Raw genomic sequence first — 72089 nt, forward strand, 5'->3', positions numbered from 1 at the left:
ATAAAAATACAATTAAATTTATACCATGATAAATTGTTGGAAATAAGTGCACTATTTCACTCATTCACTAAATAATACTACAAGTTTTGGTATGAAGCAAGAAAGGTATGCCAAACGAAATCCATTTGGAATCTATCCAAATTGTGATGGGTTATTGTAGAGTTTAGCATCATGGTCCTATAACATCTTATAGTTGTTTGATACCACTCATAAGATCTTAGTTATGAACCTTAGAATATTGAAACTCAATATTATTTAGGACACATTGGGGGCACTTTTGTGCACAATGGTCATGAGCTTTCTAGGTTCTATATGACCAAAACATGGTTGTAACTAGGGTTCACTCACTAACCTACATCTAAATTCACTAATGAAACAATGTCACAATGTATGATTTAGTGTCAATTGAAAAGTTTTTACAATAATTAAATTGTCTAGATGTATAATATGTTCAAAATTAGAATATTTCATTGTTAGTTATGGTTCATTCAATATTTCTCATGTTTGAAGTTTTCCTTTTTTATAAATATGCATCTAAACATTTATTATATGCTAAAGTTTTCCTTTTCAATTTAGAGGTTAAACATTTGCAATATACCACTGTTATATGACTTATGATCTTGTTTATTTTTTATGTTTTCCTTCTTTATTATGCATCTAAACATTTAGTACATATTATTATTATAGACATATTGCAAATCTAAAAGTAAAAAATTATACATGGTATTTGCAAACTTGACCACTATTATTTTTGTTAAAACTTGTTGTCAAAACACATATTTTTAGAATGAACAAATAGATCAAATAATAGTTTTCACTTCCAATGAAATATGATCAAATATTGAGAGTACATATCAAAATAGATTATATATAACAAATTAAAAGTAGATTTTAAAATGTTGCATTGCCTATATGAAGATTGATATGCGCATTGTACATGTTAAATATGTATGAAAATATTGGTCATTCAATGACCAAAGCTATGTTTCTATATAATATATATTAATTAAAATCTATGATGGAGCAATATCATCAAAATAAATTTTCTTCAAAGCACTATGTGGCTCTTTCTATGTCTACACAAGAACAGTTTAAATGCTAAGTAATATATCTTATCCAAATGAGTTAATTAAAAAGAGGATTATAATTTATATTGATTATTAAATTATTTAACACCTCATATTTCTTTTCTATACTATGGATAAATGATAAGGGTAATGGGATCCAAACTAAGTAAGTGGGGCTCCTAGAATAGTCATTAGGCATAGAATCCACTAATAGTTGTAATGGGTTCTATCATGGGGGAGAAGAAATCATAGTTGGATGAACCTATCTAATAGATTAATAAAATTAATGCATAATCAATTGTATGAAACCCATTTATCTCTACATGAATTTTCAATAAATAAGTTAATTTCATTCACCAATATAAACAAAAAATGGTAAATAAGCTCAATTATACTCTTATATTGATAATTTGGGATACCTAAGTCACAAATGAGCCCTATAAAACATTGACTAAATATACATATTCATTAAGAATTATTATTTTCCAACCAAAAATTTTCATTCTATTTTAATGAATATTGTTCATTTCAAATCATGTGCTCAAGTTACCCTTGCAAGTGTACTCAAAAAAACATTGTGGGTTATCCTCCTACCACTCAATAAACCTTGAAGTATTCATATATATAAAAACATGTTAAATATATCTTAATATCATCTATAAATATATATTCTTCTTTAAATAAAAATGTATCTCATTTTATCAATCTTAGGTGAAATTAATTAATTACATGTCAAAACACAAATAAACAAGCCTTTGTCACCAATCTAGATAATACCACCATCATCAGATCATTAGTAAGGGCCACATCCTTAGAATTATATGCATGAATATTCTCCCATAATGTATAAATAAATGGGATGTCAATATGTCTTCATTCACGTTATTATCTAGCCCATCATATAAACTATGCAAACTAACAAACACATGTTGAATGTATTGGGGGTCTGAGCCAAATGGAATATTTGATGATGAAGGATGGAGCATGGGTAAGGGTGACTTTGGTGGACTATTTGATGATTATTGAGCTGATTTACCCCCTCCTAAGGCTAGTTGTGTTTTAATCTCAATGATGATATCAGACAAGGATGTAGCTAGATGATGATGTTGCGTATTCATATGCTCCTTCACAACTGCATGACCTAAAACATAAATCATACATTTTTTTCTATACACTTCCTTTCCTATGGCTAGGTGATTCTATAGTCCTTAGGTCTATCCTATGTAGACCCGCTCCCTCTTTCTTGGATTTGGAAGAAGTAAAAGTAATTTGGCTTCACACCAAGGATAAAATCACAATATAATTTTCTCAGAAAAATAAGGATGCCTCATTATTATTACAAGTTGATTAGTCTAATACCATATACAACCCATCCTAGAAAGGTACTTTGATCCTACTATGAGCACACTAATGAATAGGAAAGTAAGAGGTGGCTTCCTTTAGGCTCTTTCTAGTATCAAGATTGATGAAAAGAGCACATATGTCACATTTTTAAAAGTTTTTATCTTTCACTTGATCATCGGGTAACCCATCCATATAATATACATGAAATATATCCCTCCATGAACACAACTTTGTCACTTCCTTAGTAACCTCACTTTCACTAGTGGTCATTTTCTCTAATGTGTCAACTAGGGTCGAGTGGTGGCCAAGATTAGAAGATCTCAACCTACCAACCAAATTAGTTATTTTGGAACTATTTAATATAATACATTTTACAAGGTCTTCTTAAATATATTTTACATGATCTAATAGAATTATTGGAGGTCTTGCATGTGGTGGTGGTTGTTGAGGGGAAACTAGTTGAGGGTTTTGTGTGTTTAGGGATGTCACTTGAGGGTTTTGTGGCTCATTTTAAGGTGTGTTTTTGAAGTTAGTTTTTGTTTCTTTAATAGGAGGAAACATTTGGTTCTTTTTGCATTTACTAGCTCTATATTTATCTAAATATCAAATAATTTTTAAAAATTAAAATTAATACAAAAACCTTAATATAATAGAACATACAACAATAAACAACAAAAATGAAATATATCTAACCTTTTTATGGAGTTGTCAACAAAGATTATTGAAAAACTAGGTGAGTTGGAAGTTGAGAGAGACAAAAATGATCACATTAGCATGAGAATTTGGTATTTTTCCTCTATTGTTCATAATTTTAGTTGTGAAAAATAGCCTAGACCCCTGGGCCAACAAAATTTATTTTTAGTAGTAAAAATATGATTTTGTTATTAGTAAGAAAAACCGTTATCATGTTATGGTTGAGTTGATATTTTTTACTATTATTTTCTTGGCTCATTACTAAGCCAAGCCCCACTTTGAATGATTATGAAAAGTGCACATAATAAAATCACATTATGCATACTTTTGACTTTTTCTACATTGTGGCCTATTTTTTGTACACCATCTTGGGGTAATTACATTAAATATATAAGAGGAGATGTAGATGGTGAGATAAAAGTGTATTTTTGAGAAATTTTGAAGTTTAATTTCTCCAATCATTTTACTTGGTTAATCCTAATAAGTCATCATGTTAAAATCCTCTAGAAAGATCAATTGTAAAAGGGTGAGCATGATCTTTAGTAGAATCTAAAATTAATTCCTTTAACTAGGTGGCTTATTAATTTGAGTAACTAATGTTGGAGCATCCTTGGGTCATTGGAAATCTTGTATCATCAAAAACTAGTTTTCTTTATTTTGATTTTCTAGTTCTAGTCTGAGTGTTTGTGGATGTAATCATTAGACCATATGTTCTAGTTTATGAAAAATTTGTTTCTTATTGAGGACCTAGCATGGATCATCATCCTAAAGTTTCATGCCTATATGTTCTATGTGCATAAAGATCTAATTCATGTTTTAGGTGACATGTTCTTTGTTAGCTTATCTGGTGATCTGTGGTAATTTCCATATGAAAAGATTGTCCTCAAATGTAAGGTTTCATGTATTTTTATGTGGGTTCTTGGATCACATGTGGAATTATATCTAAGGTTTCTATCTCTCTTGTACTTAATTCATTTCTCTCACATTTACCATAAACAGGTGAGTCCTATATTGTGTAATACATTTCTTAACTTGCAAAATTATGATCCTTAATCCAACCTACATGTCTTCATGGATATATTATACTATAAGATGTATCTTTTGGGGTAGAAGGGGTTAGCAAGATGAAGAAGATTGAGATGATCAGGAAGAGACATGTTGATAGATTTTATCAATAATTTTAATTTTTTATATTAGTCATAATCAAGAAGGCTTGATAACCTAACATGTTTGATATTCATTTGATGTAATTTGATATTATATTAATAAATATGATTTTTTTTTACTTGTATCTCTAGTTATTTTTTTACTATGTGACTCTTAGGTGGGCATTCAACAATATCTATTGGTTATTTACCAACCTTATAACATCACATGGTATCATATCAAGGAGTAAGGTTTGAAGTTAGATCTTGTATTAGAAACTCACCAAACTTTAAATTTCTTGTTTGTGAGGTGGTAGATCATGATTTTAGCTCACAATTACAAAGGACTTGTAGTAGTTTGGATTGTTGGATGAGTTATAGACCTAGTCAATTTATTTTTCTTGTTGGTGAATAGATTACAAAAGTTGAGGTATTTATACTAGGGATTGATTAAATATATCACCTACAAGGATGAACCTAGGAGGTTAGAGAACATGTTAAGAGAATTTAAATTAGAAATGAGAATTAAGATTTCTAATATCTTGAATGGGTTGAAAAAGATTCCAAGCATAAAGAATGAGTATGAATAAGTTTTTGAAGATCTTGACGTACATGAAATAGACATCCATGTAGATGATGAAATAGATTTTTCAATCATGGAGAAAGTTGGAAAGAGTCATAGAATAGATGTTTCAAATTCTTCTAGTTCACTACATCCTAAGGACTTTAATAAATGGATTACTAAAATTGAAGATTATTTTGAGATAAAAGATATTTGAGATCTACAGAGGGTTAGGTTATCAAAGAATAAGTCAAAATGTCATGTTTCCCTATAGTGGAAATAAGTAGAGAAGGATAGAGAGGACAATGGTGAACTTAAAATCAATAGATGGAAAGTTATGCTCTCTATACTTTAGCCTGAGTTCATACCTAAGTATTGTGATCTTGAATCATTTAATAAGTTACTTAATTTAAGGTAAAGGTACTTATCTTTTTAAGAGTATATTATGGATTTTTACAAGATACAAATCAGATCAGGCATCATGAGTTTTATAAGGAAAAGGTTTCAAGGTATGTACATGGTATGTGACTAAATATTCAAGATGAGTTATGTATGATGAGGATTGGTTCAGTCAAATATTTTTATTATTATTACCTAAAGATGGAAGATAAGTTAAATAGAAAACAAAGAAATTTTAAGGGTAGAGACAAATAATTGGTTAATTTAGATAAATAAAAACAAATGGTAGTTGAACCTAATCAGAGAATCCCAAGAAAAAGGTTTGATAGTAAGGAATTCAAGGGTACTTATTTCAAGTGTGATAATTTTTGTGGCTTTAGAGAACATGCCCTATTTTTCAAATGGGGTTCTCTTTTTTCTTTTAGGGAAAGGGAACACACTTCCTAAAATAGAGCAACTCCCAATGTACCTCAAACAGAAAGATTCATATGGATTAGAGTATGTCTCATCATCATCATTCAAAATTAGTCTATATAGGAGTTAATTATTTCACCTAAGCTTTAAACTGTGCACCTATGCACTAGGTGCACATGTGCACCTCTTTAAGGTACATAGGGTGCATCCTTTCCCAATTGGCTAAGGGGAACACCTTGCACAACCTTAATTGTAAGCTAGGTGCACACCTCAACCCATCTAGTGCCTACATACTTCCCTATTCATATGATCATTTAGCATTTGAGAGGCCATTAATGACCACACCTTTACACCTACCAATATGTGAATTATTTTGAGATCCCAAAGTAAACTTGGACATGCACATATAAACCTCTACAAGGTGCACATGGTGTGGTATGTGAACATCATGTACTTAATTTACTATAATTTTTTCATCACCTAAAAAAATAGGTGCACCTTCACACATGTCTATTATGCATGTCTGCATATCAAAACTATAAGGTCATAGTGCACACCATGAGTACCTTGTGCATGTGTTCCTAGTGCAAAAGGTGCACATATATGATTTTATGGATTTTTGATAGTCTTGTCATTCTTTTTTCAGTGTCCATAATTTTTTTCCCAATTTGGCTATTTTAATTAGTGTATTTTCATTCTTTGGATATTGATCTACTTTATCTCCTGTGTAGGTCAAAATGGTATCCTTGTCATCCTCTATGATAGAAAAGATTAAACCAAAACTAGTCACCTTCAACTTTGAATATGCCTTGAAGAATTATTGATTTGTAGAAAAGAATTCAAAGGTATGGGACATAGAGATGTGACATATTTATTGGAACACATTCCTAATTTTGTGCAAACAATCAATGGAGATATCATAAACAATCTCATGATTGATCCTAAGTGGGTTAGTGAACATAGCTTCCCATTACATGTCTATTAAATCTTAAAATTTGATCATGGAATTGGCCCAACATTATGTTCTAAAAGAGAAGGTCATGAGAAGCATCAGTGGGGAGATGGTCCACAACATACACTCCAACCATATATAAAAGGCTTTCCACCTATGATTCACAAAAAATTTCTAGAAGATAACTTATGACATAGAATATATGTGGTATAGTGAGCACAAATAGGAGGCAAGAATCATATTATAAGAGAGGTACCTTCTTACTTGACCCCTTTCCAATAGGAGAGTTAGAAATGTCAATATGAACTAGGGATATCTAATAGATGATATTGGCTATAACATAGTGCTTCTAAGTAGAGTCATGGAATTCCCTAGAGCTATCCATCTTGAAACATGGATGATTCATTTCATAGAAACCATCAAGAGAAGAGGACCACCAATTAACTATAACATCATCATGAACAATAACCTAGATACACAATTCATTTCAATGAAATTTGGCCCTCATTTCTACATGACTTCCTATGTAATGTACCTTTTTCTAGCTAGATTTATTAATTATCTAGGAGTGGTAAAGAGAGGAAGAATGTATGCTAATTCCTGACAATATATATGTTGACCTTATGGCAAGGCATATTGTCAATCAGTGACAAAACACTTAGTCATCATGAGAAGTCGATTATTACTATAACCTAACTTTCCCTTAGGAAGCAAGCATCATTATAGCATGAGCTACCAAGAAGAAGAGTGTTAACTGAGCTCCAATATGAAGCGAGTTTCACAATGAGAATTGAGTAGGAAAAAGTAGTTTGAACTGAGCATCCAATGTCAACCAATAAGATAGAGTTTCTCAAGTATTAGCATATCACTTAAGTAAGTTATTGGACCTAAGTATCATCATTTATCTGACTTGGTAATTTTGTGTAAGACTATAGTAGTTGAACTAATTTAAGTTACTATTTGGATTGGTATATATGGAAGAAATCTTGTTTCATCCAAATCATCACACAATATATTATTCATTATCATAATGGAATATGAATAATGAAAGATAAAATTGATTAGGAGGCTACCAAGTAATAGAAATGAAAAGTAGAGACTCATCTAGTACAATCAGGTGATCATTATATTATTCAAGGGATCCTTATCAACAAGAAAATTTGCAAAGCATAGATCAACTTTTTGATTTATCCTAATAGATGTTTCAGTCTCAAGTCCTCTAACCAGGTGTACCTAACAGTCCTTGGAGAATCTCTTAGTCAAGTGCATATTTCATTGTATTGTAAAAAACCTTCCACAAGGTGGACCTAGAAGTCCTAATTATTCTCAATCTCATAGATCACTAGAAGTGATCAATTATAAGCCCTCATAGGTGAACTTCATTCCTATAGTAGTGAAGCATTATGGGTGGCATTCCCAACCTATTTTTATCTTCTCCTTGGAGGGTTTATGAGTTATCAAATATTATTTCAAAGTGCTATGGTAAAGTTTTTATTTATTTATTTATGTTCCATCCATGTAAGTAGATTAGATAATCTAATAAAGTGGATTAAGAGGGAGAAGTTTTATGTGGTTCCTGATTTCCCCCCTGACCCTCTTAGTCACTTGATCATCATTACATTTCGAACAATTGGTATTAGAAAAAGGTTCTCTTTTTAGAAATTTAGCATCTTAAGCGCAAAGGTCAAAGGAAATAGAAGTGTACAAACTGGAGAAAGCCATTGAGAATTAAATTTTGGATCTAGATATGGTCATGAAACAAATCAAGAAACTAAAAGATCTATTCCAAATACAATAAAAAAAAAAACTATGAGAGGGGGATGGGGTGAATTAGAACTTAAAAACTTTCCACCTCAAAAACATTCACTACACATCCATATCACAATCTATGTATATAAACTGAAATACCAAATTAAACACATACATCCATAGCATGAAAGTAAAATATTCAACACATGCATAACACAAGATATTTGGTTACCCAAAAACCTTCCAAGGAGATGGTAAAACTAGGGTGGGGATGACACCCACAATTCTTCACTACTACAATAATAAATTTTATCCAATGAAGGTTACAATGTTTTGATCATGAAATATGATCTACCCTATGAAAGCTCTTCATTGTTAAAAGGCTTACAAGATTGTTAGATCTTACCTTGTTAAAGGATTTCAACACCTTGTTAAAAGTGTGCCTAGTGGGAGGACTTTAACTTACAATGAAGTAAGAACCCTATTAAAGGATTTACAATAGCCTATTAAGACTACTCTATTAAGTGATTTGAATGGTTCACTTGTTAAAATTTCTTGGCAATGATCCTTTGGTTAGTACTCTATTTCTTGATGTTAGATCAGCTCTTTTTTGATGTGTACTTGATCCCTCTTGATCAGATGTATCTCTATTGTGTTCTAATTCCTTTTTTCTATTCTCCTTTGACTAATTCTGTAATGTATCTCAAATCATAACTCCTTAGTCACTGTGAATTCTCTATTTGTTCATGCAAACTCTCTTTAATTCTCCTTAAGAATTCACAAAAATCTTAGGGGTTTTCCTCCTTAAGAAGACCTAGTTGACTTAGGGTTACGTATGAATCAACAATTGTGATTCACCCATATTGGTACTTAATCCTTCCCTTTTTATGATTGGATGCATGTAATGCATAGGGATTCATAATTAAGATTCATCCTTATCATCTTAGATTGCAAAAAAATCCTTAATTCAGCCCCAAAATTGTTTACATAGTTACAAACAACTATGTCAAAACTACATAACTTAGCACTTGAAGTCCTTGATGCTTGACATCAATTGTAACCTCAATGCTATAACTTGGCCTCTGAATGACTTGGAATCCATTGATCACTTGTTATCTAAATAGCTCAACACATACTATTTTCTCATCACTTGAGTGACTCAGTACTTACTAGTTACTCAGCTCATACTAAATATTTGTCACTCAACATATACTATTTGACATCTTATGCTCGACAAGTATTACTTGGTCAACATGAGCTAAGTAAATGAAAGTGAATTGTCACTCATATGTCAAAACCAATATGAGATTAACAATCTCCCCCTTTGACATGAGTGGTAAAATACTTGATCATGTATGAATAACCTTAAACATTTCAAGCATAACCTAGATAATATTCATTTGCATATAAAATTTCAAAAACTTCAAAATTTTGTAAAAACTTATGAATTGTTAGTCATACCTCAAAATTCAATAAATCTCCCCCTAAGTTGATTGTGTTTCTCTATATCTGAACCAAAATCATTCCTCCTATTGAGTAGATTTTCATAAGATAATCTGTGTACTCTATTTCTATCATTGAATTCTCTTTTCTCAAAAATAATAGCTCCCTCAAAAATATTATCTCCCCCATAGTTCTTATTTCTCCCCTATTTTGACACTTATGTCAAAGGGTTATACACTTAGATTTTATTTGTCAAACAATGTTTTATGAACCTCAAGAATAGTTTTCAAAGAAGCATCCCAATTGTCACAAGCTACTTCCAATTATTTGATTTGGATGGCCAGCTTAATAACAAGCTATACTAAGCCTTCATGAGTAGGAAGATGTGGATCTTTCTTCATGAGTGTTTCAAAAAAGGTTAGTTCCTTGTGCAACATTTCCATATGTGGAGTCAGGATTAACTAGATGTTGATCAGTTTAGGCCTAATATTTGCTTCATCGGTATGTAGCACTGCTAACTAACTTTGGGAGTTTAGGATATTCCTAAAATGTTTCTCACTCTCAATTGGTGACCTTGGCAAAATTATACTAGATGATTGAATATGACTCTCCAAACTTAGTGTGACTCCTAATTTTCTACGTGAAGAGTGTTGTATTGCACAATTTGGTGTATAAAGAGGAAATTTTCTCTCATACATTCCTTACACTATCAATTTTGGTTGCTAATCCATCCTATGATAATGCAATAGCATTTGATATCTTTTCATCAACCTTATTTTGAAACTTTCTTTCAGACCAATCAAGTAATTTTACATTTGAATCTAAGTCTGTGTCATTCACTTTCTCCACGAAAATGGTTAGTCGCTCTATGATAGGATTTGTTTCTTCTAGTGCTGGTAGGCTAAATCCATCAAGAAAAATGTCCTTGATATCTAGAAAGACTTGGTTCTACCTATGCTCCTATCTAGGCGGTTCTTGATTTTTCTTCTTTGTAAGATCATCCTAGAGTATCCTCATCTATTTAATAGTGATGGTTGCAAAATCAAACTTGGGTAACTCACTCATTTCATCCAAGTTCACATCAAAAAATAATGTAACTTCATCTACCTTGGATGTGCTGGGATTTGGCCTTGATAATTTTTAGGGGTATAGCTTCTATACTCAACCTATGAAGAGCTTGACTTGGAGGAATAGAAGATTTTGGAAAAGTCACCAATGTCTATATTGCAAGTTGCTCCTCAAGTTTTGTAGTCAAAACTATCTCTTTAGTCTTATCCCTTTCTTTCTCTACATTCTCAGGCACAACTTGATCTTGTTTTTTAGGTGCAAGAGTATCTACCTAACCTATTGGAACTTGTGTTCCTTCATTCTCTTCGATTTCATCTTTATGTTCTCTAGCTATCTCATCATTGTCATTTTCTTTTTCCTTTACATCGACTAAAACTAGAGTACTTTGTACCAATGCACTGACAATAGAAGTTGATGTCTCCTTCCTTTGATATAACACAATAGGTAATGGAGTTTGTGATATGGTGAATTAAGGAGGGGCTATAGATGTCCCTTGTGTCTATACTTACTCTCCTATAGATACCTTGTTTTCTTTCTTAATCTCATCAATACTCACTAGTAAAAGATTTTCAAAAATTTTGGCCTAGGTAGTGGATTCTACCAGTATCTTCTTCAAGTCTTCCTCTATAAGGGGATTGATGTTCTGAGTGATAGTAGTAGAAACATCCTTAATATTTATAATATCACTATTTGTATTCAAATCATGTTGAGGACTAGCACTCGGCACTAGTATATCTTGTGCACTTTGTTCTATCTACTACTCATCCTCCTCTAGTGCCTACGTATCTTTACGTGTCTTAGTACCTTCCTCATGTACAACTGTCTCAGTTTCAATTATGGTAACCTCTATTAATTTTTGTTCATATTTTTCCACACCTACTTCAATAGGTGTCTACATTATTGCCTTTGGTGTTGTCAAACCATATAATGATTTCCAAATTAGAATGGTCTTTTGTACAACATCCTCAGCATTATTTTGTGATATGCTAAATGCCCTATATTTTGATGCAAATTTCCTAGTGTACTTCTTTATTTTCTTGGCCATTATTTCCCTATCCAATTTTGGCATCATTTGTGCAAGTTTAGTCTCTCTAATTTTTCTATCTATATTGAGACTATATCACCACTTTTGCTCAACTCTATCAAATAATTCCTTTGGTAGAGAGTTGGCAATATCAATTGGTGTTTGTTTGAATGTTTCCATCATGCAATATATTGACTCCTCTACTTGGTTCATCTCAACTTTTAAAAGTTTATCAAACTCAATATGTGTGAGACCTAAAAAAGTAGTATTATTCTATATGCTCTCACATATATTGTCTTTACCTAACTAAGGATAGTAACTTATGATTTTGAATTGGTTGTTGTCATCAAATTATGTTCTCTCTTCATCAAATTCAATTTGAGCTATATACTTTCTCTGTGGTCTCTTAGGCTCCTCTTTTTTACTAGATGATCTAATCCTCTTCTCTTTTGGCTTATCTACCTCTTGACCCTTTTTGGTAGTAGCTCTTGTGCTAGTTTGAATTGTTTGAACTATAGGTTTAGGTTTTACAACTTTCCTTGGTTTGCTAACTATTGGGTCTTTTGCTTTCCGCTTCTTTTTCTTAGGTGCACCATTGGCTTCTTCTCCCTCAACACCTTCTTCAATTTCTACTTCTTCTACTTCTTGATCTTCACCTTGACCTTGAGTTAATTCCAATGGTGCTTGAGTAGGTGTATCTTCTTCTTCATCATCATCATCATCTTCTTCTTCTTCATTATCCTCTACTCCTTGACCAGATTTCTCCTTAAGAATCTTGAAAATCTTGTTTTTCTATCTTATGACTGAGGCACTCTTAAAATGCATTTTTATCTTAGATTTAGCCATTTCATAGTTCCCAAAGTTAGTAGCCTTAACATCTATATCTTTTGCAAATAATGCTATTATTGTTGCAAAGGCTTCATCCACATTGATCTCATAGCCTAGTGGCCTTAGCCACCTTACCCTTGGAATAACACCTTGAAATATATGTAAAATCAATGTCAACTACAAAAAAAACATCATTGAAATGTTTTTGAACTAGTGAAACTAGTATCCTTAGTCTTTTCTTTATTGACTACTTTAAATATTCAAAGTAGATGGTCATTACAAACTCAAAATTATTTCCAAGTTTCTCAATAAAATCAACTAATTGCACTGCAATAGATCTATTTTTTTTCCATGCAACTTTACCAAAAGTAGGGAATGTATTATGTACATAAAATTATATAAATACAAGAATTGAACTAAATTTACATTGTGCACTCTTGGTCTTCCCTATTGCTCCAAAAAATTTTGACAATTGTTGCATATGCAACTCTGCAAGGTCATAGGTATGATCCTTCTTAACTATCTTATAGCCCATATCAGCAACAATACATGGTACACTATTGAGCCTACTAGATTGATAGAATTTATGTTCTATAATCCTCACTACAAAAGAAATTAGGGGATATGAGATAGTGTCAATTGCCATTCCTCATTTGTTCCACATTACCCCTATATTCTTCTCAATAACCTCTTAGATTCACTCCTCATGGTTTCAAGTTGGTCAAGTGTTGGATACCCTATAACTCTGTCTACAATTTTCTTTTTCTTTTTCACTAGTCCATTATCCAACCATATAGAATTATCATGAATTCTTCTCATATCTTTATCCATTTAGTTTTGAAGACATTGGGGAAATCTAGGGCATGGGTCAACCCTTTTCTCTCTACAATTTTGAATTCATCTTTCAATGCTCCATTTTCACATAATTTCTTATAGGTTTCCCTAATCTCTATTTCACCTATTCTATCCACCTTACATGTGTAGAAGCATCTCACATCTTGAATCATCAAAAATCAAGGTGGTATTCTCGATAACACAAAAGAGGGATCTTGCTTGTAAGCAATATCAGGAATGGCTCTAAATTTTGGTTGTTTGATCTTATTTCTTATAAATTATACATTCAAAAATTATTTACCCTCTTTAACCTTAGGAGCTAAAGAACTAGTAGCCATAATAAAAAGCTAGGGTTTGCAAAAAGTCAAACTATGTAGCTCTGTACACAATAAATACCCTTGTAAATATACTGAGATGATGTTGAACCACTATTGAATCCTATTTTGAAATGCTTGGAATTATCTCTTAAATTCTCCTTTCACTCTTTGTTCTCTTCTTCATATTTGAATGATGTCAAATGAGTAGAAATTGATTATATAGACCTTAAAACCTCACATTTAATGTTCAATACTTACATAGTTGTAAGCTCGACTTTAGTAGAGATTTGAAATCACTCATCTTCCATGATGTTATCTTTACCACTTAATAACCACTATGATCTTGATCAACACTATCACCTTTGATAGCTCAAAATCAACCAATATTTCACTTGACAATCATAGTGAAATTTTTTGCGCTGGGTAGTAACATGAAAACTAACAAAACTTAACGATTTCTTCTAGATTTTTAACAACACTTTGAATCTTTCTTCATGAAAATATAATCTTTTTAGAACTAAATCCTTCGAACTCATGTATAGTATGTCTTTTAAATATCTATCCCACACATACCTCTTGATTGCTTAATTGGAGGTGGTGTGATTACCTAGCCCATTGGGTGAAGTGATTCCATATGAACTTGATGTGCTACAATCCTCCTTTTTCTTCTATTTCTTGTTCATCTCATCTTTGATATTCTCAACATTTGTTCTTTCCTTTTCCTTTTTTGAACTCACTACTCAATAGCTTTGACCTTTTTGGACAATTCCTACTTATACAAAAATTCAAACTATGCAGCTTAGTACACAATAAATACCCTTGTAAATATATGGAGATGATGTTGAGCCACTATAAAATCCTATTTTGAAATGCATGGAATGATCTCTTCAATTCTCCTTGCACTCTTTATTCTCTTCTTCAAATTTGAATGATGTCAAATGAGTAGAAATAGATCATATAGACCTTAAAACCTTGCATTTAATGCTTAGTACTTACATAGTTGTAAGCTCAACTTCAATATAGATTTGAAATCACTTATCTTCCATGAAAATTCCTTTACCACTTGGCAACCACTATAATCTCAGTCAACACTATAACCTTTCATAGCTCGGCATCAACTAACATTTCACTTGGCAATCATAATGAAACTTTTTGTGCTAGGTAGTAACATAAAAACTGGCAAAACTTAAAGATTTCTTCCAAATTTTTAACAAAACTTTGCATATTTCTTCATGAAAATATAATCTTTTCATAACTAAATCCTTGGAACTGATGTATAGTATGGTTTTAAAATATCTTTCCCACACACATCTCTTGATTGCTTAATTGGAGGTGGTGTGATCACCTAGCCCATTGAGTGAAGTGATCCCATATGAACTTGATGTGCTGCAATCCTCCTTTCTCTTCCATATCTTGTTCATCTTATCTCTAATATTATCAACATCTATTCTTTCATTTTCCTTTGTTGAACAAACTACTTGGTGCCTTTGACCTTGCTAGACAATTCTTGATTATGTAACATGTCTTTAAATAGCTAAAACATGTGGTTTGACACAACCATATTTTGTAGTCACTTCTGAAATGTGTTCTCATGCAATTTTCAACAACATATCAATACTCTTGACAATAGTGAAAACTATACTTAGTATTATAATCCCAATTATAAGATTTTTCATTGTGCTTTACATTGTCTACTTGTTTGATGACCATTTAGGCTTGGATCTATTGGCTCTCGATTTAACAAAATTTGAACAACCAAGTATGCAAGGCAAGAACGCATCTATGGGTAGCTATCTCCAATAATGGACATAATTTACCAAGAACCTGGGCCAACTATAAGGCTATACTCCTTCTACACTTCAAGCTATGCAAAACCTTGGTGGGTGAACCTCTTTAGATCTGACATATGGAACCAGTGTACTAAACATAATCAGGATCTATAAAAGTAGATGAAACCCCTAATTCTTCTATGCTTAACCAGGTGATCACAAGCATGAAATAGCTAAGGACATGACTCATGAAACTGGAAAGCTAAGTGTGGGTTATAATTTGAATACCTTTCAACATAAAATGAAAAATGATTTAATAGATTGATGACAGCAAGACCTAGGTATGAGCAACAAAATTTAATGATCCTATCTATGATCAGTGCCTTATCTATTGGGCAATTAAATGAATTATAACCATACATCTCCTGGAAATCTCAGACATATTACTACATCCAGATCTCTGATCTATCTTTCACCTTGTGAATAGATATCTGCATCAAAATGAATCTCATACTCAGAATATCCCATCATGAAATCAGTAAACCCAATGATAAACACCAAGCGGTTACATGGCTCTCTGCTCCATAAGCAAGGTATTTCAATCACATACATCACTAAATGAGATGCAACCTAATCTATGGTCTTTGACCATAAACTAGAAAAGATTACAGATCCACAAACAGGAGACAAGATTTAGACTAAATTTGAAACCATTGCTGCTCTTTATTTGCTTTCCTTGAAACCAAATACATGAAAGATGTACATAATACTTCATAAATCACCTAAGAGACATGAACTATTCGCATAAAACTCAAAATTTTGTTCAATACAAGAAGAAATGCTGAAGAATGGTTTCTCAGTGCAAAAATTGGAACCCCTAGAAAGAAAGATAGATAGAAAGATATAGCAAGGGAAAGAATCTCAGATCTGATATTCAAGTGACAAGTGTCCATTTGAAATGCAATCCTCTATAACAGAATAACTTCTTCCTTCCATCTCCCATTCTAATCTGATATTGTTTCATCATTTCTATTACTGACTTGCAAAATATCTATGTTGAAATGATGAAACCTTGCTGAGTCACCAAAATATCTTATTTACCCATTAAAAATGCTTGGCAAAAATCGGGTTAAATTGAGTGAATGTGAGAAAAGTGAATTCCAACTACATTCTTACCAAGTTTTATTGATCCCCTAACTAGATTTTCAAATTTTTACCCATTCCATTGAGAAAGCCCCAAAATTCACATTTCTGGCTATAGCTCAAACTAGGAAGCACCTGTGCAAAAACTGACTTCAGAAATAGAAAATTTGGAGTCTCACAATTCCAACAGTATATGATAAGGCATATCTAACCTCTTGAAAAAGCCTAAAATCTTCATTTGAAAAATAGTCCCCTCTGTTTCAAAACTCAGACTTGCAACATTTGATTTTAAATTTTGGAAAATTTAAAATATTCTAAGGTTAGAACTTTATATTAAAATCCTTTCTGAGTTTTGAAAAACTTTCACGGGCATCCATTTTGCATAAAATGATTTAAAAAATAATTTTCATTGGCGTTCACAACTTTCCCTAGCCTTTGAATCCAAGTTCAAACTTGGTTTGACCAGCTTAATGACACATGTCATTCATTGATTGGCTCGCCTATTCTGCATTACCTACCACGTCATTGAACACGGGACCCATTGCCACATGTCATTTTCTTGTTAATTGGCTATGCTATCGCGTGAGCATCTCTCTCATAGTGAGTTAATGACCACCCTCAAATTATCCACGTGTTGCAATTCCCTTTCATCTGAACTTTCATGATCGTTCATCGGATTTTTGAATTTTTTTGGTGACTTGCTAAGTTGTTAGCTCAAATTTCTCAAATTTTCCACCTAGCGACATAGCGACTAGCCAAATTATTGACTTATCCGGTGCCTTTGAATTAGGATGACACCATCTACCTCATTTACGTGTTTGTTCAAAATTTATTCTCACATCACCGGGGTTGACCTCATAGCAAGCAGCTTCAAAAAGCCCCTTTCTTTAATTCACAATGCATATTGCTCAAGATACTATTTAAGGATTAAGAGATTTAAACCCATGGGTAATGTGGGATAAAGACTCACTTCGGCTTTCCTTGGATTGTGATGTCTTTTCCTTGTTTGCTTGGGCTGCCGGATGTGGGGAATTTCACTTTTGCACAAAGGCTCATTTCCTTTTGGCACAAACTCTCCTGCTCAAAAAATGTGGGCTCCCTGCTCTCCTTGCATGACCTGCTCTGCCTGAAAGATCCTCTATTCATACGTGGAGCTTCCTTTCATCCTTTATTGGTGGCTTTTCTTTGAATGCATGGGGTTTTTTTTTTGCATGATGTGTGAGGCTTCTTTTTATAACATGGGTGATTTGTGAGTTAGTTTTATAACTATTGGACATTCTTCTTTTTTGCACATTAAAACTTGCCTCCCACTTCAATGCATGTGACCTTCATCTTGAAACAAATATTCTAATTAGCATTTGCAATAGCTAGAAGTGTTGTACATCTATATCCCTGCTGCTGACTCCCTTTATTTTCATGCCGTGTGTGGGCTTTCATACAGTGGCCTTGGATGTATTTACCTCTCATCAATATAGATTTCAGTCATACTTAGACAAAACTTCCTCCGCAAGGAAATGAATTCAATGTTTTGGCAGAGGCAACTTATTAATGGATAGGAAGGAGAAGAAATTGTACACTTGAGAAATTGTTACAATACCATTAAGTTTAACTTGCAGCGGATTTTCATCTTCACCTCCTTCAGTCAGAGTTTCCATTAATTCACTCCATCTAGTTTACTCTCAAGAATATATGGCTTTTCTCCTTTCTTGTTTTACATTAAATAGCTCTTCGCCAATAATCTTGCAAGTGACTTAATAGAGTTGTAATCATTGAATCGATCACATGCCAAATGTAGATCCCAAATTTTGTAGGAGCCTTCTAAATCTCTTTATGTGATTTGTGAATGATACTCCTTGATGGAAAACCAGAGGATGACACCCTCACAGGCTTGCATGACATTCTAATAGTCTTTTCAATTCCTTGCTTTCCATGTAGTAACTCTGAATTATCCCTTGAGCATAGGGTCATGCTAATCTCATACTTCAAAAGTTCAAGCACAAAAAGCCATCTTAAAATCCTACTGGCTATCACAAATTTGATGAATTTAGCCGAGCCCCAAAGTGGGTCCAGCTATTAAAAATTCCATTTTTGGACACTTGACTAGAATTGAATTCGAGCACAAACTGATCCTTAAAACTCATTTTATAATTTTCTGCCAATTGCCAAATTGGTGTCAGGAGATCCATTGGCTGCCTTTAAAAATTGACCCGAACAATTGATTAGGCTCTAAAACCTAACATACTGATTCTTTGTTTCATACAATTTCACCCTATTAGATTTCATCTTATGACAAATTCGGAGCCAAAATATATTCGCTATCAAAGTCGCCCCTTCAGAATTATCTGCACAAAAACATGTTAGAAAACAACAAACTGGGTTCGGATTTGGCTTTGAAAACTGGGCAAATGAGCACATGGGGAAATGAAAACTAAGACACTAGTTCTCTATCATGAGGTCATTATGAATATGTGATTTGGGCTCATGATGAATAACAAGGCGCATTTGGCAAGCATCTGAAGTTGGGTACTCAAAATTGCAGGACAAGAGAACAACAAAAAAGTGTTTTTTGCAAATGAAAAGGCCCTGGAAAAGTGTGCGAATGGATTCGTCAAGGTTTATAAACTGGCACACTTAAATCATTTTTAGAGGAAAACACAAGGGTATAATCCATTTGACTTGACCAATCACGGATCAGGAGATATGACATCATGAACAGGGGTTCCAATCAATTTGCAAATGCTGACACCAGTTAAAAGTTATAAATTGTGTTTGGAATCACGTTTGAAAACTGATCAAATGGATTCATAATAAGCTAAAACTTGAAGCATAACAAGTTTATGACATCTAAAATGCAACACAAAAATGAATTTTAGCATTTACGTCAACTGGTCAAAAGTTATAACACGTCAAACAGGGGTTCCCAGAAATATGTGCAAAGTCCATCAGCATGAAACTAGTGAATGACCAACTTTGAGAGATTCAAAACCTAGTCAAATGAAGTCAAAATGACTCAAAATCTGAAACATAGGTTTTTAGGTATGGAAACTTGATACTCCCAAAGTGGCAAGTCATGACACATTTCTGGGTGCGAGATATTCAATAGCAAACATAGGCTCTTGTCGCTATCTGACACAGGTGAAAATGCAAATTTCAAACTAGCTGAAGACATGACTTCACAAAATAGCTCAGAATGATAATTTAACCTCACAAAATTCTTAGGCATGCTGAACAAAAGGTTCTAGAAGCATTAAACACCTTAGGGGTCTCAAATGGACAACCAAGTACATAGGCATTAAAAGCTTTTAAGGGCTTGATTTTTTCAGTAGTGCTGAAAATTGACCATGCAATTTTTATTGCCAACAGGATCTACATGCATATGCTCTATGTCAATACTTTTGATAGTTATAGCAATATCCTTCAAATATTTGTGTGCTTATGGTCTTGGTTCTATATTAATGTTCCTCATATCCTTGTTTGTTGCATTTGTGGCAATGACCCATGAACTTCTAATTAGGATTATGATTTGTAGCCTTGCTCCTAGAAATGTAAGCAGTATGACTTATCTTACCATAATTATGACAAGTAGGTTTGGATTTCTTACCTTTGTTACTTCTTTCTTCACCACTTTTGGATGATTCTCCTTCTTTAGTACTAGTGTAACCCAATCTAGAAGTGTCACTGTGTGATCTAGGGGATCTCATTAATTTCTCAAAGTACTTGATGGCTTCACTAGGTTTGTTAAAGATTTCAAAAAAATCTTTTTCTCTTTTTAGATCATTTCTTAATTGTTCATTCTGCAACTTGGGTGTTGTGATCTCAATATCCTTTGCACTTAGTTCATGATTTGCAATCATAATTTGACTCAAAGTTTTCAATTGTGTGTTAGCAATCCTCTTTACCTCTAATGTCTTCTCTTACAGTATATTGGTCAATATTCTTTTGTCATCTTGAATCATGACTTTGTCCTCTTGAGCTTTCTTTTTTTGCTTGATCACCTCACACAAAAATATTGATTGGACTTCTTGTTCTCTCTTAAGATTTTTAACCTCTTCAGTTAGAATTCTATTTTTTTCCATTAGATATGCAACTGTTACATCAAATTTATTGGTGTTTCCATCTACAAAAAATTTAGTAGTATTAATCTCTTGGTAGTGTGTTTTGTTCTCTTCAATAACTATTTCCTTCCTTCTTTTCAACGATAGATTTAACTCATTTCTTGCTTCATTCAACTAATGTAGGGAAAGTTGTATTTCAATCTTCTAGTTCTTAATAGTGTTTCCCAACTTGTAGACTTCCATTTCCAATATCTTTACTCAAAGTTGCAAAGCTTTTTTTTTTTTGGAACTTAGCTTTGATATGGAAATAAAATAGGGAACTAAACTCTGAGGGGCAGAGATGGGGGAGGTTGGGTGAATCAACTCTTAAGCTTTGTTGCTTGATGTTAGATCACCTCTTTTATGATGTGTCCTTCTGGTGGGGGGGTGAATCAACACTTAAAAGATTTCCACCTCAAAAACATTCACCACACATCCATCTCATAATCTATGCATATAAATTGAAATGCCAAATTAAACATATGCATCCATAGCATGAAAGAAAAATATTCAACACATATATGACACAAAATATTTGGTTACCCAGAAACCCTCCAAGGAGAAAGTAAAACTAGGGTGGGGATGACAACCAAAAATCTTCACTATTGTAATAATAAAGTATATCCAATGAAGGTTGCAATATTTTGATCATGAAATATGACCTACCCTATGAAAGGTCTACCCTATTAGAGGCTTATAAGATTGTTAGATCTTACCCTTTTAAAGGATTTCAACACCCTATTAGAAGTGTGTCTAGTAAGAGTACTTTAACTTACAATGAAGTGTCCTTTGGTTAGTAAGTTGTTTCTTGATGTTAGATCACCTCTTTTCTAATGTGTCCTTTATCCTTTCTAATTAGATGTCTCTCTATTGTGTTCTAATTTCTTTCCTTTTTTCTCCTCTAACTAATTATACAATATATCTCAAATCATAACTCCTTAGTCACCATGAATGCTCTATTTACACATGCAAACTATCTTCAATTCTCCTTAAGAATTTGTAAAACTTGTAGGGTTTGTCCTCCTTAAGAAGATGTAGGTGACTTAGGGTTAGGTATGAATCAATGATTGTGACTCACCCATATTGTCATTTAATCCTTCCCTTTTTCTAATTGGATGCATGTAATGCATGGGGATTCATAATTAAGATGTGTCCTTACCATCCAAAAGCACAAAACAATCCTTAAGTTGGCCCAAAAATGGTTTACATAGAATTTTGTGTCATTACAAACAAATATTTCAATAATATATAACTCAATACTTGAAGTCCCTAATGCTCAACATCAACTATAACTTCAATGTTGTAACTTAACCTGTGAATGACTTGACATCCATTGATCACTTGGTATCTAAATAGCTTAGTACATACTATCTACTTGGTACTTGAGTGATTCTCCACTTACTTCTTACTCAGCTTATACTAAATATTTGTCACTCAACATATACTATTTGACAACTTATGCTCAGCATGTATTACTTGTTTGGCATGAACTAAGTAAATGGCTTAAGTATATTGTCACTCCTATGTCAAAACAAATCTAATAATAACAAGATCAACTCTCTCAATCCTTTAAAATAAAGAAAGAGTTAGAAATATAGATGAATTCCAATCTATACATAGAATAAAGAATAGAAGACATTTTTAGAGAAAGAAGTTCAAAAGATGTAGATGCAGCTATAGAAGATCTACATTGAAGGAACCTCATTGTGCAAGAAGTCAAGAAATTGAAAAGAGAACAAGAGATTAATTTACTTAGGACATGTGAAGTCATGGAAAAAAAGAACCAAGATAAAAATGATAAAGAGATGGTAGATAAAGATAAAATATTACTTAGCACAAGACTAGAAGAAAAGCACAATGAGATCCACCATCACTACATCAAGAAGATATGATAAATCAGCTTAAAGGTGGAAATCAAGAAATCGTCAATCTAAGGAAAAAAATGATAGACTAAAGAATGATCTTAGAATAGAAAAGGAAACCAATGAAAGAATAATGAGATCACAAGAAAGCATGAATCATTTGAGTGAAGTATCTTAGAAAAATCAATTAATGAAAAAGATGATTGAGTTACACTAATCAAGGATAATTATCATAGCAAGGAGCTCAAAAAAAAGGGTTACATTCAACCATAATGGAAAGACAATACACTCATTAAATAAATGTTGGAGTAATAGAAAGTCAAATATAAATGGAAATTTTTATAGTTTCAATAATCCTAGACATAGAGCAAGTGAATGTAAAGATAAACCAAAGTTTGAAGGAAAGTTCCTTACATGCAACCATAAAGGTCATAAATCCTCCAAATGCATAAAGAAGAAATGGAACATTGGAAGAAGACCAAGAGAATTTAATAGTTTGGATTACAACACATGGTATAGATGATATCTATGTGGAGAATATGGACACATTGGAGAAAAATGTATAAGGACTCACTTTAGGAAAAGGAATCCTACCAAAAGATGCTACGTCTCCAAAGAACTTGCTCATTTAGAAAGGAACTACAAGAAAGAAGCTACTATAAATACTAATGAAGAAAATAAAGGAAATAATAAGATTTATGAGAATAGAACTCAATGAAATCAAGTACAATGGGTAAGGAAATCTCCAAAAAGTTCAAATCAAAACTCTAAAGTTGTTAACACCCAAGTGAATGAGTTGGGTGATACAATCACCTTAGAGTAAACATACAAGGAGACCACTGGAGCTATGAATAAAATATAAGACCCTACATCAATTCAAGACAAGTAAGCAAGAAAGTTCAAATCAACATATCAAATCCACTATGACAAATGGAAAATTCATATTTTAACCAAGCCAAAAATCAATTATAATAGAGCTATAAAAAATTACAAAGTTATTCTTCAGCCATAACTATGTAAGGGTGAGTTCTATGACTCAACTGAGTCATATGACTTAACTAAGAAAAGTTGGGTTTACCCCTAGTTCTAACTGAGCTTCATGCTGTATATTTTATGTCGAGTTTGAGTTTGAATATCTAACTAAGTTATTTCACCTACCATAGTATGGAGCATTTATGAGGTCAAAAAAGTTGAAATATTTTTAAAAGGTAAAATCAAAGGTTTATTCTTTCAATGCAAATTTAGAGAGAAAAATGTGGAGAGCAATTTTGAACCTCCAAGCAATCTAAGAGAGAATTTTGTTGAGCTAAGTTTTAGGCAACTCTATTGATTATCCATAGTTCTTCATTAACCGATCATTATGGTGTAGGACCAAAGAATGGGTTAAACATCTAGCATACTATGAGAAATCACTAAACACAATCAACAAACACTAAAAACCATCTACTCTACCATGAAAGCCAACCAAAAATAAATAAAGAAACAAAAGTAAAAACTCCCTCTTTAGTTGTAGCTCTCATGTCCTTCTTTCTTCTCCATATGATGTAGCTCCAATTGCCTATAATGCACACAATTGAAAAGAAAAATCCTATGATATTATAATGCTATGAGAATACTAGAAGGGTTATTTGAAGCTTGAGAGACCAAAGACCAAGGAATCAAGGGACTTAAAAGACTCAAGACTTAGGAATGAAAAAGGGAGCAAGAAGGCTCATTTTATAGCCAACATGCGATAGGAGAGCATTGGACCTATCACCTTGGATATGAAGCTTGGTAGGAGATTCCTTTTGGAAATCCATGACGCATATGACATAAGATAAAAATGTAAGATTGTATGATGCATATAAGTCAACATGCCTATAAATGGAATAGGATCTATAACACATCATGTGAGACCCCAATGCAACTTGTAGCCAAAGATCTATGAAAATGGAAGCAAAATATAGATATGCATAAGGAATAAGAATATATGGATTATAAAAATTCTTAGCCAAGTGTAAGGATATAATCCATGATGTAAGATGTTCATGTGTCATGATGATGTCAACATTGTGTCAATATTATGTGGAATATTTGAATTAAAAATCAATATATCCACACAAATAGAAATTTGGAATTTGGAAATTAGAGGTGGAAAATATGACTTAGGAAATTGACAATTTACATGGTTTTATGAAGATGAATCAATTATTAAATAAAATTAATTAATTAACTAATTATTTTAGCTAGGAAGAATGATTAGTAATGCAAGATGGAAAAATGATTGAAATGACATAGAATTAAATTACGAGTTATTTAATCCTATAGAGAAAATTAGTAGATCATTGGCCAAAGTGATTTGATAAATGTGACAATATCCTTTGATGAAATCTGACAATAATGTAGATCAACTAGGATGATGATTCATAGACCAAAGCCATGGTCAAATTGAATGATTGATTTAGATTGATAATCATGCCAAGGACACATGACATGGATATGTAATATTTCACTAACATTATAAATGCTACAGGATCAAGATTGATTGATAGGGTTGATCTTAATAACATCAATGGATACTATCAATGTTATTAAACTAATTTGATGATATTATAATTTGACACTGAGGGACTCGACAATGTCAAAGATTGGATGATGTGAATGATAATTTGACCTAGCACTGAGAAGCATGACAATACTAAGGTCAAATTGATGGTTTTGATAGGTTTTCAAGGCATTGAGAGACATGAAAATTCCTAGGATTGGGTAAATGATATTAGATTTGGGATGTTTGATATGTTCTAGTCGATTAGGATTGATTTGGGGTGATTCCGAGTTGATGTGATATGATTCTAGAATAATTTGATATGATTATGAGTTTATTTGAAATGGTTCTTGGCTTATTTGTAATTGGTGTGGAAGAGGATATAAATGATGATGGACATTGTTGAGATATAATCAAGTTGGCCAAAAGATCACAATTAGTGAAATGAGAAAATGGGATGAGTTAGTGTGAAAATATGATTGAATCGTAGATGCAATCCATTTTCAAGTGTCTACATTTTTCTCCTCTTTGATATGATGCAATTTAGAGAATTGTGCCAAAGAAAACTAAAGAAAAAGCAATAAAAGCATGCCCTAGTAGGGGTGGTGTATATGGGTGCCCCCTTGAGAAATTGACCAAAATGGGCATATCATAGGTTGATTTGTTGACAACAAAAAGACAAGGCCACAGAAACTAACGAATCACAAATTAGAGCTAAAATGTAAAAGTTATGGTGCTCAAAGTACAAAAAGGCATTGCAAGCAACACAAAAAGTGGCTTTTTCATATCCATCTAGTAGCAATAGACTATAAAAGGGTTTGGAGTAGGTTTGAAAGGCATTTTCATCCTCACATTTGGCAAAAAAGAGCTCTAGAACAAGCAAAATGGATTGGTTACCTAGGGAGCAATAGGATGGCAAACAACTACATACCTATAGATGAAAATAAGACATAGGACCTTTGGTGAGTACATCAAGGCCATCTTTGTGTTTTGTATTTTTTTTATTCTTTTTATGTATTTATGAGTCAGTCGGGTGTCAAATGGGGTATTGGGGCCAATTTTGAGCATCAAAATGCCCCAACTATGCAAAAAACACATCCAACTACATAGTGAGAACACTTGGTATCACCAAGTCCACACTTGGCATGACCAAGTGCATCATGGGTAGAGTTAGGGGCCCCAATTGTGCCCTAGGATGCTCCAAAACTTTGAAAAGAGTCTAGATGAGCCTAGATTAACCTAAAAATTGGGAAATACTAGAAAAAACCTAGGATGATGTTAGGCATGGGGTAGTACTTAGTAAAACATGGCCAATTTGGTCAAACTTGGTCAAACTTAGGGTAGATGTATGTCAACTCTAGGCAAATGCTAACAAAGAGTGATAGATAGGGTCAAAAACTGGGCAAATGGACTCGGAATGACCCAAAACTTGGACTACATGATAAAAACCAAAGGAATAAGTCAAAACATAGTTTAACTTATGAAATCATTTTTAAAAAAAGTTGAGCCTAGTTGAGCTTAGCTCAGATGTAAGGAAAAGTTGACAAATGGATAGGCATAGAGTTAGAGTGATGCAAATAAGCTCAAAATGACTTGAAATTTGGTAGACATTTCCAAAACCCTAGAAAGAGTTGAAAAAATAGGTCAACTTTTACAAAAATGCTAAGAAAAGTCAAATTTGGTTAAACCAAGGTCAAAGTAGGTCAAAATTGGATCAAAATTGGGTTAAATTTGGTTTAAATCAAAAGAAGGTTGACATAGGCTACATGGTTAGGTAGGAGGATCTACCCCTATTGTAGATGAGGGGACATAGGCCTTAAAGCTTGATGTTGCATCAGTAGATCACTTCTAGTGATTGAGGGATCTTGGTAGGACTTGGCTTGTATCATATCACTTTTATGCGAGAGGTGAGAGGGAATAGGGCCCTACTTACAACATTGATAGAGAGGTGGCATTCAGAGACTATTTCTTTCCATCTACCAATGGGGAAGGAAAATATGACCTTGACAGATGTATGGTGCTTCCTTAGTATTTTGATTCTTGGAGACTTGGTTGTGTATAACCCAACTACTAGGCAAGTGGTAGTGCACTGATTGTTTAGATATGGAGATGCGGAGCTATTTATCTAAGATTATGAGATCAAATGGGATCTACTAGTGGTACACCATGGGTGACTAATAGCTATGATTTGGTGGGTAGTCGGTGGACTACTAATACCTAATAGGCATGGACATGGGTTCCCTATTGGATGGGGTTAGGTCTTAGAGAGGATGGTCATTGACAAGACCATGTTTTCCAAGTGACCATGCATGTTGGGGATGTTGTACTAGTATCTTCATTAGGTGGCATATAGAGGTGGATTGATATATATTACTAAAGGTAAACTACTATAGATCTATGTGTATGAGCACATTGTAGTGTTCAAACCACTTGTAGAGAGACAACTAGTGGAGGATATGCCTTATTCCTACATCTATAGCGGCATACTAGCAAGAGGACCACTGGGGTACACCTAGTTCTTTAAGCATCAATTGGATACTATGACATAGTTTATTTGGAGGCCATATACAAACTTCCTAGGGTGGGACTATCTGATAGGGTGCATGGTGATTGGTCACCTAGTGATAGAGATGTACCCACTAGAGTGGGTACACATATAGTCTAGGGAGATATAGGAGGTGCCAATAGGTCCAGAATTATTTTCATGGTCCAAAGCAAAGATCTAGGAGTGGGAAGTACCTATCATGACATAGGTGGCTTACACACACTTAGAGGAGTTGCATCTTAGGGTGTGGGGAGCAGCAATGGATGTGGTGGATACAGGTATGACAATAGCATATGATAGGTGGTTTGTGCAACATTTTCTAAGGCCATTGACAGATCCATTAGTACCCATACCATGAGTGAGATCATAGGAAGACTAGGGTGAGAATGATGAGGAGGATGATGAGGAGGTGCATGGCAAGGGAGGAGAGGAGGATAATAGTAGGGAGGAGGGGAGGATGAAGAGGATAATGTTGAGGTAGGGGATTATGATGTGGGGGATGATAATGAGGAGGCTGATGTGGAGGATGATGATGAGGATGATTGTGGAGAGGATAAGGGAGATGAGGACAAGGGGAATGAGGAGGAGGAGGGTGGGAATAGTGGGGGTGGAGATGATTATGAGGAGGGTGGGGATGATAAGAATGAGGGAAGTGATGAGGATGACATAGGGTTGGATGTGGAAGTGATGGATGCCAAGGGGGATCTAGTGGATTACACCAGGGGGATGCTAGTACTAGTGCATGTAGGGCCTAGTTAGTTAGAGCTTATGGAGGTGATCAGAGGACTCTAGAGTCAATTGGATTTGGTTGTAATAGAGAGGGATGTAGTGATAGAAAGGAGAGATGTAGTGATAGCAAAGAGATATTAGGCTCAAAGAGGGATGTAACCATCTATAGGGTAGAGAGGGTAGTATAGCAGTCATGAGAGTTCATTAGCAACATCAAATATTCAAAGTTCCAAGAGATGGCTATGATGATGACCATCAAACATGTAGAGACATAGTACTAGAGGGATCATTATGAGATGGTGGTTCCACTAGGCTAGAGGGTAAAGAGATTTCATGCATTAATATCTTACTCACAATGAACACAGAGGAAATAGAGTAGTGCAGGGGTGATGGGACAATTGAGACCACCATAGACAATAGAGGGATCATCCTTGAGGCCATATATTAGTTTCAAGGATAACGATAGAAAAATTTGATACAAACATGCTCATGTACAAAGGAGCTTCTCTTTTTTCCTTTTGTTTTTCTATTATGTTCTCTCATGGTTCATGCCTATAGGCAGTTAGTATTGATGTAAACCATGGCCATGTACTCTGATAATTTTGTGAAACATTTGTGAGATATACTTATATTATTATCACTACATTAGATGTATTATGTATGTGTTTTATATTCTTTATATGGATGCTTTTATACTATTCAATGTGGACTTTGAGATGATGACATCATGCATTGATTTATCATATGTTGTGCTTAAGAATTGATGTCTTTATTGTTGCTACATATTTTCCTCATGAATGAATGCCTAATGAAATGAAAATGAAATGTAAAATTATATGAATGCCATGTTTATGCATATATGTATTGCTTTGGGCTTTTTTGGACTTTTGACATATGTAGCAATGCAGGATGATGGTGATTTTGGTGCATCAGAGTACTAAACCATGGTGGCAGATGAAGCAGATGTCAAAAGATAGAGGAGATGAGATGAGATGAGGAATAGTTAGTATGATCTAAGGATTTTTCTTTCATAAAGTACATTATATGTTATTGGAGCTTTATTTTGATATGGTAGACAAAATGCAGTGCATCATGGAATAAGGGCCCGAAGTCAAAATGTAAAATTTTTGCACAAATAAATATGATGTAGACAAAAAAATCGCATTGTCCTTCCTAAGGAATATGTAAATTCCCCAAACTCTCAAAGGTACATTTTTAATAGAAATAAAAAATAAAAGATGATAATGAACCATCTTGGTGACTCTCATAGATTAGTTTATATCATCGAGTGTTATATGAACATGATCAAAGAAAAACAAAGCAAAAATAAATCACTCACTATATAGCATGACCCAACATCTATTCCTGTCCATTATTACTTTCTTTTCTAGTGTATTTAGGTCTTTAGAGAGTGTTTGATAGGTTGATCATGTGATAGCTCAATTTTTAATTCAGTTTATAGGTGCATAGTGACATCTTGGATTGATCATTGGTTCACCTTGCTCAAATAGTGTGATTGTCATAGAAGTGTCGTGCTTTCAGTTTGAGTCAGTGAAAGTGCAAGTGTTTAAGCAAAAGGGTTGATTATCCATGATGACTATTTATAAGGTTTATTACAAATTTTCAGTGGGTTTTGTGATTTTTAGGGTTTTTGAGGATATTTTATGTTTTTGTGTGACTTATTTCTTTAGGACATTTTACAATTTTTAGGATTTACTTCAGGACATTTTATGATGTTTGGTAGTTTTTTTCAGGACATTATATGATTTTTATCAATTTATTCAGGACTTTTTACAATTTTAAGTGATTTCTTTAGGACATTTTATAATTTTTATGAATTTTTTAAGGATTTTTTATGGTTTTTTCTAATTTTCTTTAGGACATTTAATGATTTTTAGTGATTTTTCAATATCACATCTAAATTTTAAGGAGTTTGTTTAGGATCGTATTTGAATTTTTTGGATTTTTTTAGGATCATTTATGAATTTTTTGGATTTTTAAGGATCATAAAGGATTCCAAGTGTTTGCTCCAATCCGATATGTGATAAGTTCAATGGATAAGATGTGCTTAAGGAGATGCCCTCAATTCAAGTGCATACTCTCGCACTATGTAGGTGATATGTCCCCAAACAAGATAGAAACTATGTAAAAAGGCCAAAGATAGAGTATGTACAGATTGTTGACACTTGGGTAAGATAACAATGGCTATTAACAAGTTTGTGGGCTATGATCAAGGACTAGGGTTATCTTGCCATCATCAAGGAATCCATTTTTTCATGACTTTTTTTCCATTTTTTGGTTTCTTTTTTCTTGACTTTTTGCTTTTTTTTATAATTTTTTTTCAAAACTTTTAGACATGCATGTTGTTGATGGACATTAGTAATGGTTCACCCTCTAGAGTTGCAAGGTGATATACTCTAGACCCAAATGTTGTAGTGACTACATAGGGTCCTTGTCAATTTGGTTCAAATTTGCCTAGTTTTTCTCTATGTTGCTAAGTCTTGTAGTTCATCTTCAGGACTAGATCCCCAATCTCAAAATAATGAATTCAAACTTTCTTATCATAACTTCATTTGAGTCAATTTTGGTAAGCTTGCAGATGGGTCAAGGTAGCTCACCTTTGCTTATCAAGCATTTTAAGCTCATGGAGTCTATATACTCTCTAGTGTTCATCACCAACAATACCTTGTAAGGATACTCTCAATGATGGGATTTCAAATTGGATAGGAAATATAGCCTCAGTACCATAGAAAAGAGAGTATGGTATTGCACCATTTGGAGCACACACACTTGTTCTATAGGCCCAAATAGCTGGATTAAGTTGTAAATGCCAGTCTTGACCATAATTATTGGTAGTTCTTTGGAGAATCTTGACAATGGTCTTATTAGATGCTTCTGTTAGACCATTGTCTTGTGGATGGTAAATAATAGAATATTCATGGTAGATTTTGTATTTCTTGAAAAGCTTATCCAAATCCTTATTTTGAAATGAATTATCATGATCAGTAACAATAGCTAAGGGAATTCCATACTGACATATGATATAGTTTAGAATAAACCTTGAAATTTGATTTCCAAAGGTGAAAGTTAGAGGGACATCTTCTAGCCACTTGGTAAAATATTATTTTTTTGTGATGATTGATGCAGAGTGGCATGCAAAAGGTGATGGATTCCCACAAAATTGATTCAAACCCCCAAGGTTCCTATTAGGTTCTAAGACACCTTAAAGGGAAAATACCACAAATATGGAATAGACCCTCAACTATCTCTTTGAACCCCACAAAGTGTTTCAACAGACTCAAAATGACATGTATAAATATTTTTTACAATCCCAAAACCAAGTTAATGCACAAACCCAAGTTACCCCTCTTGACTAGGCTACTCTCTTCTTCGGATCAGCAGACCCTGTTTTCTTGACTTTTCTTCCAAACTTTACAAAACACCAAGCAGAAAAAATATGATTTTTAGATACCCTTTTCAGATTTTTATAACATATTAAAAAATCAGATATCACTATTTCGGAAATATTGTACGGAATAGGATAGTTTTGTCTCAAAATTAGGCCTTTTAAGCCACTTTTACAAAGCAAGTACCCTTCAAACTTGTCCCCTGACTCTCAAACTTTCTACAGTATGGTATTTTGATGTCAAACTAAGGATTCCTCAATCTTTCTTTCAAGTTGACCTTTCCAGGCATGCTTTCCAATAAACCCTCTCATTAAATGACATAAAACAAGGGCTTTACGGTTCTCCCACTTCCAATCACTTCTAGAATCTGTTCAAAGATGGAACACCATATTTATGGCATGCCCTAACTCCAGCAAACATAAAAAACCTACCTCCTTAAGGTAGATTCTCTGCTGCTATACTTGTCCCTTTGGATTTTCCTCTTTTTTTCACACCTTAATTGCTTTGGTGGCCACCAATCACTGGTTAAATGCTCAATACAAGGTTAGTAATCATAATACATGTTAAATGGATGGTATTCCATGAAGAAACAATAAACATTTCATGGAAATACCATGATTAATCAAAGAAAACTATCAAAAATGCCTAAAATATGACTGTTACAGCCAACAGTACGGAATTTTGATGACCAAATCTTCAAATCTGAGTGCAAAACCCTGTGAATCACCTCAATACATATCTAAAATGATATTACCATTCATTCCAATATCAAAAAATGCTTACAAAACAAAGGATTCTTCAAATTTCTCTTGAAATGAAGCACTTTTATTGCAAATTCTATAACAATCCGTACTATCTTAAGGTACAGGCCGTGCCAACACATATATATATGTTCAGGAGATAGTTCTCAACCTCCTTAACTAACTCCAATTCGTTTCACTACCTATCCCTTTATAAAATTCAAATTAGAAGGTTTCCCTCCAAAACGGCTCTTATGCAAAATTTGAATTTTTTAAAGCATGAAACTATGTCTAAAGGGACTTATTGACTATTTTAACGTATGCAATGACTTGGGGTTGTTATGAAATACTACTAGACCCTAACTAATGACTTCTCTACCTTAAAAAACCACTAGATCCCATTCCAAGGATCAATTACAGCTCTTCAACATTGGAATCAGCCCGTACATCATACAAAACTATAACCTTTTGTTCTTTCAAAAACCATGATGGGTTGTAAAATAGACCAATTGATATCATGAGATGCTCCAAGACCTCTATATGTCCTTGAATCTCCAATGTGCCCCAGATGAGTATGGGATGCTCCTGCATCAAATTCACCACCTTGAAAGTTGTTCTTGTCCCAAGAACATTGTTTCACATGGATGGTTTCCTTCACTCCATATTGCTGCATATGCTGCTTAGGAATGAAATCTCCTAGTGTAAAATGCCCTCTCTTCTTATTACCTACATGCAAAACATTCAAACATTTATTAGAAATCTTAATTCCTGCCCTTGGGGCAGTAACCATTACTATTTCAACTGTGTCTCTGTTTGCTTGGATAGTCTTTATTCCAGTCCCCTTGAGACAGTACTCCTACTGTCTTCCCACATGCTATTGTACCCTCTTTTCATGGTACCTTTCATGTCCTCTGATAGGATAGTAGACTTCACCAATCCACAGTCCTTCACCACCTTGAAATTTTTCCTTCATCTTTATCACAGAATTCAGTATGTTCTGTCCTTTGTCTGTCATCAGTTGCTGTTGTCTCATCTTCATTCTAACCTCTGCCTAACCAGTATCAAGTTCTCTGATGCTTCCTATAAGAAGAGACTCATGTCCTTTGCAAGGTAATGGTGTCAAATAAATCCTCTTGCCATTACTCCATAGGGTATAAATATTGGTGTAGCAATCATGTGTAACTCTCCTAGATACTTGCCAAGTTCTACCTAGGATGACATGTGCACAGTTCATATTTACAACATCACATAGTACTTGATCAGTGTACTCACCAATTGAAAAGCTTATCATGGCTTGATGATGCACTATGAAATTCTGATTGTCTTCCACCCATGTAGCATAGTATGTCTTAGGATGGTGTTGAATAGGTAACTTCAATGCATTGACAACATCCCATGAAATTAAATTGCTGCAAGTACCTGAATCTATGACCAATTTATAAACTTTACCTTGTATCAAACAATTAGTCTTGAAAATACTTACTTGTGGTGTCCATTCCTTGCCTCTCCTAATCATTAAGGATTCTCCTGTCTCAGGGTCTGCCTTACCAGTTTTCCTTACTTCCTCTTCTTCTTTATTTTCCTCCTAAATTAGGTGTATCCTCCTCTCCTTTCCCTTTTCAGGGCATTGGTAGGATTGATGCCCCACTCCTCCACATGTGAAGCATGTACCTGTGAACATACCACTTCCTCTTCCTTGTCCACTCCTACCACCTCTCTGATTTTGTCCTCCTCTTGAATCAGAACTTGGACCTTTATCCTTTTCCTCCCAAACCTGAGTTGGCCTTCCTCCTCTTCCTCTCATGGAAGATCCTCCCCTTGTGCTGTTGTGTCTTTCATTTTTCCTCTTTAAATTTTCCTCTATCCTCAAAGCCATATGGTAACACTCTTTCACACTTCTAGGATTAGCAGCAACAAACTCATCTTGAATGGAAAATTTCAAACCTCCTAAGTACCTTGCAACTTTAACAACTTCCTCTTCTTCCAAACCTGATCTCATGCTAAGCTTGTAGAACTCATCCGTGTATGCCTTCACATCTAGGTCCTTTTGTTTCAAGCCCTGCATCTTCTTATGCATTTGAACCTCAAAATCTTTAGGAAGGAAATTATTCTTCATTTTTGAAACCATTCTATCCCAGGAAGAAATTTTAGACTTGCCTCTTTTTCTCCTTTCAGCCTCCTCATGATCCCACCATAGGAGTGCATGTCCTTTTAATTTTCTCTTTGCCAACTTGACCCTTTGTCCCTTAGGTACATCTTCACTTTCAAAGTAAGCATCCATAGATGCAATCTAGTCTAGGAGTTCCTCCTCCTTCAGACTTCCATCATACATTGGAATGTCCTTCCTTACCTTATGGTTATCCCCTTTCATAGCCTTCAAGATCCTGAGTGTCCTCTACTCTTCAGGATCAACCTGTTCTTCTTGCTCTTCCTCATTGTTCTCTTCTTCTTCTTCTTCAGTATCTTCATCATCATTTTTTGCCCTTCTCTGATTGGATTCTATTTCCTCTAGCCTTGCCAATAGTGCATTATAGGAGTCTTGCAACTTAGCATTCTTCTCCTTCAACTCTTGAACTTCCTTTACCAAACCTGCATTCCTGGGAGCCATTATGTCAAACAAATCAAATCAACCACAATATACTTCTTTACTCTTCTCTATTCCAAACCTTTTCCTCACCAAGAATTCTTTTGACACCTCAAGTAGACCTTTCAACTTTGGAACACACAAGGAGGAATTAAACACTCCAAGGTTTCAACAATGGAACTAGCATACAAAAGACGCCAAAAGACTTCAAAGATGATGAAAACTTCAACTTCCAATTCCCAATGAGATCTTGCTGATGCTCTGATACCACTTGATGCAGAGTGGCATGCAAAAGGTGATGGATTCCCACAAAACTGATTCAAACTTCCAAGGTTCCTATTAGGTTCTAAGACACCTTAAAGGGCAAATACCACAAATGTGGAATAGACCCTCAACTATCTCTTTGAACCCCACAAAGTGTTTCAACAGACTCAAAATGACATATATAAATAGGTTTTACAATCCAAAAACCAAGTTCATGCACAAACCCAAGTTACCCCTCTTGACTAGGCTACTCTCTTCTTCGGATCAGCAGACCCTATTTTCTTGACTTTTCTTCCAAACTTTACAAAACAACAAGCAAAAAAAATATGATTTTTAGTTACCCTTTTCAGAGTTTTATAACATATTAAAAAATCAGATATCACTATTTTGGAAAGATTGTACAGAATAGGACAGTTTTGTCTCAAAATTAGGCCTTTTAAGCCACTTTTACAAAGCAAGTACCCTTCAAACTTGTCCCCTGACTCTCAAACTTTCTACAGTATGGTATTTTGATGTCAAACTATGAATTCCTCAATCTTTCTTTCAAGTTGACCTTTCCAGGCACGCTTTCCAATAAACCCTCTCATTAAATGACATAAAACAAGGGCTTTACGGTTCTCCCACTTCCAATCACTTCTAGAATCTGTTCAAAGATGGAACACCATATTTATGGCATGCCCTAACTCCAGCAAACATAAAAAACCTACCTCCTTAAGGTAGATTCTCTGCTGCTATACTTGTCCCTTTGGATTTTCCTCTTTTTTTCACACCTTAATTGCTTTGGTGGCCACCAATCACTGGTTAAATGCTCAATACAAGGTTAGTAATCATAATACATGTTAAATGGATGGTATTCCATGAAGAAACAATAAACATTTCATGGAAATACCATGATTAATCAAAGAAAACTATCAAAAATGCCTAAAATATGACTGTTACAGCCAACAGTACGAAATTTTGATGACCAAATCTTCAAATCTGAGTGCAAAACCCTGTGAATCACCTCAATACATATCTAAAATGATATTACAATTCATTCCAATATCAAAAAATGCTTACAAAACAAAGGATTCTTCAAATTTCTCTTGAAATGAAGCACTTTTATTGCAAATTCTATAACAATCCGTACTATCTTAAGGTACAGGCCGTGCCAACACATATATATATGTTCAGGAGATAGTTCTCAACCTCCTTAACTAACTCCAATTCGTTTCACTACCTATCCCTTTATAAAATTCAAATTAGAAGGTTTCCCTCCAAAACGGCTCTTATGCAAAATTTGAATTTTTTAAAGCATGAAACTATGTCTAAAGGGACTTATTGACTATTTTAACGTATGCAATGACTTGGGGTTGTTATGAAATACTACTAGACCCTAACTAATGACTTCTCTACCTTAAAAAACCACTAGATCCCATTCCAAGGATCAATTACAGCTCTTCAACATTGGAATCAGCCCGTACATCATACAAAACTATAACCTTTTGTTCTTTCAAAAACCATGATGGGTTGTAAAATAGACCAATTGATATCATGAGATGCTCCAAGACCTCTATATGTCCTTGAATCTCCAATGTGCCCCAGATGAGTATGGGATGCTCCTGCATCAATGATGAACTTATAGATAGTAGAGGAAGGAGGAGAAATAGTTCCAAGAAGATCAAATGCCCACTAATAGAAGGGCCATGGAGATGTGACTGGTTGCAGTTCTTGTATTGGTCAATGGATCATATTACTATGTATCTAGCACTTATGACATGTTTTGGAAAAATCATGAGCATTTTTTCCATGGTAGGCCAATAATATCTATCTTTGACAAGTTTCTTGGATAGATTCATACCATTGAAATGACATCGACACATATCTTCATGAATCTCATGTAAGTTAGTTTCAGCTTCTTGTGATTCAAGGCATCTGAGATAGTTTGGTCAAAGGATCTCTTGTAAAGGGTGTCACTAATGATGACATATCTAGTGCCTTGGCAGATAAAGGCTTGGTGTTCATTGTTGGATAATTTAGGGGGTTGGATTTGGGCATGTAGGTAATAGTAAATGTCTTGATACTAGGGAGAATTGGGATCAAAAAGTTCATAGACAAACTCAAATTGAGAGAGTTCAAATGCTAAGATAAAAAGATGCTCGAGAAGGAACTCACAATGCTCCACATTTTGATGTATATCAATCATAGAAGAGATGGTAGCTAGACTATCATCTTTCTTCTTTTGTATTCTTGGTAGCTAACAAAAAGAGATAGTGAAAATTTTAGATTTTAGAATGTCTTCCATCTTCTTGTAAGGCATTAAATTGTCATCTTTGGTTTCATAGTCATCACTAACTTAGTGGATGACTAACTAGGAATCACCAAAAACTTGCAAATATTGTATATTCTATTGGATAGCTAACTTTATTTTTGTGATCATTGCCTTTTATTCTAATATGTTGTTTGTACAATTAAATTCTATCTAATGACTTGGGGATTATGTCACCTTGGGGAGTTATAAATGTAATACCAGCTCCTGTACCATTTCTTGTATAGAATCCATCAAAGTATACCTTCCATTCATTAGCTACATCCATGTTAAATATGGCTTCATCTAGAAATTATATCAACATGGGATGATCATCTATCATAGGTGCTTTTGCTATTTGATCTACTATCACTTGTCCTTTGATTTCCTTTTTGTCTATGTATTCGATGTCAAATTCACTAAGGATCATAACCCATTTGGCTAGGCTCCTTGTGAGAGAAAATTTTCTTAGAGATACTTTAGGGGGTCAATCTTAAAGATGAGTATTTTTTTCTAATGGAGCATGTAATGCCTTAGCTTTTAGGCTACAAAGATGAAAGCAAAGAAAGCTTTTCCAATGAGTGTATAATTCAAGTCATACACCAAAAGTGTTCTATTGACGTAGAAAATGGATCACTCTCTCCCTTATTCATCATGTTGGGCTAAGAGAGCTCCTAATATTTTTTATGTAGTAGATATATAAGATGAATGGTTTTCCCAAAATAGGAGCCATTAAAACTGGTGGATGCAAAAGACAGTCTTTGAGTTGTTGAAAAGACTCATTCCACTAGTTGTTCCATTAAAAAGATAATCACTTATGTAATATATGTTGAAAGGAGTGGCACTTGTGCGTCATTTGTGCAATAAACCTATGGATAGACTATAATCTCCCTTGTAAACTTCTTAATGTCCTCAAATTTTGTGGTGTAGGCATTGCAAGTATTACTTTTACTTTCGCAGGATCCACTTTGATGCCTCATTGAGAAACAATATACCCTAGGAATTTTCTAGAAACAACTCTAAATACACACTTTTTTGGATTTAGATGGAGCTTATAGCTTTCCATTCTGTTGAATATTTGATCTAGGATGCCTAACAAATCATTTCTTTTGGGGGATTTGCAAAGTAAGTTGTCTACATAGTTTTCCATGAGGATGTGCATCAAATCATGAAAGAAGGTAGTCATTTCTCTTTGATACATTGCCCTAGAAATTTTAAGGCCAAAAGCATGAAATTCTAGTAGTATGTTCCCCAAGGGCATGTGAAAGTTTTTTTGTGATGATCTTTAGGAGATATTCTTATCTAATTGTAATCAAACAATCCATCCATTAGTGATAGCATCTCATATTTCGTTGTCATGTCTATGATGATATCTATATTTAGCAATGAAAAATCATCTTTAGGATATGCCTTGTTAAGATCATGAAAGTCAATGCATATATGGATGCCCCAAGAGTCTTTTCCTACTGTTACTAGATTGGATATCCACTCTACATAGTCAATGGTTCTGATAAAGCTAGCATCCAATAATTTCTTCAATTCAACTTTGAAAAGGAGAGAAAATTGAGGATGCATATTTCTCAACTTTTTCTTTATTGGTTTTACTCTTGGTTTTAATGGCAAATGATGGAGGACTAGCTCAAGATCTAATCTAAGCATGTTTACATAAGACCGGGTAAAGTTGATCTACTTATCTAAATAGAATCTAACAAATTCATCTTTCCTTTGGGGATAATGAAGCTAAAAAATGTATGATCTTAGTGTTGTTAGGTATTCCTAGCTTTATCTTTTCTATCATTTTTGCAAGTAATATTGATCTTTCCTTCCATGGGGGTATGTCCAATCTTCCATCCTTGGGTGCCTTAGAGAGATTTTTACCCTTGGATACATCCTTTATTTTTACTTTTTCTTGGTCTAATTGAATCCTTTAATTTTCACCAAGAGACCTACTTTTTTCCTTTTTCCTTTCTATTTTTTACATTTTGCAACTAGAAGATGGAGTTGACTCCCCAAAGTATGCCATGATGTTGAGATCAATGGAAAATCCTTACTCGTGATCTCCTCATGGTAAGTCTTCATGGAACTCAAAGAATTATGTGATGACATCATCATTTTGAAACTGGTCAAATGTTGGTGGTCCTTCTTGGTTCCAATCAATAAGTTTAGGGTAAACTAGGGAAATGCCATCATTGATGTTGAATAAGCTTTGGTCAAAGGTAAGAATACAGGTATCACTATCAAAGGGGTCATAAGCACCATGATCAAAACTAGGAGGGTTTGGGTCCAATGTATTTTGTCACAAGATTTTGGATAAGTTGAGGGGCTAGTAGTATTGCTAGTGATGTGCTTATCCTATATGGGTAGTTCATCAAGATTAAAGATATAGTCAAGGCCATAGGAGGTATCAAGGTCATCAATGTTCGATGCAAGTTTTGTGGGCTCAAGTTGGGTGTTCTCAAATGCCTTTTCATCATTTGAAGCGTTCACATTCTTACATAAGGATGACTAAGTATTAGAGAAACCCAAAACAAATGGTTTCAATCCAATTCCTAGGCTATGAGGTCATCCTTCTATAGTAATAGGATGAATAATACCTTGCTTTTGAGGTCCTGGGCCACTACATCTGTCATATCCATTTTTTTCCAAGATGGTGAATCAAGGTCCATACTTATCTAAGGATATAGGAGTAGGTTCTTGTTCTACTTTAGCCTTTTCAATCCATGTAGATGTGTTTTCATAGACATGTTTTTCATGTAGGCCACCTCCACTAGTGAAAGTTATAGGAGGTTTCTTCTAAAATGTAAACTTAGGCTTGGTCCACATGAGCTATGGTTTATGATATGACTTGGGAGAAATATGGAGATTCCCACTATAAAAGACATGTGTAATGGAATACTCACTACAACCTTGGTCTTCAATTTTGAGCTTTCCTTTGAATGCAAGAGTGGGTGTGGAAGGGTCAACATATTTGGAGGACTCAAGTTGATTTTATGCATGGTTTGTCAGGACATGGTATGCAATAGTTCCTCTAAGGTTGGTACAAAACTAGAATGGGTCTAGATGATTAGGGATGGTAATATCAAAATTATTGCAAGAAAATTTTAAGCATTGGTGATATGTAGAGTGAAGTGCTTTCATAGTATGGATCCAAGGGCATCCTAGTACCATGTTACAATTCATTTCAGTGTCTAGGACCTAGAATAATGTATTTTTAGTAGTTGGACCAACTCTGATGGGTAAGATGATGATGCCCTTGGAGAAGCATTCACCATTATCATAGGCTTTTATTGTGATTCTATGAGAGGGATCTATATCTTCTTTAGAGTAACCCAAACCCTTGACAACTTTAAGGGTACAAATATTAAGTCTCCCTCCTCCATCTTTCAAGACACATATGACCTTGGCATTATGGATCAAGACTTTGAGATGAAGGGGATCATTTTGATTGGCTATACCCTTAGGAATATCTCAAGGGGAAAAGGTGATATGTTGTGATTTGGATAGGTTTCCAACCATAGCTTGGAACTGTGAAACATCAATGTTATCTTAGACTACTAACTCTTTAAGGGCTTCATCCAAGATCTTTTGGTGCTACAGGGATGCATGCATTAGGTCCAAGATGGATATTTGTGTAGGGGCTCTTCTAAGCTAGTCTATGAGGTTGTAATCTAAAGAAATGGGATCAATAGGTTCACCAAGGGTCCTAGGTCTAGCAGGGATGTTGGGTCTAATAAGGGCCATAGGTCTAGAAGGAGCTCCAAGTAGAGTGATCTTGGTACAACATGTACTGACAACACAAAGAGGGTTCTCACCCTTTAAAGTGAATGTTGATATTTAAGAATCAAACTCATTAAAATAGTTGATGGTGTATTCATATCTAGTGCACATGTAGTTCACATTAGCTTGTGAGTTTAAGTTTTAACTAAAGGCCTTTTCTTTGTCATGATTAGCCAAAGGATTTTTAAACATGGTATGATCAAAATTAGATGCTAGTAAGGAAGGATAATTAGTAATTATACCATCATCCATAAGGTTTGTATTTCATGTTTTAGTTGAAAGCATGATGAGGCCTTGTGACCTTTGGTGCAATTGTAATCATAGAATTTTTTTTCATCCCACCAAAATACTTTACTTAATGGTTCATCTTTGACCGAGGGTAACTACAAGAAGTTATTACTTAGTAATAGTTGGAGTGCAGTCTCAAGAGGTACCCCCAAGGGTGTGAATTTTATGTCTTTGGTTAGAGGATGCCATCAAGGTCTATCCTATGTGAAAGTCTCAATTTTCTATTGTTGAGGTGTTGTTTGATTGGGATTTTGTGCACTTTTAGAGTTAGTTAAGGTTGTGTTGCATTGATTGTTCATACATCCATAATAGCATCACTGGTTACATTCTTTTTTTTGGAGAAAAATTTCATCTTGTCGTTAGATGAATTTGTATTGTTATTTTCCTTGTTTGTTTTAAGGATACCCTTACAAATGAGGGCATCTTCATGCTAGCCCCCTTTTTCATCAACTTGGAAATGGTAATTGGAGTTTTGATATTTAGCTCATACATTAAGTTAGGGATGATGTTTTCAATGCACAAATTAACTTGCTATTTTTTAGGAATATTGAGTTAGCATTGACTGACTAAGTTTCTCTAGTGTAATAAGAATGTGATAATTGGTTCTCCCATCTTCTATTTAGTTGAGCACAAATCAAAAAGTGTTAGCTTATTTTTGATATTGAAGGAAAAGTGAGAGATGAATTTGTCTACTAATTCTAACTAAGATTTTATGTTACTAGGAAGTTTGGAGTATCATTCAAGTGCAAGCTCACCTAGAGAATGCAGGAATAGTCTCATGAGGTAGGTGGGCTCTGTTATCACTTTTTACACCCCGCCAAGATTCAAATTTAAAAATTTTTACCCGCCAACGGCTAGTGTGCAGAGTTAATATTATTTTAAATACCTAATTAGACCTTATAATATGTTCTGCAGCCCACAAGTCTTCCATCGTCAGATCTAAAGAATATCTACGGTTAGCACTATCTCACCATGGGAAGTTGCACAGTAGATACATTAGCGATATAGTGCCCTTTTACCACATGTCAAGTGGGTCCCCTTTTCCTTGATTGTTTCTCTGGTGTCAGGTTTTTCCAGTTCCATGGTGAGCGCTATGGTGCTATCAAAAAAATTGAGCTTCTCATTGTTAGTGACATAGCGCGTAGACAAAAAGTGATCTTGCGGTAAGGTTTGGAGTACGATGGGTCCTAGGTGTGCCCTATCAAATATCGGCGAGGATTTGTAAGACATGTTGGCGGTGGATTCATCTTTTCATTAGCTAAGTATAAATGTGTGGAGTATAGGTCCTACTTTCCTTGGTAGGCCATAGACAAGGGTTTGTCAGACAATTGGCACTTGACCAGTTCATATTGGGTATGCACTAAGAAGTCAGATCTATCTTGCTCACTGTTAGATCAGTTCAAATCAATGATGGGCGCTATCTCACTATGGAGAACTGAAAGAATTTTAACCATAGTGACATAGCACCTTGGTGATGCATGGCATGTGGGTCCATTTTCATCTTGTGGGCTACAGGATGAAAAGGTGTCTTGTCTTCCATGGCAGCTATCAGACAGGTCAGAGTATGTAGGCGGATCTTATTGGCCCATCCAATTAACCAAGTATGCAATCTTACAAAGAGTTGAGTGTCGTAGATGTGAATTTGATCCAAAGTTGGCATCATGTCAATATTGAGAGTTGCACGATAGATACCCATAGCGACATAATGCCTCGATGACACATGGCATAGATGACGTAATGGGCCCGCCCTTCTTCAAAGTGATCGTACATCTCATCCTTAGTGGGAGTTGTCAAACAAGTCAGAATACAATGGAATTTTTTCATTGGTCCATTCAGCTAGCTCAAGACATAGTTGTATAGTTTTGTGGACCACCATAGATCTAAGGTAGATCTACGGCAGGCGCTATCTCGCTATGGAGAACAAGGAGAATTTTAATCATAGCAACATAGTACCCTTTTGCCATGTGGATCAAGGGGCCAGGTCTTGCCAAGGTATGTGTGCCAAGGATTGCCAGGTGTTATTCGAGTGTGGTGTAGTTGCCAAGATGGCGCTAGGTATGATGGGCCTAGGTAGGAACAAGTGTAGTATTACGACGAGTCTTCACGATCGTCAAATTTCAAGAAGATCGATGGTTGGCATTATCGTGCTATTGAAAGTTGCACACTATATACCATAGCAACATAGTGCCTCAGTGACACATGCAAGGTGGGCCTGTGTTATCTTGTGAACCTCAAGGATGATGTCAGGTTGTGCTAGGTAGATACCAAGTGTACTGACAGCATTTTGTGGGCCCAGAAGTTGAAAAGCAAAGAGTGAAACACGAGGAGTCTCCACGATCATCAGATTAAGAAATATCAATGATGGGCGCTATCTCGCTATGGAGAACTACAAGAATTTTAACCATAGCGACATAGTGCCTTGGTGACACATGTCTTGTGGGCCCGGCCAAGGTTGATAGTTAACAGCTGGTAGTTAGTGTAACCATCGCAGCTGGAGTTTGAGGAGTTGGCATGATTAGTGATGAAGAGATGGTCAACTATGTAGGACTTCCGCGAGGTGGCAAAATAAAAAGAGGTTGTTAGTCCACGTGGTCCATCCTACTTATAGAAATAGGTTGACTTGTTGACTCTGCTAATTAACAACCCAAAAAAATGAAGGTAATCAATTTTTTTGTGCAATCTGATCTTCATGATCGATTCTAACTACCATGAAATGAATGCAAAACGAGAAGAACACTCCACCACCCATCTTTTGATCCATATACTAGGTCAGAGTGTTGTTATAGCACCATTTCTATCTTCTCAGGGCCCTATTCCAAATCATTGTGTCTGCATTCGCATCCAGATCAGATTTCCCTTGATTGTTCTCTGTAGAGCTTAATGGTAGGTAGTTGTGAAGTCACTTTAGCTGGAAGAGATCTCAATTATGCTTGAACTATAAAGGAAACTTTTGTAGATTTTGTTAAGGTCGGACCTTTCTTTGGCTTTTCTCTACTGTTGCTCTATAATTCCTGTGTAAATTCCCCTGTGCCTCTGAACTGTATGATTCTCTATTTTATCTCCTTCAACCATTGGTATGAAAGCACAAGAACTCTTTGCCTTTGCCATTGTTTTGTGAAAGTCTGTAATTTGCATGACTGTATCTCTATTGGCTTGTGAATGGTATATAAGTGAATCTCTCTTTCCTTGTGACATTCATCTTGATCATCTTGATTTGCATGTTTTTATTTGATTAAAGCAAGTCTGAATGTGTATATCCTTAGTTTCATTCTAGTTCAATAGTGCATATATGGGCAAAGATTGGTCTGAACACTCTATTTTGGTGCATCACCTCTTTAGATTAGTCTAGCTAGATTTGTTTCATGCTCTCCTTCTCCCTTTTCCCCTCCAAGAGTAGTTAGGTGCACCCTGATAGTAAGAGGAAGTTGGCCTTCTCCGAAGACTCAACCTCATAGTTCAAGTCCCACAGCTTGGAGGTTGTTTCCATGTTTCACTAGGTTATCCTCATGCATAGGCTCTAGAGAAGGGTGAAAACCTAAGTGACAACATTTTTTGGCACACCTGATGGGATCCATTTCAGAAAATTTCAAGATTAATACTGAAGAGATAGTACTGGCTTCGGTGTTTAAGCCTTCAAGAGGCTCATTCTTCAAAGTACTTGGTGACTCTAAGCTTCAAACACATATCTAGTTCCAGACCAAAGTTGTAGTGATTCATACCCAGAGCTGAGACAAGGACATCTTCTAGAGGTAATTTTCAATACCAAGAGCTTTCACTTTCAAACCCTAGAAGAAGGAAGACTAGAATATCCTTATCACTAGTTAGGAGTACAGTAGTAATAAATACTCCTACAAGATCTATCTCTACTCCTCCTACTATTAGATCTCAACCTAGACTACCATCAGCACGTATCAATAGATCACTTGTCTATATGGAATTGCCTAGAGCTGATACTTTTTCCACCTTTAATGGTGGGAGCCCTCTCTTGTTAGCCCAAAGACATGACATACCAGTAGCTGCACTCAAAAGTATACCAAAATTTACTGGTGAAACTTCTATCTCCCCCTCAGAACACATTCAAGAGGTTACAAATGTCTATAATATCCATGGCATTATAGAGGATGATGTTTCAGTTAGGCTCCTAGCCTCATCCTTGAAAGGAAAAGAACTACAATGGTATAGAGGTTTAGCTCATGGTTCTATAATAGATTGGGATGGATTAGGAGCAGGATTGTGCAAACATTTTGAGGATAAGAATGACTATTTGTCACTTTTAGAGTAGTTGACTACTATAAAAAGAGCCCCCCATGAATGTATGACTAATTTTAACTATAGATTCCAAAAGACATGGGATAGAATACCTACTTTAGTGAAGCCAACCCGTTGTAATGCCTTCTTGCATTACCTTAGAGCTTTTAATAGTGACATTGCGACTACAATCCAAACTATGGGAGGAGATACCTTGCCTAACACTTATGACATAGCAATAAGGGCAGAAACCATCTTGATACAAGGAGGTAAGTTAACTCCAAGGCCTCCTATGCCCTTCTTCCCTGATGTTCCAAATCATCAACCAGCAATGGCTCCCCTTCCCACAACTTCTATATCACAATCCCTTACTCTAGTCCCTCAAGCTTCCACGTCCTCACATGGGATAGATGAAATCAAGGAGTTGATGCAATATATGATGTAGAACATGGAAAAAAGAGACAAGAACCTTGATAAAAGATTGCAAGATCAAGGGAAGAAGTTAGAAGACCAAGGAAGGAGGCTGGAGGATAATTTCTCTATGATGCAGAAAGTGAGCAACAAAGTGGTGACTTTAGAAAGACAGCAAATTCAAGGTAGTAAACCTCATCAATTGCAATATCAAACTCTAAATAGTGGTAGGCCTCCAAATCCTAATCATTAGAACCATTCTTTTGATCAGAATAGGCAGGGTGGCCAGGTTTCAACCTCAAATGTAAACCAAAGTAGGGCCATAGTCCATCAAAGCAATATGGCTCAAGATCAAGATTTTTGTCTCTCCTTTAACTACTCCTATGCCTATTGTATGTGTCAGAAGGTTGAATCTTATTTGGCCTTGATAGTCCAAGAACCTACAACAAAACAAGCATACAAGGAGGTCCAATTTAAGGATTCCTCAGATATGCAAAGACAGGGTGATTGCTCTTTTATGAATCATCAGATGGAGGAGCATTGTAATGTAAACTAGGATTCCATTGCTCATAATACTAGAAGCAAAAGAAGAGCTATGGAAGATGTTGTCCCTCCTCCTCCCAATCAAGCCTCAACTTCGAATACAGTACCTCATGAGCAAGCAGCAAATAATCAATCAAGTGTCTTTCAGCAGCAAAGGCAAAACCATGGCAGAAATGATACAAGTGATCCTCAGGCCATCCCATCACAACCTCATATAGTTGCAGCCCCCAAGGTTTCTACCAAAACATTTGCTATGCCATTTAGTGTGGTAGAGAAAATGAAGAAGAAAAATGTGAATATCTCCATGTGGGATGCTATTGCTTCTATACCAATGCAAATGAGATTGATGTAGGAAGAGTTAGAAAGAATTGAACCAAAGGATCAGACATCTAGCATGGAAAGTGCCACAAGCCTAGTACAACCATCAAGGGAGGAAGAAAAAAGTAAAAGGGTTATACCTCCTCCATTCTATGTTTCCCTAATTATAGGAAGCAAACTGGTCCATAATTGCATGATTGATTCAGGGGCCAGTAGTTCAGTGATGCCTAGGTGTGTTGCTAATGCTTTGGGAATGAAATATGAGCCCATTGTTAGGGATGTATTACAGTTGGATGGTAGTACTGTCAAGACTATAGGGATCCTTAGGAATGTGGAGATGGCCCTACATGCATGCCCTGGTTGTACTATAACCCAAGATATCTCTATTGCTGACGTCAAGCCATATTTTGCCATCTATCTGTCAAGAGACTTTACTGCCCAAATAGGTGGTTTCATATCTTTTGATTGGTCATATATGTCTTTTAAAACTATATATGGAGCTAATGCTTCAATCAAAGTAGAGCCTCAAGCCCTCCATCATACTGAATCTTACACCCCCAACCCCATCAACATGAATTGCCCTATTCTAGAGATGGATGAGAATGACATAGTGAAGGAGCCCACCACTCCCCTAACAAAAATAACTGATTTGTTCTTGGATGAGTGGGCTGACACATATCAATTTGACCCTATGTCAGAGATCCTCAAGATAGGTCTCAGTACATATTGTATATTGGAAAAGGATGCCCTGGTTCCCAATCTTATGGATGCTAAAGAAGATGAAAGTGGGATATGGAGTATGTACTTCGATGGATCAAGGAATAAAAATGGATCAGGAGCTAGTGTAATGTTAATTTCCCCTGCACAAATAAGGTATTACTTCTCCTTTAGGCTCCAATTCAGTTGCACCAATAATGTGGCCGAGTATGAATCTTTGATCCAAGGTCTCTTACTTGCTCAAAAAAGAGGAATTCAAGCCTTAAGGGTCTATGGAGACAGTGAGTTGGTGGTTAATCAAGTCAGAAATCAAAATATTTCCAAAAAAGGTTTGCTCAATTCTTATAAACATAGAGTTTGGGATTTTCTTGAGGATTTCAATGCATTTAACATCTAAAGCATCCCTAGAAAAGAAAATAGACATGTTGATAGACTTGAAAAAATAGGTGCATCTTATGATGTGCCAGGGAATATTAAGGAGGAGAAGAAGCAACAAATTAGAGTGGTAGTAAGGCCTACCATCCCTGACAATAACACCCACTGGCAAGTGTTTGAGTCTGATGAGCAAATTGTCAGCTTCTTGTAGAATGAGGTAGAATTTTTAGAAAGAAATCAGTCAAGACTACAAGATTAGTATGGTGATCAGATCATTCATCTCAGTTCTAACAAGCTGCCTAAAGGTCTCATTACTTTAGAGAGTGTTTTTTATCCTAATGATCAAGCAAAGGGTAGGGCCATGAACCTAGCTACTGATGAGGGTGATCATACTCCAGTCATGGTTGCTAATGGAAAATCCTTGAACATGGTTAAGGTATGTTTTAAAATTGAACAAGAAAATTTTATTCATCTATGTCAAGAATTTAATGATGTATTTTCTTGGACATATGATGACTTAAAGGGTTTTGACCCAAGGTTATTTCAGCATACCATAGATTTAATTGATGATGTAAAGTCAATAAGACAAAAACAGAGACTAGTGAATCCTAAAATTGAATCCTTAATGAGAAATGAGCTATCCAAATTGATTGAGGCCCACATAATTTTTCCTATCAAACACTCATCATGGGTAGCAAACCTTGTCCCTATTAGGAAGAAGAATGGGGAAATTAGATTATGTGTGGACTTTAGGGACCTTAACCAAGCTTCCCTTAAAGATCACCATCCTCTCCCTTCTATGGAGCAAATTTTTTCCAAGGTTAGTGTTTCAAAGAGATTCTCATTTCTTGATGGATTCTCTGGTTACAATCAAGTGCTGGTTAAAGAGTCTGACAGATACAAGACTGCATTTACCACTAAATGGGGTACCTATGCTTTTTGTAAGATGCCATTTGGGCTAACCAATGCAGGTGCTACATTTTAGAAGGAAATGGAGATGGCCTTCAAGAAATTGAGTGACAAGTTTGTCTTAGTTTACCTTAACAATATCATTGTGTATTCAAAGGATGTAAATGATCATTTTGATCATCTCAGATAGGTATTCCTAAGATGCAGAGAGTTTGGGGTTTCCCTTAACCCAAGCAAGTGTGTCTTCGCTACTAACCAAGGAAAATTATTAGGACACATTGTATCTAAGGATTTCTTAACCATTGATCCAGAGAGAACAAAAGAAATACTTGCCCTCCCTCTTCCTAAACACAAGAAAGGGCTGCAAAGTTTCCTAGGTAGGATAAATTTTGTGAGAAGATTTATCCCAAATCTTGCTACCATGGTGAAACCTCTTACAACTATGCTTAGGAAAGGTATGGTCTTTGCATGGACCAAGGAAGGGAAGGAAAGTTTTGAAGAGATCAAGACAGCCATAGCCTCAACCCCTACTCTCATGAACCAAAAATTTGAGAAGGATTTCATTCTTTATACCTTAGGTGGTGAGTCAAGCATTTCTACTATCTTGACTCAAAAAAATGACAAGAATGAAGAACAACCCATAGCTTTCTTTAGTGAAGGGCTTAAGGAGTATGAAGATAGGTATAGTTATGTAGAGAAGCAAGCCCTTGCAGTCATTAGAGCTTTAAGGAAATTCAAACACCTCCTTTCCCATAACAAGATTCATTTGTTAGTACCCAATGCCAGTGTAAAGGGTTTCCTTTTGAGCAAAGATATTAGTGAGAAAAGAGCTAGTTGGATTACAAGAGTGATGGAGTATGATGTCGATATCCAGGTCACTAAGCTAATAAGATGTAAAGGATTGTGTAAGCAGATGTTATCATCTCAAGAGCCTGATGAAGAAGTTGTCATGATATTAACAGAAGAACAAGAAGCAAGAAATGATGGCCCAAGGAATTGGATGGATGACATGAAAAATTTCTTATTAGGGAATGGATACCCTCAAGGATTAGACAAAGCTAAAAGAAGACAGTATAGGCTACAGTCAATTTCTTATGTCATAGTTGATGATATCCTTTTTAGAAGAGATTTTAATGGAGCCCTATTAAGGTGTCTTGATATAAACCAGGCTGAAAGAATGATCAAGGAACTTCATGATGGTCCTGATGGTGGCCACTTCTCGCCTAGAAAAACTGCAATGAAGATCATGAGGGCTGGTTATTACTAGCCATCTCTATTCCATGACTATCATAAGTATGTAAGGAAGTGTGAAAAATGTGCCTTCTTCTCTAGCAAAAAAATACTTGCAGCTCTTCCCCTCCACCCTATCTAGGTGGATCAACCTTGTGCTTAGTGGGGGCTAGATTTCATAGGCCCTATCAATCCTCCTTCCAGTTCTAGTCGCAAATGGATTTTAGTTGCTACAGATTACTTTACTAGGTGGACAGAGGCAGTGGCATTGAAGGATGCCACTGAATCTTTAGTTGTTGAGTTCCTTGATGGAATTGTGACCAAGTTTGGTGCCCCTTCAACTATTATTTCAGATAATGCCAAGTCTTTTGTTGGAGCTCAGATTTGTGCATGGGCAGTGGATCATAATATCTATATGAGCACATCCTCAAATTACTATCCTCAGCATAATGGTTTGGATGAGTCATCCAACAATAACCTAATCAGGATCATGAAAAGGACAATAGAGGATAATCATAGGTGTTGGCATAAGAAGTTGAAGACTGAACTATGGGCTGATAGGATAACACCTAAAAGATCAATAGGGAATTCACCATTTGTGTTGGTATATGGTAGAGAAGCAAGGCTTCCAATTTCATTGGAGTTCCCAGCCCTAGAACTAACTCATCAACTAGAGTTGATTGAGGATGATGCCATGATAGTGAGAATGGTAGAACTGATGGAGCTAGAAGAAAAGAGAAATTAGGCCATGCAGACCCTAGAGGCACACCAGCAGCAGGTGAAGAGGATTTTTGACAAGAAGGCTAGGGTTAGGATCTTCAGGGAGGGAGTTTTGGTTCTGAAGTGGGATGCAGATAGGGCAAAACTAGGAAGACACTCAAAGTTTGATCCATTGTGGAGTGGTCCTTATCTAATTATCAGTTGCAAGTAGGCCAATGCTTTCCAGTTAAGCAAGCCTGATGGTGAGATTCTGCCCATCCCAATCAATGGGATTTACCTTAAGCCATGTTTCTGATAGGGTTTTGGGTTCCATGTATATAGTTAGTTTAGTTCTATCCTTTTTTGTTCCCTATTTTCCAAGTAGTGCATGATCACAGGGTGGTCTCTCTGTGAGATAGCAAGTTTTCAAAATTTTGAAGATTGCAAGGAGTTTTCATCTCTAGATCCAGTTGTAGGGACAAAGATTTTTAGGTTTTTCTCTCAGAAGTAGGGTTAGGGTTTCACAATGCACAGGATCTACATCATTTTGACTCTATAGCCCAATGGAATCTTTAGAACACTGGTCTTATGCATAGTAGGCTCTCATCCCCTGTTAGTCGCTAGAAATGTTATCATTTTTTACGCCTTGCCAAGATTCAAATTTCAAATGTTTTACCTGCCAATAGCTAGTGTGCACAGTTAATATTATTTTAAATACCCAATCAGACCTTATAATATGTTCTGGGGCTCACAATTCTTCCATCATCAGATCTAAAGAATATCTATGATTGGTGTTATCTCGCCATGGGACGTTGCATGGTGGATATGTTAGCAACATAGCGCCCTTCTGTCGTGTGTTAGGTGGGTCCCCTTTTCCTCCATTGTTTCTTCGGTGCTAAGTTTTGCTAGTTCCATGGTGGGTGCCATGGCACTATCAAAAAATTTGAGCTTCTCATCATTAGCGACATAACACCTAGATGAAAAGTGATCCTACGATAAGGTTTAGAAGTACGGTGGGTCCCAAGTGTGCCCTATCAGATATTGGTGAAGATTTGTCAGACATGTTGGTAGTGGATTCATCTTTTCATTGGCTAAGTATAACTACATGGAGTATAGGTCCTACTTTACTTGGTAGGCCACAGATAGGGGTTCATCAGATAGTTGGCACGTGGCCAGTTCCTATTGGCTATGCACTGAGAAGTTAGATCTATCTTGTTCATCGTTAGATCAGTTCAGATCAATGATGGGTGCTATCTCGCTATGAAGAAATGTGAGAATTTTAACCATAGTGACATAGTGCCTCGGTGACATGTGTCATGTGGGTCCATTTTTGTCTTGTAGGCTGCAGGATTAACAGGTGTCTTGTCTTTCGTGGCAGCTGTCAGATAGGTCAGATTACGTAGGCGGATCTTATTGGCCCATCCAATTAACCAGGTATGTAGTCCTACAAAACTTTTGAGCATCGTAGATGTGAATTTGATCCATGGTTGGAATCATGTCACTATTGAGAGTTGCACGATAGATACCCATAGTGACATAATGCCTCAACAACGTGTGGCATAGATGACGTACTGGGCCCGCCCTTCTTCAAAGTGATAATACATCTCATCCTCAGTGGCAGTTGTTAGACAGGTCAGAATACAGTGGCATTTGTTCATTGGTCCATTCAGCCAACTCGAGATGCAGTTGTACAATTTTGTGGACCGCCGTAGATCTAAGGAAGATCTACGACAGGCACTATCTCGCTATGGAGAACTGTGAGAATTTTAACCATAGCGACATAGCACCCTTTTGCCATGTGGATCAAGGGGCTAGGTCTCACCAAGGTATGTGTGCCAAGGATTTCTAGGTGTCATTCAAGTGTGGTGCAGTTGCTGAGATGGCACCAAGTATGATGGGCCTAGGTAGGAACAAGCATATTATTACAACGATTTTTCACGATTGTCAGATTTCAAGAAGATCAATGGTTGGCATTATTACGCTATTGAAAGTTGCATACTATATACCATAGCAACATAACACCTTAGTGACACATGCAAGGTGGGCCCATGTTATCTTGTGAACCTCAAGGATGATGCTAGGTTGTGCTAGGTAGATACCAAGTGTGCTGACATCATTTCGTGGGCCCAGAAGTTGAAAAGCAAAGCACGGAACATGACAAGTCTCCATGATCATCAAATTAAGAAAGATCAATGATGGGCACTATCTCACTATGGAGAACTACGAGAATTTTAACCATAGAAACATAGTGCCTTGGTGACACATGCCTCGCGGGCTCGGCCAAGGTTGACAGTTAACAACTGGCAGTTAGTGTAACCGTCGCAGCTCGAGTTTGAGGAGTTGGCATAGTTAGTGATGAAGAGATGGTCAACTATGTAGGACTTCCATTAGGTGGCAAAATAAAAAGAGGTTATTTGAAATGTCCCTTTTCTAATTTTACATGATATTTCCAACCTTTAATCAGATCTTTAAGATCAAACAACTAATATCACAAAGATCCTCCAAATTTCTCAAGAAACCCCAAATCGGGTATGCCAGAAATTGTGCCAAAAGCTTCACAGCTTCACCAATTACTAATAAATCTGAAAATGGAAATTTTTACAGAACTTTCAGTAGCATAACAGCCTACAAATTGACATTTCCAGATCCGTATAGCCTTTACACAACAGCTCAAAAATGTAGGACCAAAACTATGCTCATCGGGCTCCCGAAATAGCACAAAATATGCCCGGAAACACCACAAGAACACTAATAATCTATCTCAGAAGTTTAATCACGTCCCAATATATATATTCAGATCTATTTTAATAGCTTAAAGTCTAAAATACAGCAGCAACCAAAACTGATATGAAATACTCAACCGGAAACACCAAACTCTTACAAAAATACACCCGGAAACTCACAAATCTGCACTGTTCAGCACAAAGGCAAACTCTGTATGAGCATGCACATGGAATGGCTTCAAACTCCCATCCTTAGACTTCCTGGAAACCTGCAAACTCCCGTTCTTGGGTCTCCCTGGAAACCTGCAAACTCCCGTTCTTGGGTCTCCTTCTCCATAGGTTTGGCAGCCTCTGAAGAATAACAAAGAATGAGCGAAAATCAAGTCTGGAATCCCCCCAAAATGCCTCCAAACCTCTTTAAAAAGGGCATAACTGTAACTCACGTCCAAGAGAGGTTAATGAAACATATTTTAATAATAATTATCATTTATTAGTCCAACGGTTTCCAAAGATTAACTCCCTTTTTCCGAAACTTCACTTTCTTGGGCCTGCCTGCCTTAGCAAAGATTTTTTTTTTTTTTTAATTATTTGAAAAGGGGACATGACAAGTCCTCCCCTCCCAATCATTGCTTGTCCTCAAGCAATGGCTGAACAATAAACCAATCAATCCACCTGGATCCCAAATGTAGTCATGAACTATACTACTACCAATTAACATAGGCTCCTGCAATATCCTTTGCAATATGACCAAGAGGAATCCATAATCAAATTGACAATTATAGCTCAACCAAACTCCGAAATCACCACTACCACAAACAAAAACCCATGAGGCACAAACTCTTAGAACATCAGAACCCAAGTAAAGTGGACAAATCAAACTACCAACACAGTAAATACCATCAACGCATCCCACTGGCCTATATGGAATGTACAATCCAACTCTGAAACAATGGTGAACCCTCTTGAATGAAACTGTACCAAGTATGGAGAATCCACACACTGTACAACTCCTGTAGTCAACACAACTCTGCAAATCATCGGCCACTATCTCATAACCATAACTCCCATACACTGCTGATGGTGAAAAGACATTACAAGATAAAGAGTAAGAAATGGAATCCAAACCAAATTTGTCTACCATCAACTCCTCAGCACAAGGATCAAATGCTAACTGATGTACATACCCTGCAATATAATGTTGATAAAAAAAACCAACCTCAGTCAACAGCTCACCATGAAGAAGTGATACAACCCACTGTGACTGATCACCAGCTAAGTCAAGAGATGTCATAGCCAAAGGAGTAGAATCAATAACAACACCTGCTGAAGCATCACTCTGAAACTCCTGCTCTAAGTCATGTATTATCAAGCTGTCAACTGTAGAACCTATCGCCATGTCATGCCCATCACAACTCTCATCTTGAGGCATCAAATTGTCCCATAACTGATGATAAGCACTAGGAACCAAAGTACATCTCTGTATCATCATCTCATCAACATGGTCATCAAAGGTAGATAGATGAGCATACCTCACAGTGTAATGCCGATAGAATGCACCAATCTCAGTCAGTGGCTCAGACTGCAATCCAGATGTAACTAACTGCAATCGATCATTAACCAAATTGGAACTGACTACTACCTCTGAAGACATTGCGAAGGGAGTAGTATTACTAGTAGGAACCATGCCAACTATCAGCTCACCAATGTCACACATGGTCTTTGATACACCATCTCTAGTCTTCGTGCCATTACTACTAGAGGTCACCACCATGTCAGGCATACAACAATCTGCTACAACACCCAACTCAATTGAACCTAACTCTAGTGGGAATGAACCTGATATTCCAATGTTAGTATCAAGAATGGATGCATCCCCATCTCCACTGTCTCTGACAATCTCGGCCATGGACATCCTCGGATCACCAAACACCACTGCTTGTGACTGTATAGAATCAGGTGAAGACTGTAGTCGCTCTAACTCCATGGTCACCTTAACCAAATGAAACTGTGACTCCTTGAAAGCCAACTGTGTACTCTCAAGAATCTCAGAAGTCACCACAAGCTGCTCAGTAATCTCACTCACCTCATCTTCCTTGGCCAACAATGCATCATATGCTGTACTGCCCCACTTCATAAGATAATCTCTGTCGGCTACCAACTGCATATAATCCTTTCTCAGAATCTGGATAGCCTCCCATAAAGAGTGAAACTCTGTCAAGGAAAGATAACTACCTCCCTGCTCATCACTAGTAGGAGAACCCCATCCATAAACTGCTAACAACTGACGAGCAGCATCGAAATGCTGGCAAGTGATAGCAATGTCTTGGTCACTAACTCTCAACTGATTAGACACATGATTGCACTGGCTTGACTGTCTCCTACAAACCTCCTCTGATGCACTGTCTAAAGGAGTATCCTCAAAGTTACTAGTCTCTAGAGTATTACCATCCATATCCTGTGAATCAAATCTAAAACTCATATCAACATACAGAGTATCAAAAACATTAGCATTTCTGTCCAACTCCTCTATACCCAAGGAAACTAAGTCTTCAAAATTGCCCATTGCATCCTTCTGGATGTCATCAATGCAAATATGATCCTGGGACTCATCTATACACATTGCCAAATATGAAATATCATCAACACATTCCAACAAGTATGGCCGACTGGATATATGAACAAGGCCCAACATTGGTGTATAAAAACTAATACCAACATCAGACAAGATACTGACACAAGAAAAGACAACACCATGTAATCTGCTAATCAAATCCATGATAGCACCCAAACAAACACTGCTACCAAAAAGTGTTAAAGATATCCAGTCAACTGAATCCCAAATGCCAATATAACAATCTCGAGTCCATATCCGTAAACTAGAATCAACTGGTAACTCAAGCAAACTCCTCACCTGAGTAATATGACCAATACCAACTAACTCCACATACCTGTCATGATGAGATAATGAAGTCACAATACTATCTTGGTTCACCTTCAGCTGGCTGGACAAATCATGTGAAGTACTACCAGCCTCAACCTCATGTGATGAAGCATCTAACTGTGCCTGGTACTCTTTCTCAGCAAAGTCATGAATGCTCAATGTCTGCTCATCTCTACCAGGTATCTCACCATCCTGCACAACAACATCCTCATAATCATCATCTGAACCCACTACACTGTTGTCACTGCCTGTTGTAACTAGACCATCCTGAATACCTGTGGCATCACCCTTTGACAACCTGTAAACAATTGTCTCAATTTGAGTATCAAGTTGACTGTTACTATCAATCTGTGTAATATCCTTTCCCACCACCTCCTGTGGCAGAGTAGAATCTGAGACCTCTACCTGGCTATCAGCTAGTTTCTCAGACTCCTCATGCAAGTTCTTGGAAATTGTGTCATCTGTCCTGTGAGAAAATCTGCCAAATAGAAATCCAGTCAACTTATCCACCTTAGCTGGGTCAGATAACATGTCATTTATATGGTGGTGCTCAACCAACTGTTTAGACATGTCATGGCTTATTTTCATAAGTTTATCTCGAATGTCTAAATAACCATCCTTTCTATTATTTTGACTCTGGCTATCAATTGTCCAAGATTGTTCCCTCTGAGACTCTGTACTATACCTGTCCATTCTGGATAAAGTAGAGTGTAACCCCAATAGGATATAACTTCTTAAAACACCAAGAACTAACATGCAAATGATTAGAAGTAGCATGCAACCATAGATTTGGACATGCAACTGATTAGAAGCAACATGCAACCACCAAATTATGACATGCAAGATCTGGGTAGTTGTCAAAACTGAAATGCAAACTTCTACAACCACCAAATTCACCAAGAACTAGCATGCAAATGATTATAAGTAGCATGAAACTATAGATTTGGACATGCAACTGATTAGAAGCATGCAACCACCAAATTATGACATGCAAGATCTAGGTAGTTGTCAAAACTGATATGCAAGATCTGGGTACTTGTCAAAACTGAAATGCAAACTTCTACAACCACCAAATTCACCAAGAACTAACATGAAAATGATTAGAAGTATCATGCAAACATAAATTTTGACATGCAACTGATTAGAAGCAACATGCAATCATAAATTATGACATGCAAGATTTGGGTAGTTCTCAAAACTGAAATGCAAGATCTGGGTAGTTGTCAAAACTGACCTGCAACTTCTACAAACCCTCAGGCTGGCAAGATCATGGCTCTGATACCACTGAAATGTCCCTTTTCTAATTTTACATGATATTTCCAACCTTTAATCAGATCTTTAAGATCAAACAACTAATATCACAAAGATCCTCCAAATTTCTCAAGAAACCCCAAATCGGGTATGCCAGAAATTGTGCCAAAAGCTTCACAGCTTCACCAATTACTAATAAATCTGAAAATGGAAATTTTTACAGAACTTTCAGCAGCATAACAGCCTACAAATTGACATTTCCATATCCGTATAGCCTTTACACAACAGCTCAAAAATGTAGGACCAAAACTATGCTCATCGGGCTCCCGAAATAGCACAAAATATGCCCGGAAACACCACAAGAACACTAATAATCTATCTCAGAAGTTTAATCACGTCCCAATATATATATTCAGATCTATTTTAATAGCTTAAAGTCTAAAATACAGCAGCAACCAAAACTGATATGAAATACTCAACCGGAAACACCAAACTCTTACAAAAATACACCCGGAAACTCACAAATCTGCACTGTTCAGCACAAAGGCAAACTCTGTATGAGCATGCACATGGAATGGCTTCAAACTCCCATCCTTAGCCTTCCTGGAAACCTGCAAACTCCCGTTCTTGGGTCTCCCTGGAAACCTGCAAACTCCCGTTCTTGGGTCTCCTTCTCCACAGGTTTGGCAGCCTCTGAAGAATAACAAAGAATGAGCGAAAATCAAGTCTGGAATCCCCCCAAAATGCCTCCAAACCTCTTTAAAAAGGGCATAACTGTAACTCACGTCCAAGAGAGGTTAATGAAACATATTTTAATAATAATTATCATTTATTAGTCCAACGGTTTCCAAAGATTAACTCCCTTTTTCTGAAACTTCACTTTCTTGGGCCTGCCTGCCTTAGCAAAGATTTTCTTTTTTTTAAAATTATTTGAAAAGGGGACATGACATTATTGTTCCACGTGGTCCATCTTGCTTATAGAAATGGGTTGACTCACTAACTCTGCTGATTCACAACCCAAAAAAATGAAGGTAATCGATTTTGTTGCGCGATCTGATCTTCATGATTGATTCCAACTACCATGAAATGAATGTAGAATGAGAAGAACACTCCACCGCCCATCTTTTGATCCATCTACCTGGTTAGAGTGTAGTTATGGCACCATTTCTATCTTCTCAAGGCCCTATTCCAAATCATTATGTCTGGATTTGCATCCATATCATATTTCCCCTTGATTGTTCTCTACAAAACTTAATGGCAGGTAGCTGCAAAGTCACTTCAGCTAGAAGAGATCTCAATTATGCCTAAACTATAAAGGCAATTTTTGTAGATTTTGTTGAGGTCAAACCTTTCTCTAGCTTTTCTCTATTGTTGCTCTGAAATTCTAGTGTAAATTCCCCTGTGCCTCTAAACTATATGATTCTCTATTTTATCTCCTTCAACCATTGGTATGAAAGTGCAAGAACTCTTTGCCTTCGCCATTTTTTTGTGAAAGTTCGTAATCTACATGACTGTATCTCTGTTGGCTTGTGAATGGTATATAAATGAATCTCTCTTTCCTTGTGACATTCATCTTGATCATCTTGATCTGCATGTGGTTATTTGATTAAAGCAAGTTTGAATGTGTATATCCTTAGTTTCATTCTAGTTCAATAGTGCATATATGGGCAAAGATTGGTTTGAACACGCTATTTTGGTGCATCGCCTCTTTAGATTAGGTTAGGTAGATTTGTTTCATGCTCTCCTTCTCCCTTTTCCCCTCCAAGAGTAGTTAGGTGCACCCTGATAGTAAGAGGAAGCCGACCTTCTTCGGAGACTCAACCTCATAGTTCAAGTCCCATAGCTTGGAGGTTTTTTCCATGTTTCACTAGGTTGTCCTCATGCATAGGCTCTAGACAAGGGTGAAAACCTAAGTGACAACAGGCTTATCACTAATTTTGGTACAAGAGGCACATAATTCCCTGATGTGATCAACAAGGTTTCCTTTTCCTTGATATTTTTTGAATCTAGGTGCCTCAAAATGTTTTGGAAAAGGAGGCATATAAAGACTTTTATCAAATAGATTAAGATGTAACTCCAATTTTGTATGTAGAGCTCGTTTCTTCTAGACTCCCAATGCCTCAACTTGTTTCAAAAGTTATTTGAATTGTTATAATAACTCTTCATTAGGGTTTTTCATGATAGTCTTCTCTTCAAGTATTTTGTGTCTATGGCTAGATCTTTTGCTATGGTGAGAACTATGTCTACTTAGTTTTGATATTTTTGTGTCTAAAGAGCCAAGTGATGTATCACTAGGTGGTGGAGGTAGGTTGGCACCACCCAAGAAGAACTATCTTTATTGTGGGACTTTTATTTGTACTTGTTGTGGTATTGAATGTGATTTTTGTACCATAGGTTGTTGTTGCATCATTTAATGTGGTTGTTATTGTGCCATTTTTTGGGGTTGCTATTAAGATACCTCTATTGGTTCCACATGAGACAATGTATGTGAATGTTGTTGTAGAGGTATCTGTTGAGGTAATTGTGGTATATGTTGTTGTTGTAATAAGTATTGGTGATATGAAATTTATTTCTTGAGGTGTCTTTGGTATTCCAAGTATTGTTTTAGTTGCTCTTGTTGTTTAGAAAACATGGTTGGTTGTTGATGGAATTGTTGTTGATATGATGCATGAAAATCAAGTGGATTTACATTGGATTGTGTGTTAGGGATGTTGGATCCTTGTACCACTTGATATTCTTGTTGTGTTTGATGTTTTTTTTCATGTGTTGAATGTGTATTAAGTGGATTTTCACTTGGTTGCATATTAAAAATGTTAAATCCTTGTACCACTGTGGGTTGTTGTTATCTTGCAAGTTGATTATGTCCTTGAGAATTGAACATCATGTTGGGGTTGTTTTTTTGATACTTTTTTGTGTTAGATGTTTCTCCTTGTGACATCATATTGATTTGGAAATGAGACATGTTCCTTTTGGGAATGGGTGAAATGTTAATAAGGCTCTTCCTTTGTATGTCAATAGAGGTTGGTGTAATTGATGTTTCACATTGTATGCTCATGGGAGGTTCCATAACATTTGATGTCATTAACATTTGGTAAAGTTAAGAGCAAGGGTGTGCTTTGTTGATTTTTGTCTAAAGGAGGTATGTTTGGAATCTCTAGAGAACAAGTCCCTTTAGGCACATCTTGTTGTTGCATTATGTGATTGAGATCAAGTCTTAATGTCCCTTTGGGATATTTAGCATGTTGAAAATTGGTTAATAGTGATATGTAATTATTTTCATTTATGGAAACACATGATGTACATGTTTATAGGAAACCTCAGAAATAAATATACTTAGTGTTTGGTAATCAAAAAATTGTCTCAATATATAATTTGGTTTATAACAATGTATTGTTTTGTTTATAACTTGTTTTTGACATCATATTATAAATAGAAAAGTTACATGGAGATAGTATACATGTTTTTTATGATGTGTATAACCATGGAAGTTAGTAAAAACTGCAAAAAATAGAGATAATCACGTTTGAAGCAAAATAGGATAGCAGAATTGAAAGAAATAATTTTTTTGTTTACAAAACAATTACTTGTCCAATTAGGGCTGAAATCCTAAATGCTTACCCTAAGTTGGAAAAGTGTTTTGTGGTCTTAGCTGACCCAGAAGCAATTTTTTGAAAGACATCATATTTATGAAAAGGACATTTTGCAATAAGTGTGTAAGTGATGTGCAAGTGTTATATGTAAACTTTTGTGAAAGTGATATATGTGAAGATTTATATGAGCTATTTAGTGGCTTGAGATTGAGTTGAAGATTAGAGATCAGTCAAGGAAGAAAGATAATAGTAAATTACTTGTTTGAGCAGTGAATTCTTCTTGTAGTTGAAATTGCAAGTTTGGGCAATGGGCTCTTCTTCCATACATTGTACCACAACTCCTAATAGAGTTGGAATCTCCTAACAAGGATTCAAAGTCTCCTAACATGAACTCCTTATACTAAATTTACTCATTAAATCCTAACAGAGTCCATCCTCTAATAAGGAACTTATATATTAGTATATTATCTAGTGGGTATCATCCCCACTGGGGTTTTCCCTTGGCCAGGGTTTTCCTAGTTAACAAAATATGGTGTTAAGAGTTATCTTTGTGCATTGTTACTATTATTGTTCCACATTATTTTATTATTTTTTATGCATGGTTTAGAGTAAAAAATAATATCAGTTGGTGACTAAAGTGTGTAGATTACTGATTCACCCCCTCCTCTTAGTAATCCCTATTTCTAACAATTGGTATTAAAGCATAGTTACTCTAGAAATTCTTAATAGATTGAGTAAGATCCCTATGGATATGAAATAGTTGATGAAGAACCTTGAAGAAGCTCTTGAAAAAATTGATCTCCTTACTAAAGAAAGAGATAAGTTGAAGGATAAATGTGAAAATTCCAAAATATACATTGGTAAATTGAAGGAAAAGATTGAACATCTCAAATCCAAGCCTAAATCTACCGAATCTAGAACGAATGATGATGATTATTCAAAGTTGACAATAGAGTACAATATCTTGAAACATGAATTGAAGATTACAAATCTAAAGTTGAATTTGAGAAATGATCCTAGCAAAATTGAATTTAATTTGAAGACTAAAAATGTAAATCTAAGAGCAAGTTTGGCTAAAAAAACATCTGAGTTTGAAACATTGAAATAAGATCATGAAGAACTTCATAAGTATAGTACTATTGTGAAAGGTGAATTGACATTATGCAAGCAGTAGCTTGAGAAGCTTTATTCTAGTAGAGAAAAGCTTGATGATTTAATGTCAATACACAGACCTACTTATGATAAGACTAGTCTTGGTTATCTAATTAACATGTCTATGAAGAAATATGAGATTAGATCAAATTTGATGATAAGATTGAATCCACCCAATCTTCTGAGAAACCTAAAGAAGTTAGACAAAATAAGGGAGTTGAAATCTTGGATGAACCAAAGCATTTGGAATCTCCCAAGGAAACTAGGTATGAATTTAGAGGTAAGTTTTTTTTTATGTCATGAAATCAGTCACATGAAAAGAGATTGTACAAATAAGTCATTTAATAATGATAAGGACTTTTGTTCTCATAATTGTCATGGTATGGGTCATAATGCAATTTATTGTAGGAAAACTAAGTATGATAATGATAGAAGAAATAGTAGAATGTCTAGAAATACTAACCCTATAGATAGAGAAAGATCTAATGAAATAATATTGAGAGAAGAAATATCTTATAAAGATAGAAGAAAAATCATGTGTTATAAGTGTAACAACTTAGGACACATTTCTCAAAATTGTCATGCACCTGATAATCAGAAAAATCCTAGAAGTAGAGCATTGGTATGTCAATTATGCAAGAAGTTTAGACATACACTGAAGTAATGTAGAATGGATAGAAACTTTAGAGATAGAAGAAATAATGGAAGAAACTTTAGGAATAGAAGGAATGATGGAAGGAACATCAAAAATGATAGAAGGAACCATGAAAGGAACTCCAAAACTAATAGACATAATGAGAAACAAAGAAACACTGTTAGTAAACTTTGTCAAGAACTTAATGAAGTATTTGTGAATAGAGAAGATATCTCAAAAGAAAAGCTAGATGATGATGAGCCAAAAATATCGACGTTAGTTGTTGAGTTTGATTCAATTAAGTTAAATTAAGCTTGTTCATAGCATCAGAATTTGAGAACTTCATTTAGAAGTCAAATTAGACGTAGCAAAGTTGGGAAGGGGTGTATCTAGTTAAGTTTAGATGGTAACTAAGATTTCTTATAATTTGGATCTCATCTAAACAAGTTTTAAAGGAATTAAGAGTTACTGGTATTACAATAAAGGTTAATTCTATAGCAAAAGATGAAAAGTATGTTTTTGCAGAGAATTTTGTGATGCAAAGTCTAATAGAGGTTTGTCATGATGAAAGGAGGCTATAGCAAACCTTAGGTGACATCTAAAAATTAGATAGATTATCTTGAGGATTTATTTGATTATAGAATGTAATTGACAACTTTTCCATATTTGCAAAGTATGCAATTAATACAAGTTCAAGTTGATGGAATAAATAGAGTATAGAATTGATTTTCACTTCATTACAAACACATCTAAAGTGAAGAGCATTCAGAAGGAAATTTTCAAAGTGATTTCAAAGAAAACCCTATTTTTGGAAAGAGGTATTTTATCACTTTTCCATAAATTTTTTTGGTAAAAGTTCATAATTGATAGAATCATGGACACGCCAGTAGTAGACAGTGTTGAAAATGAGGATAGACCTAAGTTAGAGATTGTTTCCATAAAAACTACTAAAGGAAACCCTAACACAATATTTTTTATCACTTTGAATAATGTAGTTTATCTTAAAGATGTGGGAAGTTATTTGAATAACAAGTTTGAGTCAACTAGTAGTGAATTCATGAGAAAAGATATGGAATTGGTTTTCAACCACAACATGACTCTAAAGCCTAGATTTGAGCATCTAAAGCAAATAGACTTGTTTAAATATCACCTCTACCTTTAGTTAGACATAGATGAGTGGACACAAATCATATTGAGTAGGATACATGATGGTAAATTATGGATGCAAAACAATATAGTTGATATTTCTACCAACCTTATTTATGAGACAACTGGTCTTACTGAAAAAGATAATGTAGATATAGGTGAGAAATTGGTCAAAAAAAAGGTTGAGAGTTATATTAAAGTAGTATATAATGGAAAGGCTATGGTGATTAGCACCAATCAAGAAAGATGATGTAAGAATTTTAAGTAGAATTATTTCCTATTCTATTTGTGCAAGTTCTAAGATTGATGAACTTTCAATAGGATTCATCTATGCAACATATAAGATATGTATAGAGAAGGAACAAGAGAATCTTAGTGAAATACTGAGAATGGAATTCTTAGACAACCTTAAAAAGATCAAGAGAATAAAGAGTGGTGAGTTTAGATTCCAGTCATTGATCAATCACATATTCTTACATATACTTAAAAGATTTCCTTACTTATTAGTCACAAACATAATGAATATTAATAGATGCACAATGGAGAAGATTATAGAGGTATGCAGAAGGCATCCTGTAGACAAGATATTGGATAATGGAAACCTGATAATGAGAAAATTTTAGAATATAATGAAATAGAGATTTAGAATTGCATCTGCAATTGTTGATAGATTTAAGTAAGACATTTTTATTTTGGTTGATACAAATCACACCTATATTCAAGTAATGGAACCTTGGGAAACATTTCTTGATCCCTTGAGTTATGAATTGAATAATGATATAATACTTGGTTATATTGATTTGTTGTTGAATTTAGATAGAGACAAAGTATAGTATAGATTTGGTACATATGATGAGATCACACAATTAGCTCATCAAGCAACCTTGGAGAGGGCATCACACAAGAATGTTGAGTCTATAATGAAGAAGGCACTATCAGAGGCTAGAATGACAAAGAGTGAATCTAAGGCTGTAAGACAAATGATAAAGCTATTTTAATTGAACATTCAACATTTATTAGTATCAATTGCAAAGACATCTTCAGAATAGAGCATTCTGTATGTAGCAGTGTCTAATGTTCAGTCTAGTGAACCAAAAAGAAAGTCTAAAAGATTAGTAGAAATAGTGTGTACTAAGACAAAAAGAGTCAAACAACATGCCACCAGACCTAAAAAAGATAGAAAACATTGTTGACAATTGATTCTAGTGATGAATACGATGAGGAATAAGAAACCAAGCAAGCAGAAAAAAGTGACTCCAGTAAAGCAAGTAGTAGGAAAAGCTCAACAAGCTTGGAAGTTAAAGATAGAGAAGATCAATAAAACTATTTCTAATGGAGGTAATTTTTCTTAGATGAACAAGATTTATGATTTGTACAACAATTTTGAGAAGGACCAGATTGATATATCTACTATGAGATATATTATATCAAACAATCTAAAATTAGAGGACCTTGAGAGCATTTAGAAAATATTGCAGACAATTGATTCAAGTGATGAAGAACATGAGGAACAAGAAACCAAGAAAATAGAAAAAGTGACTCCAGCAAAGAAAATAGTAGGAAAATTTTGGAAAGCTTGGAAGCCAAGGATAGAGAAGGTCAATACAACTATTGCTAATGGAGGTAATTTTGTTCAGATGAACAAGATTTATGATTTGTACAACAATTTTGATGAGGACCAAATTGATATATCTACTATGAGATATATTATATAAAAAAATATAACTAGAAAGTCTATGAGAGACTCATTCAGAAGAAGGTTCCTGCAAGGGAAGAAAACCTACAACTTTAGAAGTCTATGCTTAGAATTGTTTGTAAGACCGATGATGAAGATGAAATTAAAAGATAGTTGAATAACCTCGTGCCATATTTGAGGAATAAATTGAGACCATTTCTATTTATGATTCGTGAAAAGGATAAGCTAAGAAGTGAGACTATAGCAACAATCAATCAAATATTGATAAATTCAAAGGCAGCATCTCCTCCAACACCTAGAACCTTAGAAGTGTTAGTAAGTAGTGACACTATGAAAATTGATCAAACTAATGTTACCATTAACATTGATGATACCAATCCATTTGGTGGTTCCAAAACTAATGAACCAAACACAAAGGATATTGAGGACAAGTTGAGACAAATTAAAGAAGAGAAGAGGCTACTTGAAAGAGAGAAGAAGAAAGTAGAGGAGACCAAGTAGAAATTTCTTGAGGAAGAAAAGAAAAGAAAGAAAGAGGAAGAAAAGAGAACAATTGTAGAAGAAGAAATGAGAAAGAAAAATAAGGAAGATAAAAAGAAAATAATGGAAGAGAAGAGAGAAAGAGAGGAAATAGAAAAGATAGAAGAAGAAGAAGAGAGAAGAATAAAAGTGGTACTGAAGAAATAAAGGGAGGATGATACTAAACCATCTAGTTCATCCACTCCAAACTATCTTGCCAGTTTATCTATGAATGATGATGATAAAATAGATCTAATCTCATCACTAACCAAGCTTATTAAGAAGAATGAGAAAGTGAAGAGTTTACAAAGAACTTTAATGGAAGTTATAGATAGACTACACAGTACCTTGGTAGTACAACACATAGAATCAAATCTTGAACAAAGGACACAAGTAGTGATAAAATAGATCAATGAAGAGTTTACCAATTTGTTGAATGTTGTAGAGGTAAAGACACAAATTTCCCATGATGGTAACTTGTTTAGAACCATCTGTCAGAATATCAGGAATGAATTGGTTAATACTGATACTTGTATAAAAGAACTTTGGAAACACCAACAAGATGGGAAAACTTTTTATATTAAGTGTACCCTATCATAAAAGCTAATTAAAGACATTGATAGTTAGATAGAGGTAAAGATGAGTGATTTAGAGGCTTTATCTAGCTAGATCCAGCATCCATCTTGCAAAGTAGATGATTCCGAAGGAAAAGTGTCTACTATTCATAGTGATATCAAGAAATTGGAACTTTGGATGAAAGATATTTTGAAGAGGATATGAAATTTTAGAGAATCCATTGCTCTGAAATTATCTTTTTTTGAGAAACAATTAGAGGAATGTGTCAAGTTCAAGGACACAATCCAACTTTTTGTATTCAAATCTTAATGCAATTGAGATTGCATCACATGCTTGATGTGCAATACTCACCTTAGTTGAGTCTACCAAGGAAACATGGACTAAGGATATGGATAGTCTGAAGGCTAATTTTGATGATTGTATGAAGATCATATTAGTATAAGAAAAGAAAAAATTTTTGGATAGTTTTTAGACAGATCTTGACATTTTCACCTTTTTTATTCATGTCAAAAAGGGAGTAGTAGTTGTAGAAAATTGGAAAGTAGAAAATTTGGAATAGTAAAAGGGGAGAGATACAATGTGAAAATTTTAATTTAGGTAAAGAGTAGTTGTAGAATATTGTAAATTATATTGTAAGGGGGAGCATATGTAAAAACTTAACACCATAATAGATTAGATGTAGTTTATTTTTGTCACTTAGCCAATTTTCCCTAGTTTGTTGCCATTAATGCCAAAGGGGGAGATTGTTGACAATTGGCTAATAGTGATATGTAATTATTGTCATTTATGGCAACACATGATGTACATGTTCACAAGAAACCTCAGAAATAAAGATACTTAGTGTTTGGTAATCTAAAAATTGTCTAAGTATAGAATTTGGTTTATAGTAGTGTACTATTTTGTTTATAACTTATTTCTGATGTCATATTATGACTAGGGAAGGTACATGGAGATATTATAGATTTTGATGATGATGTGTATAACCTCAGCAGTACAGACTATATGGAACAGAGATAAATATGTTTGAAGTGAAACAAGATAACAAAATTGAAGGAAAGAATTATTTTGTTTACAAAACAATTACTTGTCCAATTAGGGCCAACATCCTGGATGTTTAACCTAAGTTGGAAAAGTGGTTTGTGGTCCTAGGTAAACTAGCAGCAATTTGTGAAAAGGCATGGTATTTATGCAAAGGACATTTTGTGATAAGAAGTGTGTAAGTGATGTGCAAGTGCTATATGAAATTTTTTGTGAAAGTAGTGTATGCGAAGATTTATATGAGCTATTTGGCAATCCAAGATTGAGCTAAAGATCAAATATCAGTCAAGGAAGAAAGATAATAGTAAATTACTTGTTTAATTAGTGAGATCTTCTTTATGTTGAAATTGAATGTTTGGGTAGTGGGCTCTTCTTGCATACATTGTACCACAACTCCTAACAGGGTTCGAATCTCCTAATAGCGATTCAAAGTCTCCTAACAGGGACTCCTTATACTAAATTTTATCATTGATTCCTAATAGGGTTCATCCTCTAACAAGGAAATTATATATCAATAAATTAACTAGTGGGTATCATCCCCACCAAGGCTTTCCCTTAGCCAGGGTTTCCTTATTTTAAAAAAATGGTGGTATGAGTTATCTTTATGAATTTTTGTTGTTATTGTTTAATATTACTTTATTACTGTGTTATGCATGGTTTAAAGTAAGAAATAATATCCAATTGACAAGTAAAGTATGTTTTATGTTTTCAAGTATCAGGTTGTTTTGATGTTTGGACTAACAAAAGTTTAAAGTTTTTGCAAAAATTCTTGTCTTGGCAAGCCCTAGCCATTTATTCATCATTGATACCATAATCCATCTTAGAATTGTCACTTAGGTGTAAATTACCTTGTCTATTTGAGATGTTGAAGGTACTTGTGTTAGGTTGACTGAATTTAAATGGGTGAGTTTGTTCATCTTTGGGAGTTGTAGGTACACTTCCACCTCTGGGTGGTATCAGTACAAAAATGGGTTTGGAATTAGGACTTCATTAAACCATTCCATGTGTAGCAGAAGTGCTTGAATGAAATATCATAATAGGTGTGTTGTTGAGGGTTAGTGGTGTCATTCTTTTGTGGTTATGATCTTGTAGGTATATGCTTAACGGGTCCACAAGTAAGGGTTATGATGCTTCAATTTGGTCTTTGTCAAATGTTTGTTGGGGTTTCATGTTCTTCTTTTTCCTCGGATGAGTTTTTGGTTGTACTTTTGGTTGTTTTGTACCTCAAAAAAAAAGTTTGATAAAGTGCTTCAAGTCTCTAAGCTGATTGTGTCCTTGTAAGTATAGGCATGATACCTAAGGATGCAGATGCAATGGAGGAAACCCTAAATGGACACTCTACCTCACAAGTGTGCACCTGAACTACCAATTGTTCTTAGAAAGTACCAAGTGCACCCTTGGTGAACTTGGGGACTTAAAGGTAAGCAATTGGTAAGAAGAAGGTATGCAATTGGTAAAACAAGTTGCTAGGGTGACCAATATGTAGAATGTGAATGATTTGAGTGTTTTTAGGTGTTTTATAGGGTTTAAGGATACAATGCAAGCTATAGAAGTGCATATTAGGGTTTTGGAACCTAAACTAAAATCCCTAATTACAAAGTGCACTCTAAATCTACCAACTACACTCTAAAACTACCAACTGCACACTTGAAGTGTGCAATTGGTAAAACAAGGGTCCAATTGGTAAAATAGGGAAAAACTTTGAAATCTGGAAGTGTGTATGCAAGATATGAGTTTTTTTTTGCATTTTTAAGTATTTAGGGATGTTATACAACCTAAGGAAGTGCCAAATGAACTAGGGTTTTGATATGAAAGGTCCAAATGTCCTAGGGAAATTATGCAAATGCAAATTTAAATGACATTTTGGATTTTGACTAAAGGGTATGAAAATGATTATATGGTATGTAAAATGAAGATTAGGGTTGAATTTTGAACTTAATAATGATGTTAGAGTTTGATATATGAAAATGATGGTATGCTAAGGTTGATAATGACATTTAGGACATGCAACATGAGGATATGAGATCAAAGAGACAAGTTGATTGATGGACAAGTTGATAGGGTTTGATATTGGAAATTGATGTTAGTGTTTTGAATAATGCAAGATGAAGGGGACAAACCACTAGTGTAAGTCAAAATGACATTTAGGAAGACTAAAAATGTGATAAGGCTATGACAAGGGTGCATGGAAGGTTTTGAACTTAGGATCAAATCTTTGGAAAGTATTTTGTCTAAGAGTTTAAGCTTGTGAAGATGGACTTTGGATCTTGACCAAAAAGAGATAAAAGACAAAAAAGGATCAAGTTGATAAAAATGATAAGTTAAAATACATAAAGACATCAATAGAATTTGACCAAAGAAAAATGATAAAAAAAGACAAAAGGACTAATCAAGATCCATCATCCATCAACATTTGGAGATACTCTAAGACTCATACTTTGTTCTAATTTTTACTAAATTCAAAGATTTTTGGTTCAAAATGATGTTCAGGAGGATCAAAATGATGTTCAGGAGGATCAAAATGATGTTCATGCTGATCATATCTATAATATGAAAAGGAACTAAGATGAACAATGAAGTTTGGAGTGCAAGATGATGTTTTGGGTCATTCATAGAATGAGGACCTATAAAGGCTTCTAAATTTAGTTTTAGGGTCCTAGAATGTAGTCTGGAGGCTTAAACTAGTCTTGTTGGTCACTGAGTGCACTTTTATAGCACCAAGTTCACTTCAACAACACCAAATCCACCTATGGTGCACTTGGGGCTAGTTTGAGTGTAGTTTGTAGTTTCATGGCGTAGTTGGGAGACTAGGTTAAATGTGTGTTGATTCTAAGCTGGGTGATTGCTAAGTTTCTATACCATAGAGCTAGGATGATGGTTGTGATGATATGATTGGATAAGAGATGTAGAATGATGGTTATGAATTATGGAATAAATCCCTAAGTGAATATAATGATGGTTAGGACATGTAGAATGCAGATCAAGACATGCTGAGAAAGGGGGGCCTAGCCAAACACCTAGTGACACTCCTAAAGTCCCAAAATACTATTTGGAAGTCTAAAATAGGTTCTCAAACTACTTAGTGTGCCTAGATAGTGTCAACTACACTAATGGTGCAATTGGGGCCAATTAGAGTGTTGTTGGTACTTTTAGAGTGTAATTGGTAAGCTAGGTTGAAACTAAGGTGATTTTGGATTTTATGGTTTCTAGATTGATGTTCTAGTAAACCAAATAGAAGAGGAAAGTGCTAAGACTAGAATGAAGGTGTAAAAATTTGGTTAGAATACCCAAAATGAGGGTTAACATATGGAATATGAAGGTTAGGTAATGCAAGAATGCAAATGGCAAGATGCAAGATGTAGGTTAAGGGAAAAGACTAAGGGATGCAAAGTGAAGCAGAATGAAATCTGAATGAAAAGAGATGTAAAATGAAGACTAAAAAGATGCAATATGAGGCGTAGAGGATGAAAAATGAAGCATAGAGGATGCAAGCATGAAGCTCAAAGAGTGAAAGATGCAAG

Source organism: Cupressus sempervirens, chromosome 11 (assembly GCF_028749045.1).
Source record: "Cupressus sempervirens isolate cs-2001-9-10 chromosome 11, ASM2874904v1, whole genome shotgun sequence".
Lineage (NCBI taxonomy): Eukaryota > Viridiplantae > Streptophyta > Pinopsida > Cupressales > Cupressaceae > Cupressus > Cupressus sempervirens.